Here is a 72089-nt window from a genome sequence, read left to right on the forward strand (position 1 = left end):
AGCAACTTAATAAGCAAGAGTTCTTTCTTGTATTTTGTGAGTCCCTCTCCTCCACACACTTGATCTAGCATGAGCACTACGTTTCTTATCATGACTTCCTCTTTCATTTCTCCTACATTCATGACATGAAAAATATCTTCCACAACCACAAGATCATTGTTGATATAATAAGGCACATTAAACAAGCCGAGGCACTTGGAGACACAACCATTGAACAAACTCAAGGCTAGGCATGAATCCTAAAGTGTCGGTTTACCCATCTTAGCCCAGATTTCATAAGACATAAGGCTTGAATCATCCCCCGTGTGTTAAGTAAACATAATGAAGGATACATTTTATTCATGGCACACAGAATCTAAGGTACACCCGTCCTGGCCCGGGTCTTCCTCCTTTTCTCCTCTTCAAGGGTCATGTTGATGATGGTGGGAGTGCGGATGGGTGGCGATTCTTTACCTTTCCCTTTCTTGGCGACCTCGATCCATTTCTCCGCCTCGTCCATCTTCTTTTGTGTCTTTGTGATCACCTCCACCCATGAAGATGTCTTCTCTTTATGTTGCTCCTCCTCCTCTCGAATGATCCTCATTTGTTTCTTGATGGTATTCAGCTCTTCAATAAAGGAGGGCTGAAATTTTCCATCCTCAAGCTTGCTTTTTGAAGTGGCTTCCAACTCCTTTTTGAGGGCTGAGATTTCAGCAGCTTGACTTTTAGCATGCAATTCGGCCTCCACTAGTTCCTCCTTTAAGGCTGAAATCTCAGCCTCTTGCTTGGATGTTCTCTCTTCGAGCTCTTGGATTTTGTCAAATCCCTTCCCAAGTTTGGAGAGGCGGTTTATGATTGCGGTAACGAAAGAGTCGACCATCTTCTTGTTTTCTTTGATAATTGTGCCGAGCTTGTCCTCCACCTTCATGAGCTCCTCTTTAAACCCGGTCTTGGCCATGACTTTTTGCAGAACTTCCCACAGCCAATGGATTGGAAATTAATCCATGACACCAGCGCGAAACAGCAGCAGAGCAGGGAGGGGGGTTCAAGCCATGTAGGGGAAAGAGAGAAGAGAGAAAAGATTCAGCAGAGAGAGAGTTATGTTGCTGCCTTGGGGGCCTGAGGAAGGGTGGGTGGGAAGAGGGAGGCGGAGGGATGGGCCAGCCCAGGCGGGCGAACTGCGAAGAGAGAGAGAGAGAGAGAGAGAGAGCAGGGAGAGAGAGAGCAGGGCGGCACAAAAGCGAAGGGGGGATTCCCAGGCGGGCGAACAGCAAAGAGAGAGAGAGAGAGAGAGAGAGAGAGAGAGAGAGAGAGAGAGAGAGAGAGAGAGAGAGAGAGAGAGAGCAGGGCGGGGCAGAAGCGAAGGGGGGATTTGAAGCGGGTTGGGTGGGCGAACAACGAACAGCGAAGATATATATATATATATATATATATATATATATATATATAGAGAGAGAGAGAGAGAGAGAGAGAGAGAGAGAGAGAAGAAGAAGAAGAAGAAGAAGACAAGCAAGCAACCATACATCTCATTGCACACACCATAATCCACAAGAAATCATGTAGTAAACACAAAAAAGAAATGAGTAAGCATGCAAGCGATTAGTACAAGAGCTCAAGATAAGTGATACTCAAATTATGGTAATGGCATTATGTCCTTTTTCATTACTAAAAATTAAAGATACACAAAGCCTCATATGTACAGTGCTCAATTTTACTACCCGATTGCCCCAAGAAACGCCAACAAGTAATAATATTGTTAAAGAGTAATCTCACATTACACAAGTCATAATATTGGTAAAGAGTGATCCCGCATTACACACGTCATAATATTGGTAAAGAGTGATCCCGCATTACACGTCACACTACCAGCATTATTACATGTAAGATTAGTGATATCCAAAAGTTTAATAGACATGAAGTATTTTGTATGTTTACAGAAAGAGTGACAAAAAGTGTGACTGCACAATTAGAAGTAATGTTAACTAATATGATCAATATGTACGCAGATAGATGTGTAGGAACATGCCATACTACAAGACTATTTCCAAAGGAAAATGTGTGTGCACAAGTGAAGGAGCATGCATGCACACAAAACATTCATGGAGAGAACAATAATGCAATGAGAACATGTATGCAAATTGGTGTAATAGACTGGGAAGGATCCTACATGTATAGATAGAATGAGAAGGAACGTGCACGTGTGTAGAGTAGATGTAGGGACCTGCGTGCATACACCAATTGGAGAACTTGCATGCACAAACTTGGGATGTGCATGAATACAACCCAAGGGTCTATGAATGTGCATTTTCATATGTGTAGGGATGTTGTACATTCCTAGGCCCCTTAGTGAATATTTGATATTTTTGAAAAATTTTCTATGTGTGTGTCTATACCAAGTTCTATCTATGAACTCAACCCTTGAATGCATTTCATGATGATGGCGGTAATTGCTAATCAAAACATATCTAAGACCAAAATAAACTAGTAAAGTCCATAAAAACCAAATCTTTAAATTATCAAATATTCCTAAACAAAAAAGAGTTAAAAATTCCTACACCATTAGATCTCTATATCATTGACCACCACAAGAGCTTTGATTATCAAAAAAAAAAATCCTCATTTGTTATAGGCTTTCACTATAAGCAGGAATACAAAGGGATATTTTTTTGAGAATTTGTTAGCATGATTGAGTCCCCCATGTGTTGGTTAAGTGATGGGTTATAAGAAGTTGTTTAATGAGCCAATTATCACTCTAATTGATAACCCGTCCTCACTAGCAACCAGTCCCCTTAATGACAACCTTCTCTCACCATACACATGGTAAGTAAATCTCATAAGGATGTAAATGTTTCACAAGGTAAGAAAATATCATAAGGTTATTTTCAAGGATGTAAATGTTTCTCTGCGGAAGGAAGTATGACATCAGTTGTATTTATGGGAATCCTCTTATTAGGACGGGTATGTAGCACAAAATTTAGAGGTACATACTAGTGGAAGAGGTGATTAATCAAAAGAGAAATGCCCAAGGAAGAGGATCTAGAGATTTAATTATAAATTGAAAGATGAAGGCCTAATAGGGGATTTATCACTTACTCATTGGCCACATTGCAACCACCAGGAAAGATGGAGAGGGGTGGCTCGGGCTAAGCATATAACAGAATAATTGAAGCCCCAATACAATTCATAAAAAGAAGAATCATGTGCTTGTGCCATGTCGAGATTAAAAAGTTCATGTTATAGAGCCTTTTGTCTTTCAATAAAAGTAGCAAACATAATTCATAGGCCAAGTTAGTATTTCTTGTTGCATAATTGTGTTGAATTGGACTAAGAAAAAATAAAATCAACATTTTGTTTTGGATTTTTTTGAGGATGATCACAAACCAAAGCAAGTTCATACAACTTATTTTACCCAAACCAAAGCAAGTTCATAGATCAAGTTTATTTAGGCTGCACAACAAATCTAAAAGAATTCATGTTTGTTGAGCAATGAGGAACAAATGAGATCAACAAGACATCATGAGAGTCTTTTTATGTTTAGTTGGGAAGTGCAAATGAGTTTGATGGGTAAAAAGAATTAGACAATCATCTCTTTGTAGAATACAATGGTCTCTTCACAAAGTGTCCATTAACAACATACAACCTCTATCAATAATGCGTGGATTTGTCAATAAATGCAGCTTATTTTTTCAAGATTGACTTGAGAACAATTATAATAACATCCAAAATGATCATGGATGAGCAATTCTTAGAACTAGAAGTTTTTTTTTGGGCCTTATATAATTGGTTTAGACAACCTCCTCAAACTTTCATTGATTGCATTACCTCTTTTCGACACTTTGGATATTTTGTATAAATCAAATGAACTACAAACCTATAGATAGACAATAGAATCAGATATAAAGTTTGAGGATTTGATGCACAATGTGACCATGACACTGTTGCATAGTATGGATCCAACTAAACCATTGACATTTGAAATAAATGGGAGTCAATATGCAACTATTAGAGCCATGTTGAATGATGAGCACATGTGGTTGTTCTTATTCAAAAGCTACTTACACATATTCATTATCCAATGAATAAGAAAGAGGCTTATGATGCTACCTTTAGGTTGAGAAAGGAAAGATGCTATCTTTATCAAATAACTCGAGTGGTACAAGTATATTAATACTTTATATGATGCATTCAACCTTAATGGTTGGAAGGCAAGCTCGTGTAGAGCTAATATGCAAAAATTTTACTTTGAGATATGATGTCAAATTAATATTACAAACACCATCACAAATGGCTTAAGTCAAATTGGTTTGTGAACATAATGTCTTTCACAAAAGATTTAACCTATAGTCTTTGCTATTCATTACAAGGCCTATATACGTTTGTCATATTTGGAAAAGATTATAAGCTAGCACAACTCTAAATGAACTGAAAGAATTGCTTTTATGAGAAGAATATAAAAAATTAGCTTAGTATTCAAAATGAGTAATTATTCCAAGATCGACCACATACCTAATGTTCCAGATTCAAGACATGAAAAATTAGATTTTCTTTAGTCATGACTGTGTTTATTATATATTCATGCTTCCAACAAGCTCTGATTTTTTTTAAGAGAATCATATGCACTAAATCAACGGATGGATTTTAAATAAATCAACAATGTCAAGCCACTAAGGCAACACACTTGAGAAAATGGATTTGTTGCTTCCTTATCAGTTCTTGTCAACAAGGTGATTTCGATCAACTCACGCTTTCAAGTCAAAAGTTACGAATGTCCACATTCACAATGTTCAACCTGAACCCACAAAAGTTGTCTTCATTATACCTTTATTGTATTGCAAAAGGAACTTGGCTATGTTGTGTGTTTGGAATGTTTACACATCTTGGTTGTTGGTCTTGTATCATGTGGAAGCAAACTTATAATTATAAGGCCAATCAAGTAAAAAAGTCTTATCCTATGCAACTTGGTGAGAAAAAAAATTGCGTAGTATATACATCAACTTCTCATGGTCTAAATCTTCTCCTCCTCAATGTGCATAGCATCTAGTGTCTTCTCTATTCTTTGCATTGCAACTCCATGCTAGTGTATATGGGCATGTGCATGCATTGGGTTTGAAAAGGAAATGCCATTACACAATTTGTATATCCTTCCCTCCACTTTCTTCTTCTCCATTCTCACTTCTTATTGCAAGGCTAGGCATTACACAATGAGGATGAGAAACGTTGGTAGCCATGCAAGCCAAAGGCTACTCCTGATTTGCAACACACCCATTACACAAGAAAACGCCACAATTTGAGAAGAAGCACAAGCTCTTGTGAATATGAGCGTCATTGTTTAGTCTTCACTACCTACTACTGCTAATGTTGTAACAATGATCCCAAGTTTTACATATCATTTTTGGCAATAAACACATTCAAGAAGTTTTGAACACGAAACTAAACATGAATTTCATTAGATTGGTCAAGTAAAGAGGGACTCTTCGTCTGCATAAGGTGCTTCCTCAGCGGCATCACCTACAGGCGGATAATAAGCGCCTACGAGTAGTGAAAAGGTGAAAAACGGTAACTACAGAAGGAGGTGCCTACAGGAGGATCTTAGGCGTAAGGCTAGTCCGCGGGGGGGCGGGGGGGGGGGGGGGGGGGGGTTAAGAGGGACTATTCATATGCATGCTTTTTTTTCTAAATAAAACAGCATATGATTGGTGGGGTTGGAAACCTTCAATTGCAAAGCATAAAGTAAGAACTACAAAGTTGAGCCAAATCTAGAGCTCCTCCACGGTTCACTTGATATTCAAACAACTACTTCTAAACTTCAGCAAAAGCAAACACGACACATGTTTCTCTTCACACGGCTCAATCTTGCAATGCCTCGATGATGTAAAATAAGATGGTTATGCATAGCCAATACAAAGACAGTAACATCAGTAGCATCTACAACACGAGACCCAGGCATTGCTGATTGATTTTTTACTGAAGATGGTAGACTGATACTAAGGTCAATGGCAGCTATTCTAGAGATGCCGGACTGGGCATTCTCGAGGTTACACCTTATCATGATGATGACCAAGATTTGATTTTTTTGCATCAAAAAATACTTCTGGTCATGATGTTGGGGTCACTGTAGTGTCTCTTCTCATTCCAATTGCAAAACCAAAAGAAACACACACATCTAAACATATATGATAGTATTAAATCACGTAACCACCTCACACACATTGATCTTGTTTTGGCAGTGATTATTTGATTTAAAAATTTCCAACAGTTTCACAACATTGACTAATAAGTAATGATAAATTGTCATCACCATAATGGATCAATGATCAAGTCCATTGACCAAAACATAACTCATCTCCAAGCAGGCCAACATCCCACCCTGTCTCGAGGGATGAGTCGTAGATCCGATCCATGTTTCAAAAAGACACTTCCTAAACAAACCAGCCACTAATGAGAAGAGAGCGTCTTTTACACACACAGCATATATATGTAACAAGCACCTCAAATAAAATGTGCACACAGGAAATCCTTAAATGCTTTGGAATACATTTTCTTTCGAACCTGCAGTTTGCTGAGGATTTATTCCAACACCGTCTGAAAGGCAAAAATAGAGGATGTTAATGCAATGAAAAATCAAAACATATCTAGCTAGTAGTATATAGGCTCACCATTTGTGATGATGGCACTTGTTTGCGGTGGAACTTTGAACTCTTCAGCTGCAAACTTCAGCACTGCAGTAAATGGAGCCTCCTCGGGTACACTAAAACTGGAAAAACAATTTTATATTTTGCTGAGTTCAAACAACGAAAACACAAGCTAACATCCATCTCCATCTCTCTCTCTCTCTCTCTCTCTCTCTCTCTCTTACCCCATCGCGCATCGGGCCGGCTCCCGTCTCCTCCCATGTCCTTGACCACAGCTTGAGTTGGGTGACTGTGACAATGGTGCTCCCTCTTGAAGACAGTGAACAAGATCGAAGAACAAGCTCAAAAGGCCCTTTCAGACCAAAAGAAACTGATAGACAGGACATTGAACCAGCATCAAAAGGAGATTCGTGCTGTCAAGACAGATTCAGGGCAAAGAGAAAATGTACAAACAGCTGCAAGCTAAGATGCGACGAGAGATGGAAGCCTGGAAGGACGCACGCTTGGCTGCATGCATACACCTGGCCGCCTATGTGTCCAGAGAAACCAGACTGTAAGCTGCAGCCTGACTCTGTGCAAAAGAGCACGTGTTTCAGCCCTGTGCGCTTGCAGTCCAGCCAGCCGGTGTCTTGCCAAAAGCACAGGAGAAGGAGATTCAATAGGCGCCTGTATACACTGCAGCGCAGCAGCCAGCCCGTGAACTCTTCCCAAAAAGCAGGCGTTGAATGATATTCAGCTGCGCCTCTCCATGATTCAGAGCAGCCCGCCAGTAACTCCTTCCAAAAAGCAAGAGTAGCGCTGCCCACCTGCAGTCCTTCCAATCAGCCACAGTAGGCCTGAAACGCAGCCCTGCAGCACAGCCCGCCAGCCTTGTTTTCTCCCAAAAAAAAGCACGAGAGAGAAAGAGGCGTGCCCCCCCCCCCCCCCCCCCCCCCCCCAAAAGTAGAGTAGCCTCTATAAATTACCTAGGGGCCTCCCAAGGTTATAAAACCTTTTTAACTTTAAAATCTCTGTCCCCTTCACACTTGGGGTTGTCCACACATGGGTTTCCTTTTCAACTCCAAACTGATGCCATTCACACTGTCCTCCATGTCCCCGTGCACACCTGCATACTATCCAGAGAAAAACACAGGGTCGTGACATACCCCCCTCTTGAAAAATAGCAAGCATCCTCCATTGCACTCAATGGCACAGTAAGGCATCTTATGAGCAAAGACTCCCCATACGACAAAAGCAATGGCCCTCAAGTGCACCTGGGTGATGAAAAAAAAATCATCCTGCACAATAAGGTCACACCGTCATGTCAAAGTGACAAACAACTCTTGCTTGTTCCTGCAGAACCTACAGCAAAAGTCTAAAACCAAGTGGAAACACGTTAACTGTGTTAGCCAAAAACAAAACCATGCATCATTCTACATATGACACACATATGCATGATACATATATGCATTTGCAAACAATATGCTCCTCAAAATGCTCTACCTACTCTAAAGTAACAGTCTAAGGGGTACTCGCAAGCCTTACGCCCATGGACATCTTGTAGGACCCACGACTGATGGTACAACTTGAGCCATCCCGCAGGAGTCACACCCAGTGGTGCATCCATGAACATAATAAAATTTTTTTAGACCATAGAATATAGATATCCATATATATATATATATATATTCAAGAAAAAAAAACACAAAAGCTAAGCCTAGCTTTTGCAGATTTTTGGCTTTTGGGAAATCTTTATAAACCCCCTCAAGTGGGCTTCTTGCCACACATCTCTCAAGTTCTCAAGTTTTCAAGCTCTCAAGCTCTCAAGTTCGCTCGCACTTTTGTTGTGCAAAGATCAAATTTTCTCTCCACGTACCCTCTTCACGATGTCGACCCAAGAATCAGAGTTGGAGCCCCTCGTGGAACGCGAAGGCTTGCCGACGGAAGGTATCGATGCCTATCTTTTTGACGATTTTGTGTCAAAATCAGATTTCCAAGAGTTCAAAGTAGCTCTCGAAGCTCCTTCGACGGAACGTCAGGCACAAATCGCAGCCCAGATGCAAGCTTTGCAGAACTCCATCGCTCTATTGACCACTACTCTCTCTACTTTCTCGGGTATGGATACCTTGGCTTCAGCTTTAGGCCCCAATATTACTCCGGAACCGTTCGGGGGCGAGCAAAAGCAACAAACCAAGGAGATCGTGGACACGTGGCTACATAAGTGGCAAGTTCACTTTCAGTTTCATCCATATGATGATGGAAAGAAGATACAGTTAGCAGCAGGTTTCCTGTCCGGCAAAGCTTTGCTTTGGTGGAAGGAACTCAACCCTAAGCCAACGACTTGGGCTCAATTTGAAGATATCTTCAAGAAAAAATTCCTCAAGAAAGAGGATGACTATGATGTTGTTGCCCGGTTTTCAGCTTTGACCATGACCTCGCAGCACCTCACTTATGAGGTCTACCTCTAGAAGTTTCGTGACTTACAGATGAAAGCTACAAAGATGGATCCCACTACTCTTTTGGGGTTTTTCGTAGCTGGTTTACCAGACTCGTACCGATTACAGGTTAAAAATAACAAATGTAAAACTTTGGACGAGGCCATTCAATCAGCTCGTATCTATGACGATACGATGGTCTCTTCCAACCGTTACCGAGCAGGGGAACAAGCATAAAAGAAAGTTCTCCGCACCTATGGCTAACACGACAGAAGGCAAGTCTTCGGACCAATCTTCGAAGAATTTAAATTCGATACCAGCGAAGAAGAAACGACTCCTTAGGGCTTTAAAGCTCAAGAAGGAAGGACGTTGTTTTATCTGCGAAGAAAAAGGACACATGCGTAATGAGTGCCCGAAGCAAAGGGGTACCAAGTCAAACGCAGGACCCAAGCCAAAGGCAACTAACCAGTTGTCTTTGACAGGTACGTCAATTACTGTACTTTCTCGCCCTAGTACTTGTTTTGATTATCTGTACTTTCTCGCCTTAGGGCTTTAAAGCTCAAGAAGGAAGGACGTTGTTTTATCTACGAAGAAAAAAGACACATGCGTAATGAGTGCCCGAAGCAAAAGGGTACCAAGTCAAACGCAAGACCCAAGCCAAAGGCAGCTAACCAGTTGTCTTTGACAAGTACGTCAATTACTGTACTTTCTCGCCCTAGTACTTGTTCTGATTGTCTGTTCAATTTTAAGGTATTTGGCATGCATGATCTTCTCCAAGTTTATGGAGAAGTGAATGGCCATAAGATTCACATTCTTTTTTTCCTTTTTTTTTTCCGAGAGAGAGATCCTACTAATAGTTAACATTACAACTCGCTCAACGTCCCAGCCACGCTGGTGTCGTGAGCTACAAGACCATCTATGCGGCCCTCTGAAGAGGGCGACGAGCACACTCGACCACAGAGAGCGGAGGGGCTACACTGGAGTCCTCCTGGGAAAGGCGGCCAGAACACGATCGACGCCAAAAGGGAAGCTTATGGAGAGCGCGGATGAGAGGTGCCGCCGAGGGGTCTAAGCAGTTCGCATAACTTTGTTAACTACAAACTTGTGCAGAAATTGAGTCTTGATACGACACTCAGCGACCATACCTATGAGGTACGCCTACCTGCGGGAAGGCAAGTTTGGGATCGCAAGGTGGAGATGCTTCCAATCCAGATTCAGGACTACAAAGACACTCTGGAATGCTATGTTATGCATCTGGAAAATGTAGACTTGTTATTAGGGATTGAGTGGTTTAAGACTCTTGATGTCCAGATAGATTAGTCTAGTCATATTTTTTCTTTTCAGCATAGGGACACCAAGTATAGTATTTTAGGTAATTGTATCCATCCCTCTCAGGGACCTCTTGTAAATACAATTGATTTTGGAAATATAATGGATTCTTCTTTGTATACCGCTTTCCATTGTGTATTGATTCCACTTTCTTCTTTTCTCATCCCTTCCTTTGGATGTGAATGAATTAAGTGTGTTTGAAAGCAAAGAATTACAAAAGATACTTGATTCGTTTCAAGATGTATTTCCTAAGGAATTGCCATCGGGTTTACCACCTGAACGGGCAGTAGATCATCGTATTGACTTGATCCCTGGTGCTCATCCTGTCAGTATTCCACCTTATAGGATGAGCCAAGCTGAGGAAGATGAGTTGGCTAAACAACTCAAAGATTATTTGAGGATGGGCCAGATCCGTCCAAGTAAATCACCTTGGGGTGCACCTGTGTTGCTTAGGAGAAAGAAGGACAATACTTGGAGAATGTGTATAGATTACAAAAGATTAAACAAGTTGACCATTAAGAACCGTTATCCTCTCCCTAGATCAGATGACCTGATTGACCGGTTAGCAGGAGCGAAATATTTTACGAAGATAGATTTACGTGCTGGCTATCACCAGATACGTATTCATGAAAGGCATGTCGAAAGAATCACCTTTCGGACTAGGTATGGCCATTACGAGTTTCTCGTATTACCTTTTGGGTTACCCAATGCTCCAGCCACTTTCCAGCAAATGATGAACGATCTTTTTCGTGAACATTTGGGAAAATTTGTGGTGGTGTTCCTGGATGATATTTTGATTTATAGTCGTACTCTTGAGGATCATGTCAGACACCTCACGATTGTCTTATCTATTTTGAGACAGAATCGACTATATGCTAAGTTGAGTAAATGTGAGTTCTTTATGACCAACATCATTTACTTGGGACACAAGATCACTAGAGATGGATTGAGCATTGACTATGACCGAGTTCAGAAGGTTTTGGACTGGCCTATACCACGAACAGTGAAACAACTTCGTTCTTTTCTCGATTTTGTTGTTTTTCTTCGGAAATCTGTACAGGAGTACTCTCAGCTCACACTACTGATAACCGACTTATTGAAAGGTCATGGACGTAAGTCAAATCAGTCTATCACTTGGAATAACGATTTGGATATGGCCTTCAGACTTTTGAAAGATAAAGTCAAGGAAGCACCTATCTTAGCATTACCTAATCTTAGTCGGCCTTATGTTCTTGAAACTGATGCCAGTGACTATGCTATCGGGGCTACTTTATTTCAAGATGGTAGACTGGTTGCTTTTGAAAGTAAAAAGCTAGACGACACTCAATCTCGTTGGCCAACCCTTGAGAAGGAGCTTTATGCTGTGATTCATGCTCTCAAGGTTTGGAGACATTATTTATATGACTCCAAGTTTGTGGTATTGACTGATCACATCAGTCAATCAAATATGTGTGTGATGCGGATAATTTGAGAGGCAGGAAAGCTCGTTGGGCAGAGTTAATGCAAGATTTTGATTTTGAGATCCGTTATCGGAAAGGGTCCATGAATAGTATTGCAGATGCGTTTAGTCGGATTAGAGAGGTGAATTCTTTGTCGTTCACCGAGATTTCTACTGACTTATTTCAGTCATTGAGAGAGCTTTGCAGGACTGATAGTTATTTTGGTCCATTTTGGCAGAAGATCCAGGACGGGAGCTCATTGATGGACCAAGACTCGATGACTGAGCAGTCTACCATTCAGGCTGCAGGAGGTCAGTGGATGATTCGGAATGGTTTGCTATTCCGTAATGACAAAATTTGTGTACCACAGATCCCGGACATTAGGTCCAAGATTCTTAAGAAGTGTCACGACGCCCCTTCTGCTGGACACCCTGGGGTACACAGGACACTATCATTAGTGACACACACTTTTTATTGGCCGAAGATGAAAGGGTATGTAGAAGATTATGTTCTCAAGTGTTAGATTTGTCAGGCAAATAAAGCTGAACGCTTTAGACAGGCTGGGTTGTTGCATCCTTTGCAAATCCCAGGTAATAAATGGAAAAGTATTTCCATGGATTTTATTACCGGATTGCAAAGAACACATCACGGCCACGATTCTATTTGGGTTGTGGTGGATCGTTTGACAAAAATGGCTAGATTTTTACCGACCCGAAAGACTATTACAGCTACGCAATTAGCTCGGCAGTTTATCGAGCAATTGTTTAGACTGTGCGGGTTACCGCAGGACATAGTCAGTGATAGGGACTCTAAGTTTACGAGTGATTTTTGGAAACTTGTTTTTGAGAAGTTGGAAACAACTTTGAATTTGAGTTCCTCTGATCATCCTCAATCTGATGGCCAGGCTGAAAGAGTGAATCAGATTTTGGAGAATATGCTTCGAGCATATGTATCCAAAAGACAGAGTTCATGGGAGGATTATCTTCCTATGTTAGAATTTGCATATAACAGTACTAAGCATACGAGTACAGGGGTTAGTCCTTTCATGCTTATGTATGGTTTTCAACCTAGATCACCTGTTACAGTAGGATTCTCAGGACTTCAGCATGATGCAGCACGTAATTTTTTGCAAGATATGCAGGAAATGTTACAAGTTGCAAAGGAATCTATTAGAAATGCTCAAGACCGAGACAGGTTTTATTCTAATAGACATCGTTCACCTAGAGAGTTCTCTGAAGGAACGATGGTGTATTTGCGAGTTCCGAAAGATTCCGAGACTTTACGGACAGGTAGATCTTCGAAATCAAATACTGTGGACCATTTCGTGTTACACGACGGATTGGTTCAGTTGCATATGAATTGGATTTGCCTTCTCATGTGAAAGTTCATCCTGTATTTCATGTCAGTAGACTTAAGGAAGTACTGGGTGGAGCAGATCAGTTAGTTACTCCTAAAAGAAATTATAAATGTCGAGGACATGACATTTATTCCGCACGAACCTGAAAAGATTCTTGGATTTCGTGAACGAAGATTGCGTAATACGCTTATCACGAAATACAAGATCAAGTGGAAGGATCGTGTTAAGGAGGACATTACATGGGAGACATTGACTACTCTTCAGAGAGATTACCCTGGCTTTTTAGTGAGCTCAAGAGTGAGCTCTTAGAGGAAGGGAAGTATGTCATGTGCACAGTGTGCATCTACCGTGTGCTACACGCATGCAAGACTAGTTTCGAGGCTTGGGGAAGCTTGGAACTAGGCAGGCTGATTGACGAGCTGAGTTAGGGAAATACTAACGGGCGGGCACCCAAGTATGGACGGACGGGCACCCAAGTGTGGACGCCCGATGACCGGCCAAGAGCCTATAAAAGGGTGGCCAAGGTTAGTTATTGTATTATAGAGAGTCTCGCGAGTTTGTGAGAGCTCTATGGTCTTGGAGCCTGGATCTAGTGCAAACATGCACCTGCTTTATGCAACCGAGGCCGGCAGCAATCTCGAGGCCCGCGAGGGCAGCTTCGTGGCGGTATGGGACGTCGCGAGGAGGAGATTGGTCAGTACGTCATCCTAGTTAGCTCAGCTCGTGGCTCGGTGGGGACAGCCAAGACTGTGGGCTCGCCCACGGCTGTCATGGTTGGGAGGTGAGTCAGGTCTGCACCCCCTTGCTTGTTTGTTTGTTCGTTTGTTTGCAAGATTCGAGTTTCGAACCAAGATCGATCACGAGGGGATCCCTGGGGATTTGACACGTGGGCAAACCCACAGTCTTGGCTGTCCACACCGAGCCACGAGCTGAGCTAACTAGGTTGACGTACCAACCAATCTCCTCCTCGCGACGTCCCATACCGCCACGAAGCTACCCTCACGGGCCTCGAGATTGCTGCCGGCCTCGGCTGCGTAAAGCAGGTGCACGTCTGCACTAAATCTAGGCTCCAAGACCATAGAGCTCTCACAAACTCACGAGACTCTCTATCTCCCAATAACTAACCTTGGCCACCCTTTTATAGGCTCTTGGCCGGTCATCGGGTGTCCACACTTGGGCGCCTGCCCGTCCATACTTGGGTGCCCGCTCATTAGTATATCCCTAACTCAGCTCGTCAATCAGCCTGCCTAGTTCCAAGCTTCCCCAAGCCTCGAAACTAGTCTTGCGTGCGTGTAGCACACGGTAGATACACACTGTGCACATGACACATAGGATCCCTACTCTCAGGCCTCATTGTGAGAGCTATGATATTTCTCTAGTGATACAGCGCAGATATTGGCATAGACTTTGGCACTCATACAGAAGGAGCGAGATCTTCCATTTCTTTTGGTTATTCTTACATGGTGGTCTCCCCCCAATCAGTGGAGATCAGTTTTTGGTGTAGCACCTTCCTGTCCTAGGTGTGCGGAAGATTCTGAGACCGTACAACATTGTTTATGGGGATGCAGCACTGCACAGCAGATTTGCGGTCCTGTAGCCCAACTTATGGGCAAATTGAGTGGCCAAGCCATGCATGTGACTTGGGGGGCAATTGCTTGGCTCTCCCAGTCCACCGGTCCGCAGCTTTTTTATGAGGGTAGATGAAGGCAATGAAGTGTTAGGGTTAGGGTTTACACAAGCTTCAAGCAGGCGTGGAAACCAACAGAGAGAGAGAACACGACTTCAGTCTATTGCTTAATAAAAAAGTGAAGTACAATAGCCACATAATAGTGACCCTAAAGATAAGTGTTCACATGTCCGGCCATAAAATGTGCCAGGTGGACCAAAACACTTATAAACTGCATATAAGTGAAACTGAACTAAACTGGGGGAAAAAACCTCCACTAATTGAAGTAAAAAATGCCCCAGTAATCTACTGATGATCACTAGCACTCCTCTGGGTGCATACACAGCGTAAAACCCAACAAACCCCCCTGGAGTGATATGTGATCACTGTACATCATCCACCAAAAGGAAACAAATTTAAAGCACTGCGGAATGCTTCAAATTTCGGACGTGATAATGCCTTGGTGAAGATGTCTGCCACATTCTGATCTGTAGGACAGTAGATCAGACTGATATCTCCTGCCTGGAGTCTCTCCCGAACAAAATGATAGTGAATCTCAATGTGTTTCGTGCGAGCATGAAACACAGGATTCCTGGCCACAGCAATGGCACTCTAACTATCAGTATAGATAGGTGTAGGCTCCTCCACTGAAATATCCATATCAGTCATGAGACGACGCAGCCAAACACACTCAACAGTAGTAGTGTAGGCTGCTCTGTACTCTGCCTCACAAGACGAAGTGGCCACTGTGGTCTGTTTCTTGCTTAGCCAAGAAATGCATGAAGAGCCAAGAAAGAAACAATTTCCACTAGTGGAATGTCTGGTATCAAAATCACCAGCCCAATCTGAATCACTGTAAGCGTATAACTGCATGTCACCCCCCTCAGGATAAAGCAATCCAAGAGACAAGGTACCCTGCAAATAACGGAATACACGCTTCACAGCTTGCCAATGTGACAACCGCGGGCTGTGCATGAATCTGCTCAACTGAGAGACTACATACTGAATATCTGGCCTTGTATTACACAAGTAAATAAGACACCCAACAGCCTGAGCATATGTAGTGGCATCAAAGGAAACACTGTCATCTTGTAGTGACAGTTTCATCCCAGGCTCCATAGGAGTACTAATAGGCTTGCAATCCTGAAATTTAAACTTCTCCAGAAGTTTAGCAACATAGCGTGATTGCAACAACCCAATGCCTCTGTTATCCTGCACAAACTGTATGCCCAAATAGTAATGTACAAGGCCCAAGTCAGACATGTCAAATGTCTGTTGCAGTATCTCCTTAAAAGCTGCAATTTTGTCATCATTTGATCCCATGAGCAAGAGATCATCCACATAAAGACTGATGACCAGCAGATCTGTCTCTTCTTTCTTTACATACAGAGTGGCCTCTGATGGACTGTTCACAAATCCCTGAGTGAGTAGAAAAGCATCTATTTTTGCATACCAAGCTCGTGGAGCTTGTTTCAAACCATACAAGGCCTTTTTCAGCCTGCAAACTTTCCCCTCATGACCATGTTCTGCAAAACCCATGGGCTGAAATACATAAACTTCCTCCTCGAGGTCCCCATGTAGAAATGCAGTCTTTATGTCCAACTGGTGAACAACCCAACCACGATGTGCAGCCAATGCAATGACACACCTAAGTGTCGACATACGGGATGTAGGAGCAAATGTCTCCTCATAATCAATGCCCTTCTTCTGTGCATAGCCCTTTGCAACTAGACGGGCTTTGTACCTGTCAATGGATCCATCTGCATGTCTTTTCAACTTATAGACCCATTTAGTACCAATTGCTTTCTTGCCTTTGGGCAGATCAACCAAATCCCATGTTTGATTCCTTTTAATAAAATCAAGCTCATCCTGCATGGCTTTGTTCCAATGCACATTATCTCGTGCATCCACAAATGAATCAGGCTCATCATCATCCTGTAAACTGGCTGCCATAACTAGATTCAAATCCATGATGTGTGCATGCTCATTGGTCCTTGTCTCCCTACGAGTACGACCAGCAAGAGGACCCTCTAAATGGCTGTCCTGTAATGTCCTCAAATACCATCTAGGTATATGTCTGACCTGTGGTGCCTGCTGCCCCATATTTGGTTCAGCTTCTGGCTCATTTGGCTGCTGAATTTCTGCACCACCTACATCATTTGCTGGCTGTCCTGTACCCTCATGAGTTGGATCACCAACTGTGGAATGAAACTCCATGGGTAGTAGACCTTCAAACACATCATTTTCAGCCTGATTTGCCTCATAACCAGCCATGGATATTTCTGATTTTTCATCAAAAATCACATCCCGACTAGTGAATATCTTCCTGGATAGTGGGTCATATAACCTGTAGCCCTTGCTCTCACGGCTATACCCAACAAAAATGCATTTTGTGGCTTTATCATCCAGCTTCCTCCTCAACTCTTTGGGTATGTGTGCATATGCAAGACACCCAAAGATACGAAAATGCGATACAGAAGGCTTGCGGCCATGCCAAGCCTCAAAAGGAGTAATAGAAACCAATGCCTTTGTGGGACATCGATTCAAAATATGACAAGCACACATGACTGCTTCAACCCAAAAGATATATGGTAGCCTTTTTGCCTTTAACATACATCTGGCCATCTCCATGAGTGACCCATTCTTCCTTTCTGCAACCCCATTCTGCTGTGGAGTGTAAGGAGTAGTATACTGATGTTTTATACCTCTACTCCCAAGAAAGGAATTCAGCATATGTGACATATATTCCCCCCCTCGGTCAGAACGGAGAGTTTTCACCTTGCATCCTGACTCTGTCTCAGCAAGTGCTACAAAGGCCAAAAATGCATCATATACCTGTGATTTCTGTGTCAAAGGATAGACCCAGCATATACGAGAGAAGTCATCAATAAATGTTGCAAAATAGAAGCAACCACCTAATGACTTCGTCTGCATGGGACCACAAAGATCACTGTGTATAAGTTGCAACTTTGCAGTTGCTCTTAGAGCCTGATCACGTGGGAAGGAAAACCTGTGCATTTTTCCCAAAATACATCCTTCACAAATGTGATCTGGAGGCTTCTCCATGAGAGGTAGATCTGTAAACATGTTATGTCGCTGCATAAGCATAAGACTACCAAAATTTACATGCCCCATGCGAGCATGCCATAACTCCGCATCAACCATAGCTGAGTAAGAGTGAATGCATGATAAGCAGACTGATCCACTGGCTGAAATGCATCCAACTGATAAAGTCCATGACATAATGTACCAGTAAGCATCAAGGTCAAGGCATTAGCTTTGTCTCTGACCATGCATTTATCATCATCAAAGTGGACTTGCATTCCACAATGTGCTAAAGAAGAAATGGACAACAAATTCTTCTTTATCCCTGGTACATATAAGGCATCTGTAAGGCGGAGAATGGAGCCATCAATGGCTGTGAGCTGAATCTCCCCAATGCCACGAACTAGATATGAAGCATTGTTGGCACACTGAACAGTTTTGCCAACAGGGGCAGGGCCAACATGACTAAACAAATCCTTGCGAGATGTGATATGCTTTGAGGCACCACTATCAAAATACCAAGTACATGCATGCTCTGTCAAACTGAGTGCCTGTGAAGACCAAGAGGCATCATAGCTGCATGTATAAAAACAGTAATCCCTGTCCTCAACAAAAGAAGCAGTCTCTGGAGGAGCTTTAGAAGCATCATTAACAGACATCCCAGCTTCCCTTGCCTTCTCTTTGGCAATCCTCTTCCTACATTCCGTGATGTAGTGACCTGGCTTCTTACAGTAATGACATTTGCCCTTCTTCTTGGGCTGTCCATCACCTTTCTTGGTATCCTGTGAAGAACCACCATCACCTGAATTTTGATTTGAACTCTTTGGCTGAGTTTTTCCTTTCCCCTTTTGACCTGTAGTAAATGCTTGTTCAGCATTTGTGTTCATATTCATATTCTTCCTCATTTGCTCCTCTTGTAGTAAGAGAGCAACAAGTTCCTGACACTTGAGGGGTTCAACAGCATTCCTCATGCTGAGGTTCAAAGAGGTATGAAAAGCCAAGTAAGATCTTGGCAAAGAGTGCAAGATGGTGGACACAAGCTGTGTCTCAGGAATAATCTCATCCACGTTGATGAGTTGTTCTCTCAAATCCTACAGCTTGTTTAAGTGGCTAGACATATCATCTCCTTCATTCATTTTCTGATTTTCCAGCTCTCTTTTCAAAAATGAGATCCTAGCCTCATTACGAGCAGCATACATCTGCTCCAAAGTCACCCATGCATTCTGTGAAGAGCCAGCTGAACGAATATGAGGTATAATGGACCTCTGTACTGACAATGCAATGAGTGACAAAGCTTGTGCATCCCTGGCATCCCATGTCTTTTGAGCATTTGTTCTTTGAACAGGCAATGGCTGTCCTGGAGCCTGTACCTGTTGTCCTCGTCCACGAGCACCCCCTTGGGGAGGAGTCTCTGGAGCCAATGGACCTAGACGTGGTTCATCACCACTAACAAAATCCCAAAGACCTTTTGCCACAAGCACATTTTTCAGCATAAAACTCCACAAGGAGTAGTTCGTGCCATCCAATTTGTCTTCCTTAGACAAATATGTGAATACATCACTTTGCTGTTGATTTGCCATTATGCTTACGCACAATGTTGTACCTGTTTACCAAAAAACCCAATAGCAGAAACCCTGATAATAACTGTACTCCACTGAATACAGTTCACCCAAATATGCCTGCACTCTCAATCCTCTGAATGTGCAGCTCAATGCACCAGTGACTGAGGAGAGCAGCAAATGGCGTACACAATGCCAAAATGCCCCAAAAATGCCCAAATTTGCTGCACCCAAACTGTGCAAAAAAACCTGTATAGTTCTTTGCTAGAAAATCTGCCTGTTGTGCCTATATATTTTCACAGAGAAAATAAAAATGCCCAATATTCAAAACTTGCAATGCTTACCACAGTGTGATGTTAGCAAGTACAAGTTGACTTTAATGTACAGTTGACTGTACTGCACAGGACTGATGAAGGCTGCAGGCAGATTCGTAGAGGTACTCTGCAAGTACTGTGGTCGACTCTTGAAAGTACGGAAGCTGCACAGTGTCGAGTTGAGGGCGGCGCTTACTGTACGGGCAAGTACAGTAGGTGGAAGTTGCAGTCGTATCACAGCAGGTACAGTCGCCTAAGAGCAAGCATAGTACAGTCAACTGGTTCTGTACAGAAGCTGGTATGCAGCACTGAATGCTGCAGGGCTTCCTGCGCAGGTTTGTACGGAAGCTGGTAGCTAGGCGACCAGATGCTGAAGGCAGCGCTGACAGTTGTACGGGGCAGGTACAGTACTTGAAGGCGGCTCTACAGGGCTGGTACACGTGTGCTGACAGGAACGGAATGCAGTACGGCGCTGTCAGGTACGGAATGCAGTACGGCGCACAGGTGTACGGGCAGCAGGTGCTGAAGCTGCAGTACGGCGCACAGTTGTACGGGCAGCAACAGTGCTGTACGGCGCACAGGTGTACGGCGCTCAGGAGTACGGGCAGCAGCACTGGCAGTGTACGGGCAGGGCAGGGCAAGCTTCAATGCTCTGATACCAAATGAAGGCAATGAAGTGTTAGGGTTAGGGTTTACACAAGCTTCAAGCAGGCGTGGAAACCAAGAGAGAGAGAGAACACGACTTCAGTCTATTGCTTAATAAAAAAGTGAAGTACAATAGCCACATAATAGTGACCCTAAAGATAAGTGTTCACATGTCCGGCCATAAAATGTGCCGGGTGGACCAAAACACTTATAAACTGCATATAAGTGAAACTGAACTAAACTAGGGGAAAAAACCTCCACTAACTGAAGTAAAAAATGCCCCAGTAATCTACTGATGATCACTAGCACTCCTCTGGGTGCATACACAGCGTAAAACCCAACAGTAGACTCTAGTGTAACTTGGTTGAACACAATGCTAATCAATACACTTAAATACACTAAGATTTCATGGACACTTGTTCAAATACAAGAAGTAAATTGCTGAATTGACAAGAGACACACAATGAGCCGGAAAGGCCGACCCCTCCCTCAAATAAAGTATATTGATCTTGGGAGAATCAAGTACATAGTGTCATGGGCATTTCTGACCAAGATTTCCATACCAATGCATATGAATACAGTATTGCAAACAAGTGGTTGTCGATGTAGACTTGCAACCCACACTACCCTCTCAAGTGCCCATGTTCCCTACCATCTGCTCTCTATTGTTCCACCAACACAAGGTAGCAACAATCTGCAATAGAGCACGTAGGACAAGAGAATACTACACAGGGTATATGATCTTGTAATCCGGTTCCTCCCTCCTGCTACTTGCTCCCAAATTTAAGCATAAAAGCTTACCGATAGCAAGTAGAGTCGATGACAGCGGAAGTCTTCGCGATGGAAGTCCTTGGAGTGTTGAGATCTTTGATTTGTCGCCTTTCTTCGCGACAAAAGTCTTCAAGAGGATGAAGGGAACCTTGGGAAAGCTTACTCTATGGTTCAACTTGAGAAAGAAAGACTGAAATTAGGGTTTTCAGCAAAAAGACCAGAAATTACAGAAAAAATGAGAGCTGTTTTGCTGAATTTCAATCATTGGGAGTGAGTAGGAGAGTGATTAGCACTTGGAAACACTCTTGGAAGCTTGGAAAACACCCTAGCAAGTTGGGTATGGCTACGGAGAGCTTGGAAATGGAGAGAAATGGTGGAAAAACAGAGTTTTCAACCTCCAAAAATCTTCATGAAGAGAAAACACGAATTTTCTCTTAATAAGTAAGTGAATTGGGATCCAATCAGGTGAAGGGACATGGAGAGATGCCCATTTGAGTAAAAGGGGAGGATCAAGTCCTGGACATTGACGTCTTGTCCGCCTTGGGACTTCAGTGAGTGTGAACTTGGAAGCGGTCATAATTTATAACTGACTTTTGGGCGCCCAAACTTTAATGAAGTGGGAACGCACTCACTTATAAATATTGGCTAAGTCCTAAGGGCTATTTGAGCCTAGATTGGGTAATACTTACCACCTGTCACATGCCACATAACCATGTCAGCAAACAATTTCACACGCACGGTTCGCGGGCGGGCGTCCCCTAGCCCGAAACCAAACATAGGTCAGGCATGAAAACAGCATGCAATTTCATTTGCAGGCAAGCACATAAAGGTGCTATGCAATCCAGCATTGGTATGGACAATCCCCGTTCATGAGACTATACCAAAATAGACGTGCTCCAAGCAAGTACACGAGGTACCAGACCCAATGGAACACCAATCCACCAAGCATTTTCGGGCATGTACACAGAGGCACAAGTCCCAACGAAAAGCCTAGTCTACAGTATCACATGAGTGGCATCAATCCCCGGCATAAACAACTGCCATGGACACCAGTCCAATGTACATACATGATAAGAAAGCACAGGTGGACCAATTGGGTGGCCAAATGGTGACATCCCCCCGGCTTCTAAACAGTTGTCCACAACTAAAAAGCATCCAAATATGTCTGAAGCACATGCGGGCAATCTTTAAAGAACTCTTCATCTACCCATTTAGCATCAATGGGAAGATAGTTCCTAAACTTCACAAGGTAACGCACGCCTCACAACTTTGCCTGCAGCAAGCTTGTGTTCCTTGTGATACACAATCTTCTCTGGCTGCAAGATCTCCTCAAGCTAATCCACTTTTGGTGGATCCTCAATGACCATTTCACTGGGCTCCGGCCCTACATACTTGCGAAGGAGACTCACATGAAAAGCATTGTATATGTGCCAATGACTAGATAATGCCAATCTGAAAGCCACTTCATTGATCTTCTCAATCACTCGAAAAGGCCCATAGTACCTGGTTGCAAGCTTAGGATATGCACCCTCTTTGCTAGGCCTCTTTGCAAGTCTTGCTTTCTCAAATTTCAGCAATACCCAATCATTCTCTTTAACATCCAATTGCCTTCTATGCTTGTCGGCAGCCTTTTTATGCTTGTCTTGTGACCTTGCAATGGCTGTCCGCACCTGAGCAAAAGCAATATCCAAGTCTCTTACATACTCATCAGCTGCAAATATCTCATCCTTTGTGCGAAGGATGGGTGGCAAAACCACCTTACCATAAACAATCTCAAACGGAGCCTTTCCCGTAGATGCATGCACCGTGTTGTTGTATGCAAATTCCACAAGCGGTAAGTACTTCTCCCAAGAAGACTTCTGATCCGCCACATAACATTTCAAGAGATCCAACACGGCTGAATTTGCAGCCTCACTTTGCCCATCTGTTTGAGGGTGATAAGCTGATGAGAAGTCCAATTTGGTGTCCATATTATCAAATAAGACCCGCCAAAAGAGACTTGTAGTCTTGGGATCTCTATCCTCCACAATGGACTTCGGCATTCCATGATGTTTGAACACTTGTGCAAGATATATTTTAACCATATGCTCAGCTTTGATGGTCTTTTTGACCGGCAAGAAATGAGCTTGCTTGCTAAACCTGTCCACAATTGTCCAAATTGCATCATTACCCTGTTGGGTACGTGGCAAGTCTGGCAAGTCCATAATGAAATCCATTGTAATACTTTCCCATGGCTGCGTGGGAATAGGCAATGGCAGAAGCAAACCTGGTGCCTTTTGCCTATCAAATTTGACTTTTTGACAGGTGATACATGCACGTACATGTGCATCTATGTCCTTCCGCATACCTGGCCAAAAGAAATACTGCTCAATCATGTGCGTAGTAGGCATTATGCCTCTATGACCAGCATATGGAGGAGCATGGCACTCATCCAAAACCTTTTGCCTCATGTCAGACACCACACATAGGCAATTATCTTTCATGAGATAACCCTCTTTGATCACATATGAGACATGTGCATGACCAACCATCAAATCAGCCCAAATAATGACAAAATCAGTATCCGTATAAAACAAATCATGCATGGTAGACAAGTCCCCATGAGAGACAACCGAGATAGCCGCTACATACGGCTTTCATGACAATGCATCGGCCACTACATTCTTCTTTCCCGGAGTGTGCAAGATCTGAAAATGAAACATAGAGAGGAAATTGGCCATAATCATATGCTTCTCGAACAACTTAGTTTGAGTAAGAAAATACCTCAAACTCTGGTGATCTGTCTTCACAGTGAAATCAGCCCCAAGAAGGTAATGTTTCCATATAGTAAGTGCATGAATTACAGCCAAGAGCTCTTTCTCATAAATGCCAAGAGTTAGCTCTGCATCATGCAATCTACGACTCTCATAAGCCACGGCATGTCCCTCTTGATTAAGGACAGCTCCTATGCAATTTCCAGATGCATCACATTCCACACAAAAAGGCTTTTACAAATCCGGAATGATCAACACTGGACCATGAGTAGTTGCATCTTTCAATTTGAGGAATGCGTCTCTCTCTACATTAGTCCATTTGAACACGGCCTTCTTCTTTGTCAAATCATGTAAAGGAGAAGCAATCCATGCAAAGTGCCGAATGAACCTACGGTAGTAAGAGCATAATCCAAGAAAACTACGGATCTCATGCACCGAACTCAATTCAGGCCAATTCCGAATTGCATCAATCTTTGCAGGGTCTATATGTTTTTCCCATACTTAATAGAAGTCTCTTTCTGAAAAGAAAAAAAAAACATGCTACACGTTTTTTTTTTTAAAAATTTAGCTGCGCTTTTCTACTTAAAAAAACGGGCTGCTTTAGAAGAAAGGGACTAGACTTATTTCAGAATAAGTAAAGGCTACATTTTTTTTAACATTTTCAAACGTTTTAAAAAATGCCTGCATAAGTTTAAGAAAAAACCGGACTACTTTAATAAAAAACGGGTAAGAGGTAGGCCACGCGTTTCCAAAGCACGTTTTCACGTTTCCAGTCCACAAGTTTACACATTTCCTGTGAGAAACAGCCGTTGCAGGTGGATACACGTTTCTCACCCATTTCTTGCAACACGGCCACCAAAAACGCCGTTTTCACGTTTCTCCCCTTGGAAACGGCTGTTTCTTGTGTCTCTACTCGCAATTTACCAGCTTGGTACTAGAGATTTCAACATTGTCCCCAGAAAAGCTACATGCTTTTCTCGAAGGGACTTACTCCCACATTGCGTACGAATCTTCACAAATATGACCCAGTTAACCTCGCAGCTGCTATTTGCTATGCTCAACGCATAGCCGATATCCTAGTCACACAACGTGGATCTTCGTCACAAGGTTGCCCAAGCTCTTCTACTCTCCGCAACAGTAATAAATTTATTCGTGATAGTTCCAAACCTTCGTTTGGCGGTTCTCAACCTCGACCCAATTCTCAACAATTGTCATTCCATAAGCCTCAACAACGAGATGGGTCATCTTCAGACCGACCATGGCGCCAACAACAGTCTTATCAACCACGACGATCAGACCGTGGACGAGACTCTGGATGCGACTAATCCCGCAACCCAAAGCAATCTTCCTCTTCCGACACACAAGTCCAAGTCGTCAAAACGGGAGCACAAACTGCCCCTCTCTACCACTCACATGGCTTTCTCTTGCTGAAGCACGTGGTAGCATCCATCCACCAAGCTAGAATGCTGGAGCATGTGCCAGTGTAGTCCTCGCCACACCGGCAGAAGCCGTATCATCCTTGGTAGTATCACTGTCACTGTCATCCTCGTCAGCTTTGCCTTTGCCTTTGTCATTCGTCGAGCCTTGAGCTTTAGCTTTGGATTTGCAATCCGAGCCAAATGCCCTCGCTTTCCGCACTTATAACAACGGCTCATAGACTTCTTATTGGATTCCGATGCAGCATGTGCCGATTCTACATCCTTCGAAACTCGAATCTTGCCTTGGGAAATGAGCACTGCTTCCTCCTCAATGAGAAAAGAGCTGAGATCATCAAATTCCAGCTTTTCCTTCGTGACTTGTAAGCGTAATGCCCTCGAGACCATCTCGTACTCCTCAGACAACTTCATAAGAACCAAGGCAGCTAACTGGGTACTAGTTAATGCACTATTCATAGCAGATAACTGATCATGGATAACCTTTGCCTTCATTAGAAATGACTGCATAGAGGTCCCGACTTCAAACTTGATGGCAAACAACTGGCCGAGAAGGGTTACTGCTCGCATTGTTGAGTCTCGATCAAACATTCCTGCAAGCTTTGACCACATTTCCTTGGCAGTCTTCAAAGTTTGTATGGCAGGGGAAATTTCCTTGGTGGGAGATTCTGCAATCGCCGACATTGCCTTCGCATTGTGAGCATCCCAATCCACAAGAGATTTGAGAAACAAATCCTCCTGAAGACGCGTGAACCGATTGCTATCCCTTCGGGGACGTTCCTCCGAGCCATCAACAATGTCCCATAAGCCTTTTCTGCTAAACCATAGCCTCATGATCAAGTTCCAATGCGCATAATTGTCGCCATTCAGTTTGTCGTCCTTGCTCAAACACGGGAGACCCATCTCCTTCGTCAATCCGATCCATCTCTCCAAAAAACGCAGCCCAAATCTCGTCCAACTTCACACTGAAAATCAGCAGCACTCCTCCGTCGATTACAGGCTGAAAAACGCAGATTTGAAGGAGTTCTCCGCGATGAAAACGCTACTAGATCCGATCAGCCCCCCTCTTATAGCAAAAACGCTGGTCCAAGGGTGCTTCTCGCGATGAAAACGCAACAAATCAATCGCTCTCCTGCCGGCTGAAAAACGCAGCCGAGATCTGCCTTCTCCTCGCGCTCCAGTCCCCTAGGCGTTGACGTGCCTTGGCTCTGATACCATGTCAAAGTGACAATGCGGAAGCAGTATTGCGTTACTGACAAAACGCTAAGGGAGAAAGGATGAGAGAAAACGCTAGTAGAGAGAGGTAGAAAAGAAAGAAAGAAAGATTTTATTAACGTCTTCCAAAAGACCGAACTCGGCCTATGAGACAAATCGGAGTACATGTATGGGGTATCCTCTGTCATCCCAACAAAATGAAAAAGTACTGAATAAAAAAGCTGAATCTGGATGTGTAGGGGATGGAGCTCTATTACTAGGAGAATGCAAAGCTATATGCATGGAGTATACAATCATGATATGCAACCTAGCTAGCTCCATCCTGTACCATACTGGGGGTATAAAATGGTATACATCAGTGAAGGGGGTGTCCACAGCTCCCTGAAGAACATGCCTGGGTGTGCTCTGAAGCGAGCCAGTCGCTCCTCCCCCTCTCTGTGAAACTGAGCTCTGATCTCTGTCATCTCTCTCTGGTATAGGCGTGGTGTCCGAAAGCCAGGTGTCCTCTGTCTCCTGCGGGCTCTAAGTGTCTCTGCTCTCTGGAGAGTAATTCCCTGCCGTGTAGGGGCTGGGAGGGGTATGGATCTCTGAAAAAATGTAGTAATCTGTGTCTGTCGCCCCCCCTCTGGAGCTGTCTGAGCCTGTAATAATGTCTCTCTGTGGCGCTGTATGTCTAGAATGTATCTCCCCAGTATGCGCTGGTCCGCTGCCTCAAAGATCTGGCGTAGGGAATGTGGCTCTCTGAATAAAATGGGATATCTCTCTCTAATGGCTGTATATGCTCTGCATCTGCATACATAATGCTCCTCACTCTCCACCTCCTCTCTGCACAATCTGCATACCCTCTCCTCTCGGGGGATCCGTGCTGCTCTGCCAGTCTCAATCTCCAATCGGTGTGATGAAACTCTGAGTTGACCAATAGCCACTCGGGAGCCGTGTGGTAAAAAGCCCTCCATGTATCTAGGCCTCTCTATAAATCCATCATCAGTGATACTCATGAAGTGATCTCTGTAGTATAGCATCTTCGGTGGAAGAGGCTGTGTAGGCGATATCCATGTCTCTCGTGTATAGAGCTGCCATAGATCCTGTCTCAATACTCTGTTCCTCTCACTATGAGAGAGACGGATATGTGGTGCATCCCTGTCATACTGGAATGGTGGTAGATGATCCATGTCTAGGCCATGCTGTGAGAACCAATGTGTGACCTGTGCATACCATGATCCTCTGTCTCCTGCCTCAGCCAACTGTCTAGATGCCTGAAAAGCTCTGTATGATAATCTGTCCTGTGGCATCTCTCTGAATCTGTCTAGCAGGCATATAGTCTGAAATATGGCCTCTACCATCATAGGAGGCACAACAAACTCTGCTCGGATAATGTCATGAGGTACTGACGGTTTGCTGCGTATCATGCGTGCCATCATGAGTGCCTGTGGTCTCTCTATCTGTGTCCACCAATGGGTAGCAAGGCCTGGCGCCCATACTGCTGCTCCATACATCAATGCTGGTGTGACTAATGTGTCAAATAGCCACCCCTTCGTCCGGGGCTCCTGAAAATGCGCCTGGTGGCACTGTCTCTCTAGCATAGCCAATGCTGCATATCCCCGTGTCAATCTAGCTCTGGCTGCGGAACCCATGGTAAAGCGTGTGGCTGCTGCAGAGAAGGTAACCCCTAGGTACACGTATGATGTCACCACCTCCACCTGGCATCCTGCGAGAGTGAATGTCAGCTGACTCCTGCCCTGTCTCGATCTATGAAAGACCATAACCTTGGTTTTCCCAAGGTTCACAGTAAGACCCCTCTGTGTGCAGAAATCATGGAGTGCATGTAGATGCTGTTGTAGACCACCGGGGGACTCAGACACTAATACAATATCATCAGCATAGAGCATAATATGTACTGAGGTACCTGCTAAATCAACTCCATCTCCGCCTCCCCGTGTAATGAAGTCAGCCACCTCATCAATGTATAACCCAAATAGCGTGGGGGAAAGTGGGCATCCTTGCTTCACACCAATGGTGCTAGCAATAGTCTCGGACATACCTCCTGGACATCTGACTCGCCCAAAAACCTGCTCATATAATGCATAGATGCCCCATGTCATATCTGCTGGTATGCCAAGAGACTGCAGGCGCTGAAAGAGCCTCTCTCGTGGTACTGTGTCAAATGCCTTGCGGAAATCCACAAAGCCGCAATAGAGCTTTCTCTTCCTCACTCTGGCCTGATCAATCATACATCTCAAAGTGAATACATGGTCAGTGGTAGAGAAAGCTCTCCTGAAGCCTGCCTGCCCTGATGAGCGTAAACCTGCTCGCTCAGCATATAAGCTAAGCTCCTGCTCCAGCACTGCACCATAGAGTTTGGCCAGCACGTGGCCAACCATAACCGTCCTGTAGTTGCTCGGATCGAGCATATCCCCTGTTTTGTGAATCGGCACAATGGTGTGCATCGTCCACTCCGCAGGCAAACCCTCTGCTAGTGCCCTGTTAAACAGGTGTGGAAGAAAAGGAGCTAAAGAATCTACTGCATATATGAGATGCTCACCCTGCAGGCCCATATGGTCGGCGGCCCGTCCATGCTGTAGGCGGCGGATAGCTTCCTGTACCATCGAGTGGGTAAAGAAGCTAGCTGTGGTAGGTCGAGGCTCCTGTGGCTGAGGTATAGGTGGCTGCTGTGGGGCATGGTATAGACCCTCTGCATATGTGTGCCATGTCTGTGGGTCTGCAATAGGTGTCGGGGTCCGGGGCTCTCTGAAGTGCCGCCATGAGACAGGGCTATCTCTACTCATGAAGAAATGAAAGATCTCTATCTCCTGTATCTCTGCGAAGGCCCGCCTTTTGCGGCGAGTAAGTCTCCTCATCTCTCTCCTCGACTCCTGCTCTGTGATGGCTCCCAAGGCTCTCTGTATGCGGAGTCGTGAGTATAGGGCTCTGCACTCGTCATCATACCATCTGTTCTGGGGCATAGTCCCAGGTCTCGCAGGCTCTCCTGAGTGTACACGATGTGGGAAGCTCTGTAATGCAGCCGTGTGTAGGAGTGATGCGAGCTGGGCTGTAATGGTATCCATAGATGCCAGGGGATCCATGAGTAGGAGCCCATCCTCTACTCTGCCAGTGTATATGTCTGCCATGTCATGTGTGAAGTAGATGGTAGTGTGTGGCGTCGGTATGTGGGGGGCTGGTGATACTGGTGATCCGGCTAGTGAAAATGCCAAGTATGTATGATCTGCCCCAATAGGACGAGGTGGAATGGAGAATGAGGTGACAAGCTGTGATGCCTCCAAAGACCCCATAATGTAGTCTACCACCGTGCCTCCGGTCCGTGTATGACCCCCATGTGGGAAGCATGTCAGCCCTCCTGATCCCGGCCACTGTAGCATCCCGTTATAAATAACGAGACGATGCCTGGCTCCCAACTCTAGTAAGTGGTCCCCATAATGTCCTCTGTCTGGTCCAGTGTCCTCTGATGCCCGACTAGCCCCTATCTCCTCTGGATCCACAGGGTGGAGGATCTCCATGTCATCATAGTCATACACCTCACACTGTCTGCTCTGTGTGTGGGCATTGAAGTCGCCCGTAAGAAATACTTCCCCTAGTGTAGAATAATGCATAATCTCCTCTGACAGACAAGTGTATGGCGAGGCTCCTATCTCCTCCTCCTGTGGCATGTCCTCTGTAATGACATAAGAGGATCCTGATGGAGAAAAGTAACATAGAGCTATGTATATAACCCTGTCCTGTGAGAGCTGTAAGCTGATCCACATGTATCTGGCCTCTGGATCCTGTGCTACCACTCTCAGTCTCCCCTGTAGCTCTCGTCTGAATAGGACTGCTACTCCCCCCGACCCTCTCGAGGTACCCTGGCGTGTGGTCCTCCTGTATGCTGACTCCCACTGGAATCCCTCTACTCGAGGTAGCCCTCTCTCTGGGCTCTGATGTGTCTCTGTCAGAAGTATGATGTCTCTCCCCACCATAACATGCTCCAGTCGTCCAGGCTGCACCCATAGTGAACCATTACAGTTCCATACTGCTATGTGTATCTCTGTCAGTGGCCTGGTCTGTGTCCCATAGGCCCCAAACCGCTAATCCATGGGCCGGCCATCAATGATGACCCGACCATCTCGATAGAAGGCCTTCTTGCCTTCTCTCCTCGCGTGTAAGACTCGTGGCATGCAAGTTCTCCTATGCTCAAGCTGCATCCTCGTGAGATCATCATCCAAGAAAATAGGAGCTCCCTCTAAACCCCGTAGTATAACCCTCTTCCTCATGAAGGTGACCCTCTCCGTCTCTCCTGCAAACTGTAGGATGAGGGCTCGCTTGCGTGTTGAGTCTTTCCCGGCTCTCCATGCTTTGGTGAAGGGGAGAGGGTGCTCTTCCTTGTAGCCGAGCTTCATGCATAGAAGCTGTCCATCTTTCTCGGGAGTGGAGTCGGGTGTCTCGGCTATACCTGTGACTCGAATGTTGAGGCGGCGGGCATGCCTCATCTTCTCCTCCTCAATGGTGGCGTGAATGATTTGGTTTTCTTCCCTTTGAGTTTCCTCTCTCACTTCTTTACGGATGTTCTTCTTCACCACCTCGACCCATCCTGACTGCTTGGCTTCGAGCTTTCCTTCCATGTCCTTTGTGATCTCCTTGGAGATCTCTTCTTTGATGGCCGTGAGAGTGTTGTCATTGATCTCCCCTTCTTCCTTCTCAGCATTCTTGATGGCTACCATTTCCACTTTCAATGCACTCACCTCCTCCTTGAGTGCCGTGTTCTCTTGTTCGAGGTTCGTGACCCGTGCTTCGAGAGCTATGATGTGCTTGTGTAGTTTGTTTTCCACCTCATTGAGGTTGGAATCGGATGTCTTCTTGTTCTCCTTGATTAATGCCTTCATTGCCATCTCGAGGGCCTCGAGTTTCTCTTGGAGACTCGGGGCCATTCCTCCAAATCACTCTGCAGTCCTTCCCACAGGCAGGGAGGAGAGAGAGAGAGAGAGAGAGAGAGTTATGTTTCTGCCTTGGGGGCCTGAGCAAGGGTGGGTGGGGAAAGGGGGGCAGAGAGAGCAAGGGTGGGTGGGGAAAGGGGGGCAGAGAGGCGAACTGGGCAAAAATGCGAAATGGCGGGGGCAGAGAGGCGAACTGGGCAGCGGGGGCAGAGAGGCGAAAATGCGAAATGGCGGGGGGCAGAGAGGCGAACTGGGCAAAAATGCGAAATGGCGGGGGCAGAGAGGCGAACTGGGCAGCGGGGCCAGAAGGGCGAAAATGCGAAATGGCGGGGGGCAGAGAGGCGAACTGGGCAAAAATGCGAAATGGCGGGGGCAGAGAGGCGAACTGGGCAGCGGGGCCAGAGAGGCGAACTGGGCAAAAATGCGAAATGGCGGGGGCAGAGAGGCGAACTGGGCAGCGGGGCCAGAAGGGCGAAAATGCGAAATGGCGGGTGGCAGAGAGGCGAACTGGGCAAAAATGCGAGAGAGAGGGTGCACAAACGCTAGAGAGAGGTAGAGAGAGAGAGAGAGTATTCGAACCAACACAACAACAATGAATTAGATATATTTGTACAATGGAGCTAGGATGCTTATATATCCACAAATGGACTTGGCCGACCTCACTTGAGATGCATAAAAAAAATTTAACAAATGCTTCAATCAATGAGCACAAAAAGCATCTACATCAAGTTTTTCAGGTTTTGCGAGATAATGCACTTTTTGTCAATCCAGAGAAAAGTGAATTTTTCAAGACATCACTGGAGTACCTGGGTGGATCGGCCCTCGGACTGCTGGTATGGAAGAAGTCGGTGAGAGCTCTCTGTGCTAGTCCTCCAACAAGTACACCTGATCTGAATCTCACTAAGGACTCCCTGTGTCTACGGAGCTCTAGAAGAAAAAGTCCCAGGCATCTCTGATCCAGGAAGTCCATGATCCTGGAGAGAGAGAGAGAGAGAGAGAGAGAGAGAGAAACTGTCGAAGAGAGAGAGAGAGAGAGAGAGAGAAAGATATATTAACGTCTACGAGAGGCCAAAGTCGGCCTATGAGACAAAAAATAGTACAACTATGTTCTTCCGGTCATCGAAAGAAAAGGAAAAGAAAGAGAAGAAAAAGTGTGCATGTGTCTGGATACAGCTGTGAATCATCATGGATCGGTGGAGCCCATATACAAACAATATAAAGGGGAGTGGGGATGTGGATGGAGTGCTAAGGCAAGATGCATCTCTATATGCTGAAGGGGTAGTACAAGCATGCTATGCAGATCTCTGTCTAACTCCATCCAGTGCCATAAGAGGAATATAAGATATCATACATCGCCGATGCTGAGGCTGTGAGTGGCGTGAACATGTACCCTGAGTCTGAATGAAAGCGAGCTAGCCTCTCCTGTGTCTCCATCTGGTGTCTCATCCAGATAGCTGCTATCTCTCGGTGACGGAGTCGGGGTGCTCTGTGTCCAGTCTGTCTAGGTCTCCTCCTGGCTCTCAATTTCTCTGCTCTCTGTGCGGTCACCCCACGTGGTACATCAGCTGACACTGGCATAGCTCTCTGGAAGAAATCTGTGAGCTGGGACTGTCTCCCACCCCTAGTGGGAGCAGGTGTCTGGAGGAGTCTCTCTCAAGAACTATGAAGCTCTAGTAGTAGTCTGCCAAGCTGTCACTGGTCCAAGGCCTCCATCCACTGATGTAGTGAAGAGTGCTCCTCAAACAATCCTGCATAACTATCTTTGACCCCTAGTGGGCTCTACATCTACATACAAAGTGATCCTCAGTCTCCACCTCCTCGCGGCACAATCTGCATATCCACTCGGCTCTGGGAACCCGTGCCGCTCTCCCAGCCTCTATCTCTAGCTGATGTGATGAGACTCGTAGCTGTCCAATAGCAACGCAAGAGCTGTGTGGCATGTATACATCCATATACCGCGGTCGCTGTATAAACCCATCCCCTGAGATGCTAATAAAGTGGTCTCTGTAATACAGCATCTTCGATGGTAGTGGGCTCTCTGGTGCTGTCCATGTCTCCTGTATGTAGCGCTGCCATATGTCATGTCTCATCACTCTGTTCCTCTCATTGAGAGAGAAGTAACCCCGTGGAGCAGACTGATCATACTGAAAAGGTGGCAACCGCTCAATGTCTATCCCATGATGTGAGAACCACTATAGCATCTATGCATACCAAGATCCAGTGTCCAGCCTCGGCCAGCTGTCTGGATGCTCGGCGGGATAATCTCTCCGTGGGCATCTCCCTCGGGCCTCATCCTGTATATAAAGATCGTCTGGAACAATGCCTCCACTGCCATAGGTGGTGCAGCAAACTCAACTCGAACAATGTCATGCGGGACGGATGGTTTGCTGCGTATCATCCTCGAGAGCATCAAGATCTGTGGTCTCTCCAGCTGTACCCATGTGGAGGCTGCAAGCCCTGGTGCCCAAACCGCTGCTGCATACATCAAGGCTGGTGTCACTAATGTATCAAAGAGCCACCCCTTCGTGCGGGGTTCCTGAAAATGTGCCTGATGACACTGACGCTCAAGGCTAGCAAGAGCTGGGTCTCAGTCTCGAACTGCCTGAGCCATGGAGAAGCGTCCAGCTCAGCTAGTAAATGTGATGCCAAGGTAAACATAAGAGCTCACCACCTCGACCCAATGTGAGAGTAGTGTGGCTCCTGACTGCGGGTGAGGTGTGGAAGATTATAACGTTGGTTTTCCCAACCCTGCTGTGCGCAAAAGTCATCAAGAGCCACAAGGTGTCTTTGAAGCCCAACCTGCGTGTCGGATACCAAGACGATGTCATCAGCATAAAGCATAACATGGACAGTAATACCTGATAGCTCAACCCCAGAGCCTCCTCCCTGTGTGATGTAATCGACCACCTCATCAATATAGAGCCCAGAGAGCGTGGGGGAGAGCGGGCACCCCTGCTTCACACCAATGGTGCTAGCAACTGTGTCGGACAAGCCTCCTGGGCATCGGACTCTCCCGAAGACCTGTTCATATAGCCTGTATATGCCCCACATCCTGTCTGAGGGTATCCCTGGTGTCTGTAGTCGCCGAAAGAGGCGCTCTCTGGGCACAGTATCAAATGCCTTGCGGAAATCCACAAAGCAACAATAGAGCCGTTGCCTCCGTGCCTTGGCCTGATCAATCAGGCACCTCAATGTAAAAATGTGGTTGATGGTCAAGAAGGCTCGTCGAAAGCCTACCTGGCCTGCTGCTCTCAATCCCCCATCCTCTGCATGAGTGCTCGTATAGTTTGGCCAATATATGGCCAATCATGATGGTCCTGGAGTATTCAATATATTCATAATGTACAAAAAGGTGTACAAGTCTTGCAACCATAATTGCCTCTTCAAAAGGTGGTCCTGACTCATGAGAGTCTTTATCTAAACCTAATCTAGTGATCCAGTCCATGTGGGGCTGAACAAATCTAACCATGAGCAAGTGTGCCCTTTTATAGGGCTGGAAAAACCTTCATGGACTATCCTGGACCTACTGTCGGCTAGGTCCAAGACAAATATTCAAGTACCATGCTACAACTGCTGACAGAGAAATACTCCATCAAAACTAGCCAAGAGCGTCTTGACCTCTCCACAAGGTTCTCCTGGCAGCACAAGCTCCAAATTTGGTTCTAGTCTTGTCTTTTTATCTGTTGCCCCTCAAGGGTCAGCCCTGGGATCAGCCTGCACATCTTGCACATGACAGCTTTGTTGTGCATTACGACAGTCAACCTATTGCATGCTACATTGTGATATGCAGCGGAAGTCTTTGTATTGGTTGATCCTGTCACACAAATGCTCACACCGTCTTCTGTATCCTGAGTTTCGTGAGTTTAGCAATCCATTTCATTACTTCAAACTTTAAAGAGATGAGAGAGAGAGATATGAGAACCGTACACCAGATTGGGTCCCGAATTACCCACTGAAGGGCCCCCTATCCCGATAACGAGATAGTATTTGCTTTATTACTTTAGAGAGAATGACTTTGGACTGTAGATAAGCCAAACGCAAGATCTCGGAGGATCGAAGAGCGGCTGATCTGTACACTACTGTAGAAACACCTCGATGACTTGATCTCGAGCCTATGCACTCTTCCCAAGGGCATGAGGAAGGGCTGCACACCTGAGGCTGAGAGAAGAAGAAGGTGGACTGTTCTACACTATGTTAGAATGCTGAAAACACTTATGAATGCTGTGTTACCTTCACCAGATGACTGCTGCATGTGTGGATGATGCACAGAATGCTGGACACTGATGCAAACAGCAGATTCAGGGCTGGAAACTGCTGTCGACTGAACCTTCAGGGCTGGAATCTGCTGTGGACAGAAACGCTGAGGTGTAGAGAGGGCTGAGGACTGAAACGCATGAGAAACAGGGGCTGCAGGAGCTGCTGCTGTACGGCTGTGCAAAAACGCAGAGAAAACTGCTGATTGCTGGACAAAAACGCAGGTATATGCAGGCTGCAAACTGCTGAATCCGGCGTTGAACTGAGGATGAATAGTATGCTGAATCTGGGCCTGAACTGAGGCTGAAACAGGGCTGAATGCAGGTGCCTAGGGCTGGGCTGAAGCTATGGTTCTCAAGGACTGGAGAAGAAAGCTTATGGGCTCTAGGGCTGGATTAGTCTTGGGCTGAAAGCAAGAAGGAGGAGAGCTCTTAGCACAATGAAAACTGAATGAGGAAAAGAGGCTCTAGGCAAGCCTATTTGTACTAACTGGAGGTTGGTCATTTAATAAAGTTAATATTTATAAATGCCCAATAATGCTAAATAAATACTAATAAATATAGAAAAAATACCAGATAAATTCCAATAAATTCCCTAAGGCTTTGGGGATGTTCTAAATGATGCACAGGCATATGTATGCATATTATGCAAGATGCAGAGTGCTTTCTGATGCAAACCCTAAGGCTTCTACTGACTCTACATGCATGAATGATTCTCTCCAAGTGGGTGAAGGGACTTGACTAACTGACTGCCCCACTAAGGCTGAGGAATGACCTACGTAGCTCGTGCCTGACTTATCCTGGACTGAGGATGTATAATGGGGTCACGGCGTACGACAAATATCATCCTATTGGGTTCTAAAACTGTAAAACTGCTGCACTTCTGATGATGAGCCATCTTGTCACCATGCACTGAGTGCAGAGTGCATGTGACATTCCCTCCTGATTAGCTTGGCGGCAGGTTCATGGCTTCCAAGTAGTCCACCAATAACTGGGGGTACTCCTGGAAGAACTCCTCGTCAAGCCATACGGCTTCGTGGGTGCCTCGATCTCGGAACTTCGTATAGAACTGACGAATTCGTCGACCGGAACCATGCTTCCATCGATGAAGAAGGATCTGCTCAGGCTCAGTAACTTCTGCCTCGTCTACCACGTCTGGCTGCTGTTCATCTGAAACATCAAACACTTCTGGACCAACATATGGTTTTAGCCAAGAAACCTAACTATTGGAAAAGGGCCAAAACTACGGAATGAAAGCTTGGGACAACATTTGCCCACTTGTTTCAATCTCTGCTTCATGATACGCAAATAGACCCAATCCCCTTCCTTGAAGTGGACATCTCGTCTAGATTTATTTGCCTGTCTGCTATATGCTTCCTGAGCTTTGGTCAAGCGGTCCTTGACTGACTCAATAATCTCGAAAAATGCTTCCGTGGTTTTATTAGCCTCTAAAGATGGAGACACCATTCTCGTCAAAAGAGAAGAAAAACGGCGACCAAAGGCTGCTTCATATGGAGTCCGTCCAACAGTGGATAAATGAGTGTCGTTCAAGATAGCTTGGACCAACGGAAGATAGTGCTCCCATTTGGACTGCTGGTCATGACAGTATGACTTGAGGACATCAAAGGCCAATTGATTATAAATTTCTGTCTGGCCATCTGTTTGGGGATGGAATGCACTAGACAACTGCAACTTAGTTCCAAAATTTTCAAATAATGCCCTCCAGAAATGCGAGGTAAACTTGGAATCTCTATCTGATGTTATGGTGCTAGGCAAACCACAAATTGGATACCAATGCTTGAGAAACAGACGGGCTACGTCCTCGGCTGTGGCCGTATGCTTGCATGGGATGAGCATGCAGAACTTACTAAAGCAATCCACAATGGTAAAACACTAAGTGTTACGGGATCCAGTGGATGCTGGTAGAGGCCCTACAAAGTCCATAGATATGTCGATAAAAGGTCCGTCGAGAATAGGCAAAGGTTGAAGTAAACCTGCCTTCTTTGTATGGGGAACCTTGACTTTTTGACAAATCTTACAGGCTTGTACATGTGCATAGACATCACGCCTCATCTTTGGCCAATAAAAGGACCGTTCTAATTTCTCGAGGATACTGTTGATACCCCTATGTCCTCCAACTAAGGAGTCATGGGCATCGTGGAGAAGAGCAGAACGCTTTTCCCGAGTAACACAGAGATGATTCTTGTAGAACAACCAACCATTCTGTACTGAATAGTGGCCAGGCTCAGAAGTGAGGGCCAAACTATGCTGAGTACCAAACTCAGGGGAGTCGACATATTGGTCTTTCATACTATCCAAGTCCTTCCCCGTGATTTCGAGAATGGTAGCTTCTTGGACTGCCTGGATGCTGGACATTCGACTGAGAGCATCTGCTACTGGGTTATGCTTACCAGGGATGTATTCAATCATACCTCCAAACTGTTGGAAGATCTGACTCCACCTGGCCTGTCGATCACTCCACTGGGCACTTGGCATAGTATGAAGCCACTTAAGTGCTTGGTGGTCTGTTTTCACTGTGAAAGCCTATCCATAAAGAAAAGGCTTCCAATGTTTGAGCGCTGTGATCTTTGTCATATACCGAATAATTCTTTTCGGCGACATCCAACTTTCTGCTGTAATACGCCACAAGTCTATTGTCCTGCTTGAGGACTGCACCTATGGCTACATTGCTGGCATCGGTGATGACCTCGAAAGGTTCGTCCCATGATGCTAACTTTAATACAAGTGCTTCTGAGGCAGCTTTCTGGAGTGCACGGAATGCATCAAGTGCCTTACCTGTAACTGAGACTTTCTGCTTGCGAGTCTTCACCCCCTTGAGCAAGTCGGTAAGAGGTGCTGCAAGGTTGGAAAACTGATGGACATGGGTACTATAGGCCTGACAAAGACCTACGAATGAACGGATTTCTTGGGCGGTCTTAGGAATGTCCCAATCTAAGATGTCCTGAACCTTTGATGGGTCCAGTCGAATCCCATCGGAACCGATGATGTAGCCCAAATACTGAACTTCCTTAGCACCAAAGATAGACTTTTTGGCATTTATGTAGAGCTGATTATCTCGCAAAAGTTGCAAGACTTTCTCCACATCTTTCTCATGCTGCTCCGCAGTGGCTGAGAAGACTAGTATGTCATCAAGGAATATGAAAACACACATCCCAATGTGGACTGCGAAAATCCTTTTATTGAACGTTGCGGGTGCATTTGTAAGCCCAAAAGGCATGACTATGAACTCGTAGTGACCACGCTCTGTCCTGAAAGCTGTTTTTGGAATGTCAGCTTCAGAAATGCGGACCTCATGGTAACCACTCTTGAGGTCGATCTTAGTGAAAAACTTAGCATCATCTAAACGCTCCAAAATGTACTCTATCCTGGGCATAGGAAACTTATTCTTGATAGTGAGTTTGTTTAATGCCCTGTAGTCTACACAAAGGCGTGCAGACTTGTCCTTCTTTTGGACAAATAGGATAGGTGCAGCAAATGGGGAGGAAGAAGACCGAATGAATCCGGCTCGGAGAAGCTCAGATAACTGCTTTTCTAACTCGCCCTCTGAAGTCTTGGAAAGACGATAGAGAAACCTGCTAGGAGGATCTGATCCAGGGACCAAATCAATGTGATGGTCCTCAAGGCGAGAGGGTGGGAGACTGGGTGGGAGATCGTCCCTAAGCATAATGTCCTGGTGTCTGGATAGGAGGTCTGCTAACTGAGGGACTGAAGATGTAAGGGATGCTACTAATGAGGGAGGGGCTGTTTGAGCACGAACATAAAGGAGTGCTCCTTCTGTTCCCTTGCGGATAGCTCGTCTGGCCTGGAGATGTGAAATCAATGGGATGCCAAGAATGCTTCTATCCCCACGAATCATGACAGACTCAGGAAAACCTTTACAAATAGTAAAAGTGTCCTGCCCCCAATTGGGAATAGGCTCATTCTGACGGAACCACTGAATTCCTAAGATCATGTCATACCCTAACAGAGGGGAGACGATGAAATCTCGTTGAAATGAGGCCTTCTGAACTTCAAAGGCAAACTACTGTGCCTTCTGGGAAATGTGGGTGCGAAGACCAGGTGTAAACCCGTCCACATCCAAATGATATGAGACTAAAGTGCAGTTCAATTTATTAGCCAACTGGGGAGAGATGGCGTCTTCAGAACTACCCATATCGAAAAGGACTACAAACTGTCGGCCCTGGGCAGAGCCATAAGCTCGGATAAGGCTCTTCTGAGCAGCATCGCTCTCATCCTCCTGCTTAGCATCAAATACCACGGATGGCATAGGATGCATGGAAGGTAAAAGTTGAACTGCATTTGAGGTAGTAGGCGGGGCTGGAGGAGCTGGGGAGGCTGTGGCAACTGTGGCAGAAGGGGCTTTGGCAGCTTGTGCCGCTTGCCATTTGTGGCAATCCTTCTTACCATGCCCTATAATATGACAGAAAAAACATCTATTTTCTGACTGGTACTTCCTTTGCTCCTCTGGAGGAAGATAACCTCCAGTAATGCCTGCTTTAGCCTTTTCATCAGGGATTTTCTTATCCTTCTTACCCCCTGAACTGGAGCTATTACTGCTGTCCTTCTTAGCATCTTTAGAAGATGCATTACCTTTCCCTGTCTGTGCAGCTGATTGCTGCTGCTGCTGCTGCTGGGGTTTGGTATTGGACTGAGATGTCTGCTTGGGCCTGCACCCATTGAGCTTCATTTCTTCATTCTGAGCGAGAGTCAGAGCCCGGTCATATGTACTTGGTTCAAAGTTATGAACTGTGAACCGAATGTTGGAGTCCAATCCACGAATGAATTGCTCCATCTTGGCCTGCTCAGATAACCCTAACTGCTGTGCTAAAGTAATAACCTTACCGGAAAACTGAAGCACTGGGGATCCGTTCTGTCTGAGTCCATAGAACTCGTCTTTCAGACCGGTCATGTACTGGGGCGGGAGAAATCTGATCTTCAGGTCATGGACAAAGATGTCCCAGTCAAAGGCTGTGACACCTGTGGCCTGGTCAGTATGAATACTAGACCAATGCTGCCACCAAGTGACTGCCTCACCAGTGAGATGGGGAGCCGCTAAGTGGACTTTGTCTTGTGGGTTTGTGATCTTAGCTAATGGAAAATGAGCATTAAACTGATGAATAAATTGATTAACTGAAGAATGATCACACTTACCATCATACTTGCTAAAATTCGGTTGACTGCGAATGATGGTGGTTGATGCTGCTGCGGGATGCTAGCTGGTGACACCTATGGGAGACTGAGGAGAGCTGCTAATACCTCAAGTGTATGGCCTCCTTTTCCCGTTGGTGTTCGAGTAACATACGTTCTCGATCAAGCTCACGTTGGTGTTCCCGAGCGGCAAGGTCAGCCTGACGCCAATCTTCGTCGATCCTGCGTTGGGCTTCCTCATAGTCCCGTCTTTCTTCTTTTTCTCCTCTCCTTCGGGCCTCATCCTCTCTCCTTTGTTGTTCCATCTGAAAGAAGAGGGAGATGTAGTCGGGTGCTGCTGGAGGTGTAGAAGGACGTACTGCTGCTGCTGCCTCCAAGAGTTGGAAACGCTCCATGAGTAGCTGGTTCTGAGCTCTAAGAAGAGCTATGGTGTCTGCTCTGTAGGCGAAAGAACAAGGTCTCCTTCGGGGGAGACGTCTTCCGGCTGATGAGTACTCTCTCCTGTAGACATGATGCTGAAGTCGGTGGTCGTGCCGGAACGCAATCTAACCATCCGAGGATGCCCCACGCTAGGATACGGTGTGTGGACTATCTGAATCTAATACCAATGTGATATGCAGCGGAAGTCTTTGTATTGGTTGATCCTGTCACACAAATGCTCACACCGTCTTCTGTATCTTGAGTTTCGTGAGTTTAGCAATCCATTTCATTACTTCAAACTTTAAAGAGATGAGAGAGAGAGATATGAGAACTGTACACCAGATTGGGTCCCGAATTACCCACTGAAGGGCCCCCTATCCCGATAACGAGATAGTATTTGCTTTATTACTTTAGAGAGAATGACTTTGGACTGTAGATAAGCCAAACGCAAGATCTCGGAGGATCGGAGAGCGGCTGATCTGTACACTGCTGTAGAAACACCTTGATGACTTGATCTCGAGCCTATGCACTCTTCCCAAGGGCATGAGGAAGGGCTGCACACCTGAGGCTGAGAGAAGAAGAAGGTGGACTGTTCTACACTATGTTAGAATGCTGAAAACACTTATGAATGCTGTGTTACCTTCACCAGATGACTGCTGCATGTGTGGATGATGCACAGAATGCTGGACACTGATGCAAACAGCAGATTCAGGGCTGGAAACTGCTGTAGACTGAACCTTCAGGGCTGGAATCTGCTGTGGACAGAAACGCTGAGGTGTAGAGAGGGCTGAGGACTGAAACGCATGAGAAACAGGGGCTGCAGGAGCTGCTGCTGTACGGCTGTGCAAAAACGCAGAGAAAACTGCTCATTGCTGGACAAAAACGCAGGTATATGCAGGCTGCAAACTGCTGAATCCGGCGTTGAACTGAGGATGAATAGTATGCTGAATCTGGGCCTGAACTGAGGCTGAAACAGGGCTGAATGCAGGCGCCTAGGGCTGGGCTGAAGCTATGGTTCTCAAGGGCTGGAGAAGAAAGCTTATGGGCTCTAGGGCTGGATTAGTCTTGGGCTGAAAGCAAGAAGGAGGAGAGCTCTTAGCACAATGAAGACTGAATGAGGAAAAGAGGCTCTAGGCAAGCCTATTTATACTAACTGGAGGTTGGTCATTTAATAAAGTTAATATTTATAAACGCCCAATAATGCAAATAATGCTAAATAAATACTAATAAATATGGAAAAAATACCAGATAAATTCCAGTAAATTCCCTAAGGCTTTGGGGATGTTCTAAATGATGCACAGGCATATGTATGCATATTATGCAAGATGCAGAGTGCTTTCTGATGCAAACCCTAAGGCTTCTACTGACTCTACATGCATGAATGATTCTCTCCAAGTGGGTTAAGGGACTTGACTAACTGACTAACCCACTCTAAGGCTGAGGAATGACCTACGTAGCTCATGCCTGACTTATCCTGGACTGAGGATGTATAATGGGGTCACGGCGTACGACAAATATCATCCTATTAGGTTCTAAAACTGTACAACTGCTGCACTTCTGATGATGAGCCATCTTGTCACCATGCACTGAGTGCAGAGTGCATGTGACATACATTCACCCGAGGGAGTTTTCCGAGGGAATGCTTGTTTATCGACGGATACCCAACAGTTATGAAATGTTATGGATGGGGAAGGTTGAGAAGTTGTCCCCTAAAATTGGTGAGGTGGCTTATAAATTAGAATTGCCTCCTAATGTAAAAGTTTGTCCAATTTTTCATGTGAGTAGACTCAAGGAGAAACTGGGAGCTGAGGATAACATAGTTACACCTTAGGAGCTGGTAGTGGTTGACTTGTCCTTTATTCCACATGAGCCAGAGCTTATGTTGGATTTCAAGGAGAGAACTCTTAGGATTAAGTTGATCCCTAAGTATAAGATCAAGTGGAAAGATAAGGCCGTGGAGAACTCGACTTAGGAGACACTTGCTAGTTTAGAGCGGAGATTTCCTGATTTTGTTTCCTAGAGAGGAAAGGTCTTAGGGGGGGAAGTATGTTATGTACGTAACACTAATCCTCAAGATTAGGGCCTAATCAAGTTAGGATTAAGGAGCGAGAGGCCATGTGCAGATTACGGGTGGCTAGGATTAATTACTATTGATAAACCATTGTTAGTGGCTCTTCATAGCTGGATTGTTATTTATAGTAGCAATAGTCACTATATAAGGGCCTTATGGGTTATTGTGATTCATTCAGTCATAGAACAGGATGATGGTCTATGACTAGATCGACCGCCTTTTATAGGCCTTTGAAGGACAAGTGAACTGGCCGACCTGCTGCTGCTGCTGTCGGGCACTTCCCTAGACATGAATAAATCAATCATTGCAATCGTTTGCTGACACCATCATGTAGATGCTCAATCTACTGGCCGACACGAGTCCTGGTCCACAACCATGCCTTCCATGCCTATGACAGTTGCTAATGCTCCAAAATCCAGTGTTTTATCTCCTGCAAATCAGGGATTTAGCCTTGGGATTACCATGTCCATGTGCATGCACATGACATTGTGTGTTTAGCTTGTGTATCACGTGGTCCTATGGGGGGATTTATAGGCAGGGTGAGGGTGCCATCAATGGCCTCGCTTAGAGCGAGCTCTCCAAATATGCCACGCAGCAATACTACAACAAATCTCCCATCTCTCGCAAGAACCGGGCCTACAAGACAAGGCCCCCACCATCCTCCTAATATGCCATGGAAGCCTCGGCCTCAGTGGCCCAAAAAACTATGCCAGCGGGGTGGTTTCCCGTAGCGAAAATGCGGAGATTCCTCTCCAAACCTGCTAAGCCTTCAAGCAATCCCAAAGGCAATGTCACTAGGACTCCTGAAGATAGCCACACCTCAAACAAAGAGATGTGAACCCTAATCTATTGTATATTCCAAAACATGAAAATGAACAATGATGATCTTGACGGAGAACCCATATCCTACCCCTAATCTTTCCAACTAACTGTTATGGTGTGTGATCACAATTAAGCTATGAAAACAATAGCACCAATTCATTGACCTTTTGGTGATGACCTTTGACACTATCGTGCTTGGTGTGTGATCACAGTTAAGCTATGAAAACAATAGCACCGATTCATTGACCTTTTGGTGATGACCTTTGACACTATCGTGCTTGGTGGCAAACACAAACAGAAAGACCAACCAAGAGACCTAATCACGCCACCTTCACATGAGCACAGCAAGCAAGCTTTGCACTCTTTCAAGCCATTGGTTTAAATGGACATGCATCTTTCAACTTTGATGGACCAAGTGCCACGAAGTGGACAACGTCAAAGATGTCTCATCCAGGTGCTGAAGCCATGGACAACCCGAGTAGAGCCAATCAATGTTTTTCCACTTTGAGGACGTCTGCCATGCAAGCTATCCAGGCAGCATCTAGCCGCTGGATTCATACTTATCCAACAAACCTGCGACGGTAGTTTTCCCATTTTTTTGTTTCACCTTACACTCTCCTTATCATAGTTCAAGATTCAACTAAGATCTTGGATCAGCCAACCTCAACACTGCAACCGATGCTTCCTTCATGAAAGCCCCACTTCATCCCCATAGGAGAAGTATGACCTTGCATGGAATCAGATGTCAAAAGCGCCATGTCTACATAGCGTACATCATCATGAAGAATACAATCCAAAATTTAAATTTTTAATAATAATTACACATAACGCTACAGTGCATAATTATAATTGATCAAAGGCACTTACACTTTGAATGGCAGCTTTGGATCTGAAGTAAGAGTGACCTTGAAGGAAACCTTGCCACCGGACCTGCGCGCACACGCAACCCGGAAACCCTAATTAAAATGAAAAACTAAAATAAAAAAGCACCGGTGGATTGTACGAGAGTTCGAGTCTTTACGCTTTGGTGGGCTGAGAAGCCGAACCCATATTGTGGCCGCCGAGAATGATTACATTGCATGAAACGTTGCAAAAAAAAAACCACACAAAAACAAAAACCTTGTCCGTTTCACACGAGGACGTAGTTCAGGCTTCCTAATGCATAAGTTGGGCACTAGAAAAACAAGGAGTTTCTCAAGAAGCAAGAAAAAGAGGAGAAGCTGCAATCTTATGTGTGTGTTAGACAATCAACTAAATTACTACATGATATTTGTTCGAAATACAAATTCATCGAAAGAATCAAATTACATCATACTCCATATTTAAGACACAATGACCTTTGTAAGATCCTATAGAAATTGAGAGGCAAGTAACCCATTAATAAGCGGCTTGTAGTTTAAACCTTTGACTATATTTTATCGTGTGCCTTCACAAGATTGATATGTATCAAAATGTCACCTAGGGGAAGCACCTCACCTACATCCATCCAAATTAATGGTTAGAACCAAAACAAGTTATTGGGTACGCAAGCTTCAAAAGTGCATCATCCCTACCAAAAAAATGAGTAAAAACATAATGACAATGGCCAGAAAGCTAAAAAGGAAAGAAGATGAGCACAGCATTAGGCATCTTTATGGAGGCTACTTGTTATTGGTATGGTCCTTCAACAAGATCTGTTAAGAAAGCCATGTCCATGGTTTTATAGTTTGTTGTTCCCATGGAAATATGGCATGCAAGGTTGTTGATGTTATATCGGGTTTTCTTTTAATGGGCAGACTTGCCTGTCGTGCAAAATTCCAATGGCGATTTTTTCATATGCGATGTCCTTCCCCACTAGGTGCTCCCTTGGCAACATCGCCTACTACAGGCGATGAACAAATGGTAATTATGGGAGGATCTTGGGTTTAAGGCCAATCAGGAAAAAAAAATCCACGGCCTTAACATAGTGAAGCTATAACGAAGGTTCATCTTCATAGGAGAACATACTTCTTAGGCTTCCTATGTGGTATTCTCCTTCTTAGCTATTGGGCAATGTGGGAGCATATTTTTTCGTTGAGGCAATAGATGAGACTAGGTATACTAAGCATGAACAAGGAGGTTGTCTCCATCCCATCTAGTCTTGCAAACCTTTTTCTAACATTTTGTGAAAGAGTTCCCATGGTTTGCCAAGACATGAATCCACCAATCCTCAAAGTCATCAGGCTCTGGAAGAGACTCATAGTCTAGGTTCTCATCTTCACTATCTAACAACTTGTTGCAACATTTATAAGCGTTGATCAAAACGGTTTGGACACAGTTGTATTAGGCAAGAATGCGTTGAACCATGGATGATTCTTCATTGTTATGTATTTTCAAGGATTGGTTTCCCAATCACAAACCAAAACCATGTGTCTTCCATGTTTCAAGGATCATAGTGTACCCTCTTCTCTAGAAATCCATCACCATGAATAAGTGGTAGAAGTTTAGTCTTAAGATATTAATTTTTGCATCCTAAAGGACATCGCATGGTTTAGCTCCCATTAGCAAGCTTGACCATGAGGCTTTGTGTCTATGAGTGCTAGGCTTTTCCCAGGCCTCCCAGTAAAATTGCTTGTTGATTATGTTGACATCAATACCATCATCCAAGATTTAGGAGACTGTCATTCCTTTTTTAATGATAGGAAACACGACATTCATCTCATCACTTTATAATATAGTGTCTAATATTATTCATAGGCCCTTTCAACTATCCTTTAGTCTTGGTGGGGAAAAGCACTCAATGTGGCATGTTTCATCCTCATCCTCTTCAAACTCTACAGTCAGATAGATCTCTCCAAAGCCAATAATTTCCTTGCAAAAGTGAACTTATCAAGAGGATAAGTGGGCTAGTTGGACCTACTATCGTGTAGTGGATGTGCACTAAATCTTCCTTAGCAGGTCTTCTCCCTAGGAGCCAATGCTTTGAAGGGCTCAAAATGAAGGGCTTTGAAGGGCCAATGCTTTGAAGGGCTCAAAATGAAGTCATCACCAATCACCTTGGCCAATGCTTTGAAGGGCTCAAAATGAAGTCATCACCAATCACCTTGGCCAACTTTCGCCTCCCACTAAGTCCTCTTTTATTGCATCTAGAAATGCAAGGTGTGGGTGGATTGGTTGTAGAGGTAGAGTTGCCAAACCTACTATATTTCTGTACCCTCTTAAGAATAGCGAAGGCTCGATCAAGGAATAGACATGGCTCGATCAAGGCCTTTAGCAAGTTATGAGGTTCCCTCACATGTTCTATGATTGGCTCTGGAATGATGGGGTCTAGGATATGCTCAAGCGAGGTCAATGGTTTGTACTCGATCACTTGCTCTAGGATAGGTTCTACATCTTCCTCATTACCTCTTGGGACTTGTTTCCTTTGCTCCTCCATCATGGGGTTAGGATACTCTTTGAGTTTCTTGGGAAGGTTTGTATAGTCTCGATGGGCTACTTCTCTTTGGGGAGAGCTAGTTCAAGCAGGAGATTTCTCACTATTTCCATAAGGGAGGTAGATTCGGAGATTTCTCACTATTTCCACAAGGGAGGTAGATTCGGAGCACCAGTTTGGTCAACGATATCATTTTTTTCCTTGACAATAGTTTATGCATTATGTTTCCACATTCTCTTCGATGTTTTCTTCTTTAGGGCCTTTGGTTTTAGTACAATAGCCTTTTTAGGGGCCACTGTAGCATTTGGGGCTTGCATCTTAGGCTCTTTAGAGCTATGATGCTTCTGCCACTGGGAAAATTTTCACTCTATGAGGAAAATCCTTATAAGCTCAATCAAATCCACATTTGTAACATGTGCCACTCTAGAAAATGACTCTGGTACTCGGCATGGGATTCGGAGTGTCTAGAGCACTTGGGGGATTCGGTACGAGATCCTTATGAGCACACTCAACATTACAGTGTGGGCCCTTGCATTGAAAGCATTACATTGGTGGCCTACATACCATATTGTTGAACTCTCTTGCGCTTCAAACAAAGAGGCATAGTATAGAGTCTATTCTAGATATCCATAGGGATCATACTACTCGTATAGGTCTTGTTGCTCACATAAGACTCATAGCTCTCCTAATCCTAGGTTTTTTATTCTCATGTAGGTAGTCATTGAGTACTATTGTACTAGTGTGATTATTGGAGGGATGGGCTGAGGTGGTACTATTAGAGGTGGGTAAAGTAACTGCTTGTATACTTCTCATGTTCGTAGGTTTCTAATTTTGTAGGTAGAGTCACTTGAGTATTGTTGTACTAGTATGGTTCCTAGAGGGATGGGTGAGGTGATAGTATTATTTCTCGTGTTCCTAGGTTTCTAATTCTGTAGGTAGAGTTACCAAGTATTGTTGAACTAGTGTGGTTCTTGGAGGGTGTAGTATTAGAGGTGGGTAAGGCAAATGTGATGGTCTATAAACACCTCTTGGTAAGGGTTTCGATAGGCCAACATTGGAGCTTGTGCTGATAAGGAGTGGCTAATGGGGCCAGAGTCCACATGGTTGGGTTTCCTTTGGTACCAACAATGAGTTATGTTGTGGTTCATGTGGTGCTACCAATGAGCACAATATTATTGATGCCTAAGCCTCAACGATGGACACTCCAGTTTTGGCAGAAATTTACACCCCAAACCATATCTCTTCATGAAAATAAGTGTGTGTCCATCTTGAGGAACTAGCTATAGGACTAACTCTTCTTGGGGTTGCCCCTACCAAACGAATGGTGGTTGAGCAGATTATATGCCAACTCATCCATGCTCATATCCTTGATTATGGCTCTTTTTGGTAGTGGGGGAATGGGCTCCCTTAGCCGCAGAGGCTTTGGATGGAGCATCCCCTATCTCTTCGTCTGGGTGGATAAATTCTACATCCATGTCTTGCATATTTTCTACTAGGTATATTGCCTCACCGGCAACACTCATAAAAAAGATGTAGTGTCTAGACTTGTAGAGTGGGTCATGAAGCCTCTTTCCCTTAAGGCTACTCTTAAGGCCAAACATGAATCGGTTGATGTTATCCAACCTTTCTCAGGGAATGTGTCTCTCATATGGAGATACTTGGTTATAGCAGTGTTGTCGCACACAGTCTCACCTTCCTCTTTCTTGAGTTATATGGGGCTCCATTTGGCTCCACTAAAGGTCTGTCTCAAGAACTCATAGTTTGCTTTTTCAAGTGGGTTTAGTGGCATAAACCATTAGCATGATTTGCCTTCGAGGCAAAGTCCAAAATGAGCAGAGCCATCAATCCTTCCCATGGCTTTTCACAACTTGATCAAACTTCTCTAGGTAATGAATGGGATCTCTAGCTCTATCAATTTTGTTCATCATCCTTAAGATGTGGATTGGCTTAGTCTTGTCCATATTTGATGGTACTACATGGCTAGTTTAGGATAAACCAAACTTGGTATGGATGCTAAAAGTTTGAAAAAGTGTGGCATTTGTTATGGTTTGACCATTTTTGGTTGGAGTGAAACTTAATATCCCTAGTCTTCTTGCCCACATTCCTTCACTACTAGAGCTTCACCCAAAGAGAGGGTGATTCAACACCCTTTTCACGAAGTTTATGGCATTATTCACTTATCTATTCACTAAGTTTATTGGAAAATATGGGGCTTGAAGGACTATAGTGGCTTTCATTTCCACGGGTTTCATGATTCCCACGTCTCCATTTGATTAACTCGTTTCTTCCCAAGGCTCCTGCTGCGCTTGAGGTAGATTCGGAGGAGTATTGAATAGGGGAGCACTCTATTGAGTGCTGGGGGTTGTTTGATGGGATGAAAGGCTCGGTGGCTTTGAAGAGGTATGGTTTAATGCACTATAGTTGGCTAGATTGTCAATTAAGTTCAAGCATCAAAGGCTTTATTTCTAGTCAATTGATCTCTAGAACTTCCTAAAGCAAGTCTAAATGGATTCAAACATATGTATTCTACCTTGGTTTCATGCACTATAGTTGATTGGATTATCGTTTCCAACAATTAGCTCGGATTGAGTTTACATTAAAACATTTCTTTTCAGTGAATCGATCTCTATAGTGCTTCCTGAAGCATGTCTAAATGGATCCATACATGTATGTTCTACCTAAGTTGTAAAAAATCAATGTTTTTTTTGGGTTTTAGTTTCATGTTCGTTCAACTGGTCATAAGACTGCAATAGCTAAATGGACTTGAAAGATGGAGAACCAAACAAATCCTATTTTTGTACATGCTTCGAAAATGGACGATATGCTAATAAGAGTAGAGTCATCATGACAATGAAACTAATGTACTTTATTGCACAATAAAGATGATAAGGAACCCACGAGATCTAAGAAAACCAAGGCTCTATCAAGCTATTAGACAAAAACTCAACAAAATCATGGTAAAGGCATAGAAGGAAGCTAAATTCAAAGAGCTTACCAAGTTGTTAGACAAAAACTCAAAAAAATCATGGCAAAGGCATAGAAGGAATCTAAAATTAAAGAGCTTACCAATCTCAAGAGTAAGATATGAGGCAAGTGCCCGAGTACTTTAAGAGGCAAGTGCCCGAGTACTTTAAGAGGCAAGCGCCTGAGTACTTTAAGAGGAAGATCTGAGGTAAAACAATTTTAATATATTATTTTACATGCACGATCGCCACTTGTATATGAAAGATACACCATCATGTGATAGATTAATTAAGGGTACATGCACGATCGCCACTTGTATATGAAAGATACACCATCATGTGATAGATTCATTAAGGGTACCAATGATTATAAGGTTTACACTTATGTAAGTGGTCTAGGAAGCCTAGACCTAATTTTTAGATTTGGTGGCCTAAATGGTGTAAACCCTAAAAACCAAGGAGATAAGGCAAAATGTAACCCTAATTCCTCATTCTCTCTTGTATTCTCCTATGCCAAGAAATTGAGTCCTCTTCTTCTCTACTCTCTTCTTCTTGCCTATCACTTGCCTTGCTTAATTTGAGTTCTAGTGTGCGTGTTTGCGCGTGTGTAATCCTGTGTGCTCCATCAATGATGCTTCCTATAAGGATTGATGAATCTGAGCATTCATGAGATAAGTGACATACTGTGACCGTGCATTATTGGTAGCCTCATGGTATATTGATTGCTTGGTTGACCTCTTGTGTGCTTTGGCGATGGTTTAGCAATTCACTAGGACATTGGTAGTGCACCTGCACCTTTCTCTTGTATATTGCATTAGGGATTGCATAGCTCCACCGCTTAGACACCACCTTTTGCGTTGTGAATTTATGTGTGTTGTTTCTGTTTTATAGTAATGAGATTATGCTAACAAGGAAAGATTAGAGTAGGAAAATCATTTCTGTTTGTGGGTTGTTGATGAATTTTATACTCGTTTTTGCATTATGTATGATTCTTGCTATTGTTATTTTGCTTCTTGTTACCTTAATCCCCCAGTTCTTTCACCATTTCTATTTGTGGATTGTTGATGTATTTTATACTCATTTTTGCATTTTATATGATTCTTGCTATTGTTATTTTGCTTCTTGTTACCTTAATCCCCCAATTATTTCACCATTTTTATAATTTCTATAATTTTTACATTTTTTGGTTTTTCTATAAAGATTTTAATTTTTTTGTTTTTGAAAAATAGTGATTGGATCTTAAAATTGATTTTATTTGGGTAGTCGTACCCCAAAATCAATTTGGGCATAGGGTACACATGCTAGTTTAGACTTGTTACATAGCCAATGTTAGTGTCTTGTCAACATTCGGATTTGAGTTAGTGGATTAGAGAGAAATTAATTTTGGATTAATTTATGCATACACCTAGTTTTTACCCCACTAGGCTTAATCCAACAACTAATCCCAATGAATTTGGTCCACTGGTTATGCTAGGTGTTCCTTGGATTGGGTAACGTAGTAAATGTACTGAGCTGTACTCTAAGCAAACATGGTAAAATCTTAGGAGATGGGCTCCGTGTCATAGAAATAGTCAAACCACACGGACCCAAAGTCCAAAAGCAGACATAAAAAATGGAAACAAAACTTGGATTACAATTTTTTTTAAAGAAATATTTGCCACCTAGTAGTAGCCAAAATATATAGAATTTTTCAAAAAAGTGCGCACACAAACTTACGCAACTTGTATATACCCCAAAAATTTTCAAGTTCCCATAGTTAAGGGGCCCTTCTCAACTGTAGGAACTAACACCTAGCTGGCTTGAAGAAAGTGCACCATTTCTTGCTGCAGTATTGTTCAGAGACACCTAAAACCCGCTTTGGACAAACTTGAGCAACACTAGAAATAATAATAAAAACCAAAGAAATAAAATTAAAAATGTATGGGATATGCCCCTACCCCTATAACATCCTAAAATGACATGCAATTGTGTGATCTGGGCGTGTTTTAGAGATGGATTTAGAGGAAAGTTCTTCCACTGAACTAGGCTCCTACAGGCCACCCTTGACTTAGGACCTTCTTCAAGGACTCAGTTCAGTGTGGTGCAAAGATGAAGACCTTCAAGTAGTGACACTTCCTCTGATAAATGGAAGGAGTACAAGAGCGAAGGAGAGAAAACCTCGCTCAAACAATGAATGCAAGGCCAACCACTAGCATGATTGACTGCTTGACCAATTACTTCAGGGGTTTGGCTTCCATTATAAGCCTCTAGACATATTCATGTAGCATATTAAACCAATGAGTTGAGGTCAACTCCAAGGCCACACCCAATATAGCCTTGTCACATATGAACCCCATGTACGTAGAGATTCCTATCCACATAGAACCTATCGTGACTGGCAACCCAACACCTGCTGTTGAACTAAACCCTGCACAAATCTTAATACGAGATGATAGTACATATAAGAGGAGCAAGAAGTAGAGCCCCTTATTTGAGCTACTAGAGCAAAACCGGAAGAAACTCTACGTCGAGCCCATTAGAGATTAGGGACCCAAATTGCACCAGCTACCCAAGCTACGTAAACTGAATATCTCTTCCATGTTTTTGATAGCCTAGAGGGTATACTACACACAATGAATTTGTATCCAAAATGGATCTAGGCATAAGATTCTTAGACAAACTATTGTAGACTGAGAATTGGCAATTTGATGCGACTCATGAAACCCTAATGAACCTGGCTATGGTCCTCATGAAACCCTAATGAACCTGGCTATGGTCCTCATCTATGCTGTCAGTTGGGATGAAATTAAGCAAGTTGCCTCTTCTCTACTACGTATGAGGAAGAGCATCTTTGGATGGTCATGGATTGTATTCATACTATAGATGGAGCAAGAGAGGCTGAGACATGGAATTACCATACCCTCTGGACATCTTGTGACATAGATTATTAGGACGAGCAGTATGCGGGGTCCTACCCTAAGCAAGATGGAGACACCACCGATAAGCCTGGCTGATCCCAGATATGTATTAACACTTGGCTACACCATAGACTAAGCTCCATTTTCCATTCCCCACAAGGTAACATGGGCATCCAAGAACCTGCGAGCATGAGCTTCATGTTTCTAGGCCACAGCAATGTGCCTACAAAAGATCTTACTAGCACCATTCCAGATCCTATGGTGCTGAATACTACACCACTCATAATAGCACTGGTGGCCTAACCCTATGGTGCTAAGTACTACACCACTCATAACAACACATGTGACCAACACCACTCATAACAACACATGTGACCAACCCCACAATGTTACCTATTAGTCTCATGCCATCAGTCAACAACTGTGGCAAACCATGGTTACTGAAACCCCCAGCCTAGTTAACACATCCATATCACCTACTAGGGCCACTAGAGGAGCCTTCACCCCATATCATCCATTTGCCGCATTTCTCTCTACTATGCTTTGCCCCACAAAAGCACCCAAGAGCAAGGGGGATATCTTTGCAAATAACTAGACCAATGGCACCATTAGCCCATATTTCATTAGTACCCATTGGAGCTTCTGTGTACCAACCTCCACTAATCAAACTCGTGTTACTCCATCAAGATTCATGCCACTATGTCTACATGCAGCACCCTTCATACCACATGCTACACTTTTCTATACCAATTTCTCTACAAGTGCACTACCAATCGATACAGTAGCTTTTTCACAAGCATTGGGGATAGTACTAGCCACGAGTATAGCACTTGTGAGATAATGGATAAAATAGCTCTAGAAAGGTTGCATAGATTGTGAAGCTCACACATAAGTTTAATGGAGAGGGCAATCCTAGAAGACACCTTAAAACTTTTGATTAAGTTTGCCAAGTTCAAGGCAAGAGGATTGAACTTGCAAAAACCAATGCCTTTAGCCTTACACTAGATGGAAAGGCTATTGATTGGTATCAAACCCAAAGAGTTGCAGAGCATCTGAACTTTATGGGTCTTAGAAGGTTATTCCTAAAGTAGTTTGTACGTGAAGGAGCCTCGTGGATCATGGCTTCTCAGCTACATGGCTTCTCAGCTAAATAAGCTGAGAGAGAAGAAAAGTTAGTAAGAGATTTTATTAGTCGACTTAAGCATTTGAACTTTTGTTGTGCACTACATGAACGCTTCTCAAATAATCAATTGCTTGATCAATTTATCCATGGGCTTAAGCATGAGGATATCTTTAATGTCTTGGTCATTAGAGGTATTGCCAGTAGGATGAACTCATAGCTATGCCATCCAACTAGAGGATAATATGATGATAAAGGGAGTTAGAGCTTCATATTCTAAGTCTCTTACATTAGTAGAGCTAGCAGCCATTAGTAGAGCTAGTGGTCGTAGCACCACAACTACAAAACCTATAGCTAAAGGTAGTACTTTAGCAGAAATGACCTAGATTGACTTCTCAAAGGCTCTGCAAGAGGAAATGAAGAACAATAAAGCTCATGACAATGCACACATGTACCCAAGGAGAGAGCTTCACTGTTGTTCAATTTGTTGTCAAAGGCATACCACAAGAAAATGTCTAATTCTAAGAGCTCGTTTACCATGGTAAACTGCGTCTTTTGTGGGTGCTATGGTTATGAAGCCTGAGATTGTCGAATCCATCTATATGCTATTGCTAACATAGCCAAACCATAGCTAGCCTTATAAAGTACCACCACAAACATTAGCCCTAATAACTGCCACAACAAATGTGACCATAGTAGAGCATCCCACATGACAACTTGTATCTAAGAGCTTGAACAATGTGTCTAACGTACCACTACCCCCACCAGTTTTAGGACCTCAACCACCACCACCACCAAGGGTTACACCGCTTAATCAAGTAAGCTTTGACGAACCTACTAGTTATTACCAAGAGAACAAGGTTGACGGAGGCAAATCTTTTCCTCAACTTAACTAGGCTACATCCTCAAACATGCCACCTACCACTTTTAAATCTTTGCCGCATGGATCATTGGATTAAAGACTGCTCCAACAAGCTTATGGTAACAAATCCACAAATGGGACCCATCATTACACCACTAAACATGATTGGAGTGAGTGATCAAATGCAAAGGCAAAGCTTAAAAAAACATGATATTACACCCTTGAATGCTATCACCCGACTATGTTTTTGATGGTTGCATGAGTCGATGTCCAAGTATGAACGGTGCTACTTGGAGCGCTAGCGGCTTGGGAGGCAGAGTTTGTAGCGGTGGCTAAATTTTGAAAGGGTGGTTGCAAGATGAGGGTACTCACTTTCGTTCACTCTCTCTAAAATTGGGACATCCATGCATCTCGGGCGGAGTACCTCGATCGTGATAGTGCCGCGAATTAAAAGACGACACGTGCCTCCCGAGCCTAAATCGATATATCTCGATCGAGATGCCAACTAATGCCACGCTAGCAGGTCCGGGTTTCCAGGCGTCATCCATGTCACCAATACATGTCACCGCCACCACATTATCTCGATTGAGATATCTATGCCACTCGGATCCACATCAGGGCCACGCTATATCCCCCTAGGCATATTTGACTAGCACATCTCCATCGTCCACGTATCTCAAACGAGAAATTAACATCAAATCGCGACCATTCATTGTTCGAGGTAATGGGATATAATCTCCACCGTCCCCATATCTCGATCGAGATACTGAGATCAAATCTCAGCCGTCCAAATATCTCGATCGAGATACAGAGATACAATCTGCACCGTCCAAATATCTCGATCGAGATACGTAGATGCAATATCCACCGTCCAATTATCTCGAGATACGTAGATGCAATATCCACCGTTTACGTATCTCGATCGAGATACGTAAACGCAATCTATACCGTCCATTCACGTACGTTGGAAGATGCGATCTCGGCCGTTTAAATATCTCGATCGAGGTATATAATGAATCTTGACCGTCGAGATACCTTGTCGTGGTAATGCCTTTAAATCGTGGCCGTCCATGTACCTCGAACGAGATAGTAATATCAAATCTCAGCCGTCGATCCTTCCCCAACCCTAAAATTAGGTGTGTATCTTGGCCGTATGTTGCACTAACCCTAATATCCAGAGCGTTAATCTTGCAAACCCTAAATTGCATGATGTTACCGAACCTCGATCGAGGTTATAAAACCGGAAAACTTTTTTTTTGCCTCATTGTCACAAGTCGTTTTCACTCTCCTTGCTCTCTTGATTTGGATTAGCATTAGTGAGCCCATTAGCATTTTTTTATAGCTTCATTAGTGCTACTTAGCACTAAGCATTAGACCCTTCACATTAGACCCTTCACATTGGACCCTTCACATTTGGCTTAGGTTTTAGCATGGAGTCACACGAGGAGGGCCACGAGGAGGGCCGCTCATCTATTGCGGACCTCATGTCGCGGAGATAGACCGCGAGTTAGCGGCTATCCGTAGGAGTGCTAGAGACACTCCGTCTACATTACATATCGTGGCAGACTTGGAGGCAATGCTTGCGTCCCTTCGTAGCCTTCACGATATTGTTTATGTAGATGAGTGGATAGCCCACCATCGCGCTGCTCCTGTGTCACATGGCCTGACATATCATCAGGTCTGTGATCTTGCTCCTATTAGGGATGGAGCCTACCTAGATCTTTTCCTCGGGGGATGAGTGGATAGCCCACCATCGCGCTGCTCCTGTGTCACATGGCTTGACATATCATCAGGTCTGTGATCTTGCTCCTATTAGGGATGGAGCCTACCTAGATCTTTTCCTCGGGGGATGAGGCCTGGGGCGGGCAAGCCCCTCACTATTTCGCGGTGTTCGCATCCTCATATGGCGGCACATATCTATAGTCGATATGTTGCCGCATATGGGAGGATGCCGAACAACCGCCAGATTCCCATATACTTCGCAAAGCAGTTATATGCGGAGTTTGTCTTAGGGGAGGAGGTGGATTACACCAGCCATCGTCCGGGTGGTGGTGCTGGCCGAGGCCGTCTCCAGGACCAGGGTAGGCGGCCTCCACCAGCCCTTCGTGTAGCACCTACCACAGATCCTTCATTTGTGCCATTGTCGACAGTAGAGGCTCTTGGCACGCAGGTCGGCATTGACGTACGGAGTACCACGGAGAGCATCCAGCACGTGGTGCGCCTGTTCTCACGATCTATACCGACGACAGATGTCGAGGTATTTACATATATATTACGTCTTAAGTTTTTTTGGTCATTTATCTTCATGTTTATATATACTTTTCTATATTTTTACATGAGCAGCATGGTTGATTGTGTCACGTAGGTTCCCACACCTACCACTGAGAGGCTCACTCAGGAGTTGGTAGAGGCGAGAGCGGAGATTGACTACCTCAGAGCTGCATTACAGATGGCAGAGGCAGCTACTGCAGAGGCACAACATTTGAGAGAGTCTGACATCCAGCAGGTAGGTTTCTCTTGCACGTAAAAGAGTTATAATTAAGGTCCTAAGTTATAAATTTCTTTAAGTAATACCTAATGAGAGACTAATCAATTATTTTAATGCTTTACTTTTTTGCGTAGGCTCGGACCGAGGTAGAGAGCTCCAGAGCTGAGGCACAGCATCATCAGATTATGGAGCAGATTGCCCAGCACAGGGCAGAGCAGCTGATGCTGCATGTTCGAGAGTTTTGTAGATCCTCGGACGTGACAGTGCCTTACCTACCTTTATATCCATGGCCTGTCATCATAGAGGTTTTTTGACGACCTCTCCCGCAGGATGCACCACCCTTCCTACGTGATGCGTGCTGCTCTTTATGTATCAAGAACATTGATAGTACAGGTGGATATGCCCTGGGATGTGGACATATTTTCCACTTGTCTTGCGCGTGGGTGGTGCTGGCCCTAGTGGCACCTCGGGTGATGGTGCTAGCAGCAGTGCTACTTCTCATGAGCAGCGTGTCCTTACAGCAGAGGAGCTTACACGAGCAGAGTGGCAGACACGTACCATTGCAGATTATAGATTTTGGGTTTACAGACAGAGGCGTCTTGCATTAGCACGACGTAGAGAGAGAGAGAGGGCCATAGCAGCTTTTGGGACTCGTGAGCTCCCGAGTACACCGGCACCAGCTCACGATCCTGCCTTTGAGGCAGACCTCCCCGCAGACATTCGACGACCCCCGCAGCCGGCACAGCCTCCTCGACGTGCACAGCAGCCTCGACGCGCACGTCGACCGGCAGTTAGAGATGACGATTTTGATTGGGTTGCTGTTGATAGTGACTAAACTCAGACTAGCTGGGTTAGCTCACTTACATTGTACTTAGATTTTTGGGCAGTGACTAACCTCAGACTAGCTGGGGTAGCTCATTTTCATTCTGATGTACTTATTTGATGTTTATATCATTATGAGTTTTTTTCATTATTGAGTATCATTACATTTTAGTTGATGTTCTTGATTTTATTATATTTTTTAACACTTTGGCTATCATATTGTTTGTTGAAAATCTCCATGCCATCGTACCCAAACATGCTCTGATGGGGACCAAACTTTGCAAGCATGGGGGGGCACCCACCCCCACATGCTTGCAAAGTTTGGTCACAATCAGAGCATGTTTGGATTGGTAATTAGCGCCCAGTGCGGGTTTTTCAAGTCTCTTGGTGCTTAAGAGGCCATGGAAAATCCGGGCCTTCCCCATACCATCGTACCCAAACATGCTCCGATGTGGGGACCAAACTTTGCAAGCATGGGGGGGTGGGTCCCCCCCACATGCTTGCAAAGTTTGGTCACAATCAGAGCATGTTTGGATTGGTAATTAGCGCCAAGTCCGGGTTTTTGAAGTCTCTTGGTGCTTAAGAGGCCATGGGAAATCCGGGCCTTCCCCATACCATCGTACCCAAACATGCTCCGATAGGGACCAAACTTTGCAAGCTTGTGGGGGTGGGTCCCCCCCACATGCTTGCAAAGTTTGGTCACAATCAGAGCATGTTTGGATTGGTAATTAGCGCCTAGTCCGGATTTTTCAAGTCTCTTGGTGCTTAAGAGGCCATGGAAAATCCGGGCCTTCCCCATACCATCGTACCCAAACATGCTCCGATAGGGACCAAACTTTGCAAGCATGTGGGGGTGGGTCCCCCCCACATGCTTCCAAAGTTTGGTCACAATCAGAGCATGTTTGGATTGGTAATTGGCGCCCAGTGCGGGTTTTTGAAGTCTCTTGGTGCTTAAGACGCCATGGAAAATCCGGGCCTTCCCCATACCATCGTACCCAAACATGCTCCGATGGGGACCAAACTTTGCAAGCATGTGGGGGTGGGTCCCTCCCACATGCTTGCAAAGTTTGGTCACAATCAGAGCATGTTTGGATTGGTAATTAGCGCCCAGTGCGGGTTTTTGAAGTCGCTTGGTGCTTAAGAGGCCATGGAAAATCCGGGCCTTCCCCATACCATCGTACCCAAACATGCTCCGATGGGGACCAAACTTTGCAAGCATGTGGGGGTGGGTCCCCCCCACATGCTTGCAAAGTTTGGTCACAATCAGAGCATGTTTGGATTGGTAATTAGCGCCCAGTCCGGGTTTTTCAAGTCTCTTGGTGCTTAAGAGGCCATGGAAAATCCGGGCCCTCCCCATACCATCGTACCCAAACATGCTCTGATGGGGACCAAACTTTGCAAGCATGGGGGGGGCACCCACCCCCACATGCTTGCAAAGTTTGGTCACAATCAGAGCATGTTTGGATTGGTAATTAGTGCCCAGTGCGGGTTTTTGAAGTCTCTTGGTGCTTAAGAGGCCATGGAAAATCCGGGCCTTCCCCATACCATCGTACCCAAACATGCTCCGATGGGGACCAAACTTTGCAAGCATGTGGGGGTGGGTCCCCCCCACATGCTTGCAAAGTTTGGTCACAATCAGAGCATGTTTGGATTGGTAATTAGCGCCCAGTGCGGGTTTTTGAAGTCTCTTGGTGCTTAAGAGGCCATGGAAAATCCGGGCCTTCCCCATACCATCGTACCCAAACATGCTCCGATAGGGACCAAACTTTGCAAGCATGTGGGGGTGGGTCCCCCCCACATGCTTGCAAAGTTTGGTCACAATCAGAGCATGTTTGGATTGGTAATTAGCGCCCAGTCCGGATTTTTCAAGTCTCTTGGTGCTTAAGAGGCCATGGAGAATCCGGGCCTTTCCCATACCATCATACCCAAACATGCTCTGATAGGGACCAAACTTTGCAAGCATGTGGGGGTGGGTCCCCCCCAGATGCTTCCAAAGTTTGGTCACAATCAGAGCATGTTTGGATTGGTAATTGGCGCCCAGTGCGGGTTTTTGAAGTCTCTTGGTGCTTAAAAGGCCATGGAAAATCCGGGCCTTCCCCATACCATCGTACCCAAACATGCTCCGATGGGGACCAAACTTTGCAAGCCCCCACATGCTTGCAAAGTTTGGTCACAATCAGAGCATGTTTGGATTGGTAATTAGCGCCCAGTGCGGGTTTTTGAAGTCTCTTGGTGCTTCAGAGGCCATCGAAAATCCGGGCCTTCCCCATACCATCGTACCCAAACATGCTCCGATAGGGACCAAACTTTGCAAGCATGTGGGGGTGGGTCCCCCCCACATGTTTCCAAAGTTTGGTCACAATCAGAGCATGTTTGGATTGGTAATTGGCGCCCAGTGCGGGTTTTTGAAGTCTCTTGGTGCTTAAGAGGCCATGGAAAATCCGGGCCTTCCCCATACCATCGTACCCAAACATGCTCCGATGGGGACCAGACTTTGCAAGAATGGGGGGGGCACCCACCCCCACATGCTTGCAAAGTTTGGTCACAATCAGAGTATGTTTGGATTGGTAATTAGCGCCCAGTGTGCGGGTTTTTGAAGTCTCTTGGTGCTTAAGAGGCCATGGAAAATCCGGGCCTTCCCCATACCATCGTACCCAAACATGCTCCGATGGGGACTAAAATTTGCAAGCATGTGGGGGTGGGTCCTCCCCACATGCTTGCAATGTTTGGTCACAATCAGAGCATGTTTGGATTGGTAATTAGCGCCCAGTGCGGGTTTTTGAAGTCTCTTGGTGCTTAAGAGGCCATGGAAAATCCGGGCCTTCCCCATACCATCGTACCCAAACATGCTCCGATAGGGACCAAACTTTGCAAGCATGTGGGGGTGGGTCCCCCCCACATGCTTGCAAGGTTTGGTCACAATCAGAGCATGTTTGGATTGGTAATTAGCGCCCAGTCCGGATTTTTCAAGTCTCTTGGTGCTTAAGAGGCCATGGAGAATCCGGGCCTTCCCCATACCATCGTACCCAAACATGCTCCGATATAGGGGCCAAACTTTACAAGCATGTGGGGGTGGGTCCCCCCCACATGCTTCCAAAGTTTGGTCACAATCAGAGCATGTTTGGATTGGTAATTGGCGCCCAGTGCGGGTTTTTGAAGTCTCTTGGTGCTTAAGAGGCCATGGAAAATCCGGGCCTTCCCCATACCATCGTACCCAAACATGCTCTGATGGGGACCAAACTCTGCAAGCATGTGGGGGTGGGTCCCCCCCACATGCTTGCAAAGTTTGGTCACAATCAGAGCATGTTTGGATTGGTATATAGCGCCCAGTGCGGGTTTTTGAAGTCTCTTGGTGCTTAAGAGGCCATGGAAAATCCGGGCCTTCCCCATACCATCGTACCCAAACATGCTCCGATAGGGACCAAACTTTGCAAGCATGTGGGGGTGGGTCCCCCCCACATGCTTTCAAAGTTTGGTCACAATCAGAGCATTGTTGGATTCGTAATTGGCGCCCAGTGTGGGTTTTTGAAGTCTCTTGGTGCTTAAGAGGCCATGGAAAATCCGGGCCTTCCCCATACCATCGTACCCAAACATGCTCCGATGGGGACCAAACTTTGCAAGCATGTGGGGGTGGGTCCCCCCCACATGCTTGCAAAGTTTGGTCACAATCAGAGCATGTTTGGGTACGATGGTATGGGGAAGGCCCGGATTTCCCATGGCCTCTTAAGCACCAAGAGACTTGAAAAATCCGGACTGGGCGCTAATTACCAATCCAAACATGCTCTGATTGTGACCAAACTTTGCAAGCAAGTGGGGGTGGGTCCCCCCCCATGCTTGCAAAGTTTGGTCCCCATCGGAGCATGTTTGGGTACGATGGTATGGGGAAGGCCCGGATTTTCCATGGCCTCTTAAGCACCAAGAGACTTCAAAAACCCGCACTGGGCGCTAATTACCAATCCAAACATGCTCTGATTATGACCAAACTTTGCAAGCATGTGGGGGTGGGTGCCCGCCCCATGCTTGCAAAGTTTGGTCGCCATCAGAGCATGTTTGGGTACGATGGTATGGGGAAGGTCCGGATTTTCCATGGCCTCTTAAGCACCAAGAGACTTCAAAAACCCGCACTGGGCGCCAATTACCAATCCAAACATGCTCTGATTGTGACCAAACTTTGCAAGCATGTGGGGGTGGGTCCCCCCCACATGCTTGCAAAGTTTGGTCCCCATCGGAGCATGTTTGGGTGCGATGGTATGGGGAAGGCCTGGATTTTCCATGGCCTCTTGAGCACCAAGAGACTTGAAAAATCCGGACTGGGCGCTAATTACTAATCCAACCATGCTCTGATTGTGACCAAACTTTGCAAGCATGTGGGGGTGGGTCCCCCCCCCATGCTTGCAAAGTTTGGTCCCCATCGGAGCATGTTTGGGTGGGATGGTATGGGGAAGGCCTGGATTTTCCATGGCCTCTTGAGCACCAAGAGACTTGAAAAATCCGGACTGGGCGCTAATTACCAATCCAAACATGTTCTGATTGTGACCAAACTTTGCAAGCATGTGGGGGTGGGTCCCCCCCCATGCTTACAAAGTTTGGTCCCCATCGGAGCATGTTTGGGTGCGATGGTATGGGGAAGGCCTGGATTTTCCATGGCCTCTTGAGCACCAAGAGACTTCAAAAACCCGCACTGGGCGCTAATTACCAATCCAAACATGCTCTGATTATGACCAAACTTTGCAAGCACGTGGGGGTGGGTCCCCCCCACATGCTTGCAAAGTTTGGTCCCCATCGGAGCATGTTTGGGTGCGATGGTATGGGGAAGGCCTGGATTTTCCATGGCCTCTTGAGCACCAAGAGACTTGAAAAATCCAGAACATAATAAAATCAAGAACATCAAATAAAATGTAATGATACTCAATAATGAGAAAACTCATAATGATATAAACATCAAATAAGTACATCAGAATGAAAATGAGCTATCCCAGCTAGTCTGAGGTTAGTCACTGCCCAAAAATCTAAGTACAATGTAAGTGAGCTAACCCAGCTAGTCTGAGTTTAGTCACTATCAAGATAGAGATCTAGTTAGCAGCACCCTCTCTAGCTCTCAACTGCTCTAGAATGCTCTCATGGTCATCCACTCGAAGTCGAAAACGAGGGTGAGAACTGTGTTTTCGGCTCTGTACTCGAACAAGAGTGAGCCTGGTAGCAACCACTAGATGAGAGAACTGAAATGCCTCTAACTCCCACTTCCACTGCTGGAACTCAAGACTCCCCCGATGAAGTCGAATCTGCTGGTAGAACCGGCCTGCCACAATCATGCTATGGGCGTCATAAGAAAACCCATGATCATCCACTGTATCCTGGTCAAGCATGCACTTTGGCCTAGTGCAACTCATCAAATAGTAGTCTACTCCCTCGCTATTTTCCTCACTGGCAATAACAGCAAATACATCACCCTCCTGTAGCAAATCTGTCAGGTCATCATAACTGACCATGAACGCAGGACCTGTGTGCTCATCAGACACCACTGGATGTGAAGGATGCTCGGGGGAGAGGAATGTCTGTATCCATGCATCTGCCCATCCTCTCGAGGCACAATGTGACCAATCGCCATCCATACATGCTCCACAGAAGCATGCAAACCGTCGTGTGTAAATCGTGGGGGCCGCCATGCACGTGCTCCTGATGGAATGTAAGCCCAAGGTGCCAGGTACTGTGTCACAATCATGGGAGGCTCTACGGTCAATCATGCCACCATCCACATGCCAAAAAAATCTCCTGACAATCCGAGCATCACGTTTGGGGTACGATGATGCTGCAATCCCACACAAATGTTGGGAGCACCACTCGACTACGTGGCCCGCATCTCTAAACCGCTGAGCATAATGTCACAGCTGATGACGCCTCAAGGCACGTTTCACACACGCGCCCGCACCATCATGCTCTCCCTTCCCGTGACCAGTCTCAAAGAATGACCAAATCACTGGGATACTAGACTGCACATGCCACCTGTAAATCCATAAAAGATAGTCTTAGTTATTGTTTTCTTTAAGATGTTCTAGTGAATTTAGTTTAATTGTAAATGTAAGAAAGCCATAAGTACTACCTGTAGAGCCAATAGAATTGACGTGATGACTTGAACTGTGCGCCACAACCATCCGACCAAACCCATCGCTGGACATGTCTGATCCCACAATCTCCTAAAAAATCGTCATGGAGACGAAAACAGTGTTGCACAAAATGTGCATCATGTGAACGATCATCACTGATATAGAAATGATACTCTCGAATAATGACACGGGTCTCGGGGGTACTCGCTATCCCATCTACATGAGCCTCTGCATGTCGATAGCTAATGTGGACCAAAATAGCAACCTGGTGAGGTAAGCAATACATACGTTTAGGACACAAAAAATCAATTAAGTAATGTAGCTCAAACATAAAACAAATATTACAAAATATAACCATTACCTGCTCTGAGAAGTAATACTCAGATTGTATCTCCTGAAAAGGTGTGAAAGTGTAGTTCTCTGCAAAATCAATCACAGAGACGACCACACCAATAGGAAACTCTGCTAGGCATGCTCCGGAACTGACGATCCTGCCACTTGGCACAATGACTGTGCCGTATGTAGGGGTAGATCTGCTCCCTAAATGTGGCTGTGAAGTGACAACGTGGTGTATGTTTGTCCACGAGCTGCAACTTCCTGGACTGTCCACCACTCTGGAGCTGGTGTGTCACATACTCATAACGTTGCCATGCCACTATCTCTTGGTCACTTGCATCAAGATCTACCATCTGTAGATGTGCAAGTGAACCACATGATGTGCAATTGCTCTCCACACAAGGCATCCTATGGAACTGGGCATCCTCCGTGCATGCACACAAAAGAGAGTGGATGAAATCACGTGGACTACGAGGCAACTCTCTATGCCCACTAAGAGGACGGAACACATCATAAAAAAGTTTGAACTCAACATGGTAGCGACAACAACATGTGTCACGCTGACGTGAGTACCTCACAAACCAAGGCTTACATCCCTCAAATGACCTTTGCCCAATTTTAAGCTCTGGATACGAAGCCACAAACTGAGAATACAACTCAGTTTGGGTCATTTCAAGAAAGCAAGCACCGTGCTCAATGAACACTCCTCTTGTCACTCTCTTACGCAAAGCTTTCTTGAAAACTGGCGATGCACGACAATTCTCCTCCCAAAAACTTTCTATCAAGGTTCTAGTGGTTTCATCTAGTAGGCGATCATGCCTAGCTACACGACCACTACTCGCCCACATAGCACCAACCTCATTGGCATCTAAACTTTGTCGCCTAATAGACCCAACTCTAAGTGCGTGTGGTGCTATGGAAAGGATGCGAGATGTGGCACTAACCTTACCCTTCATTTGGGAGCTACTTATGGCTGCCACAATAGCCCGTCGAGCAGCCAAAGCGTCCGTAGAGTTCCTCTTCTTGTTAACTATATAGGAATGACGAACACTTTGTAGCACCGCCATGCCAGCTCTCCTGTCTCTTCGACCTCCAATGTCGGAAAGCGCCCTGCAGTTGGCCATGTTGGGCAGATCAATCAAAGCATCAAGCACACATGCCTGTGATGAAGACGTGAGGTCTTTGAAATAGGAATGGAAGATTGCATGGGCACGACGATGTGCCCCTGACTTTGATAGTTCTTTCCTATCCACACGAAGGGCGCCCAAAGGAGGGGGGTGGGTTCTTGTAGAAGAGAGGACTCAAGAAGGGCGGGTTCATGTGGATTATCTAAACTAAGGGGTAGTGGGGGGGAAGAGGGCGAAGGGAGAGGAAGTGGAAGAGGAGGAGCAAGGCTTGGATCATCGCCAAACGGAAGGTGTTGCTCGTTGACGTGCTCTCCACTCTCTCTTTCTCTCACGAGCTACCCTTCTCCTCTCCTCCTCTTGAACTTGGTGGATGGGGGGGAGTCTAGTCCTATCACGTTTCCGACTCCTACGACTTTGAGAACCCATTCTCAAGGAAGCTAAGAGAGAAAATATTATAAAGGCTCAATGATGGGATAGTACTAGAGATAAGTGTGGGATAGTACTAGAGATGTGTGATTATATAGGAAAAATAGGTTATCCACTTCAAATCTCATTGGATTTCCTATCTAAGATTGATTGGATAACTAAGATAAACATAAAGATAATTAAAGATAAACTATTATCCACTTAAAAATTAATATTATTTATAATATTTATTAACAAGTCTAAATATTTATCATTACTAGATATATAAATATATCTTTAAAGATATCTTTTATTTTATAATTATATAACTGCTTTTTTTAAATAAAGTATTTTTTTAAATTTTATTCAAAGGTTTATTCTACATAAAAAATTTTCAAGAAATATAAAATTAAAAAATTTATTTTTTTTAAATTAATAATATGATCTTTAATAATATTTTTATTGATCTAATCCCAAAATATAATCCTTTAAAATTAGTGATTTTAAATTCTTTTATTTAATAAGTTACATATATTTTATTATTTAAATTTTTATATTCTATTTCTCTAAATTACTAAATTAACTTTTCCAAAAATATGTTTTTGAAAAAAGAGGGGAGGTGGGAAGGAGATGCCACGTGTCACAAGCGTGCATGACACGTGGCATTCTCTTGACATGTGGCACTATTATGGTTGATGTGGCAATTCCATGATGTGGCATGCCATGTCACCATGTGCGAGGTGGCAAGATGATGTGGCATTAATGATGACTAGGATGATGAGGTGGGGAGTCAACTAGGTTGACCATGTTGACATGGAGGGTGGAGGTGGCAAGCTGCTTATGTGGATCCTCTCGATGCTCACGTGGACATAAAGTGGCATGCATATATAAGGTTTGTGCCTACCCAAGCCTCACACATGGAATGAAACCTAAGCTGTGAAGTTTACCAAGCCTAGATTTCCAAACCTGACTAGGATTGGTTTTAGACTTGAAAAGGGGAGAGTGGACACAATATGGGAATTTTCACTTGGGAGGATTGAAAATGGACCTTCCCATACTCAAATCAAGCCAAATTTTTTTAAATAAATTCATGGCAACAAGAGTATTGATCCCTTGAGTTTTTAGATTGAAAGATTCAATATTTGATTTTTTAGAATTAAATTACTATTGATTTAATGGGCCTCTAACAGTCATAATAAATTTTCCAAAGTAAATCTACAAAAATCAAACCGTTAGATTTGTAATTTTACCTTATACCCACATTATACTAATCTTTCCCAATCTAATCATCACTAGATCCATACAATTTGAGCATTTTAAATGGTAGATGTGGTGGGAGGATAAAATAGTATGTTTTTTAATAATTCTAATATATTTTAAATAATATAGAAAATAGTAGAACACATCAAAAATTACTCAATAAATCAAGTTAAGCTCTATGTTATTTGTATTTGTGATATGCAAAGTGGGAACATCATATGAGTAATAATGTAAAAGTTATAGGCAATTTACTCACATTCACTATACCTGTCTAAACCTAGGACAGGGCCTGTATACAAACTTGGTTCCCAAAGAAAAGGGGATTTGCAATTATTGGATATTCGATCAGATTATAGTTTTAGGTGCCCAACTTTGCATATGATGTTTCATTAGAAGACCTTGAAGTGAAACTCCTTGGCTAACTATGAGAGATTGGCTATTCTTCTTGAAAAAATGCCTGTTTTCCAGCTAAAGCCAAGGGCACCCACGACATGAAACTAGATAACCTCATCTTGCAACCACCCGAAAGCTGCATCAAATAGAAGAAGATGAATGTTGAGGATTATATGCTAAAATTTGAAAGCTGTTATCAACTAGATGCAACAAATCCTATTGATGATGAGCACAACGAACAAGCATTGGCTTTAATTGCCAAATCATTCTATGCTATGTCAATAGAAAATTTCCTCTGGTTAATAGGGTAATTAGTGCTAATTATAATTAATTTTCAGCTCCATTGAGGGTTCTACTCAACCATTAGGGTGTTGATAAACACTTGTCCATAATCAAAACCAAATTTTCCCTTGGTTTAGTATCCTAAATCTCTCTCCCAAATTAGGTATTTTTGGCTTTACAGTTTTTATATTTGGGACGTGTTAATCTTATAAATTGCATATCTCCACTTTTGTAAGGGAGTGTTAATCCATTTCTAGGATTAACAAGAGCTACCGCCATTATCTTACATCAAGGAGTCATGATAGATACACCAAAGGGTCATACATTCAAGATATCAAGTAATAGTGTCCAAAGCTACAACTTGGATGGGTGCCCGTAATGGTGTGACGGAGTATTTATATGGCGATTCCCGCTTCAAGAGCGTGTGGTAGAAAGTTAGGATAAAGTCCTAAGTGATGTACTTCATGGATATATTATGAGAGTAGTCATTGTAATAGCATTAGGCCTCTTATGAGCCTAAAGTGCCTGGCAGGCCATAGTTTAAGTGAGTGTGAATACTTATGGCCATGTATATAAGTGAATTTCTCTCATAATACAGGAGACTCTCCCATTGTACAATTGAGTCTTGCTCTTGCTAATCCTCTTGCTAATCTCTCTCCCTAATGCATGCTAGTGAGTGTGTGTGAGTAAAGTGAGGTGAGAGGAGGGACGAGGACCCGTAGTGCAACACGACGGTGTGACAACGCTCATAGCAGGAGACAACGGTGGAATTGCTTCTCAAGGAGTTGTATCAAGGAGGGTTAGAGTGAGCCTTAACAGGGACTATACTTTTTTTTTTTGGTAATCCCATTGTAAAGACCTTCCCATACCCATAAGGATACCATGTCAAATTGAATCATGCAGTAGATAAATTTAATAGGTGTGAAGGTTTCCATACATGCAAAACTCAAGTTTGTTCTCATCATGAAAGATGGGTTTGGGGGATAGTAAGTGGAAGAAAAGAAATGTCTAGGATTAGAAGGGATGTCGGCTCTATTGTTCCATCTAGAACAACTATTTGAGGTGTCCTTGGCTCAGCTACTACTACCGGCCATAGCTTCTACACAGAAACCGAAGGGATCAAAAAGTCCATCATCGAGTTATGGGAGGATATGAAGAAGCAACATAAGGTTCTTGAGGTTCTAGTTAATGGTGGATCTGGTGTTAACATAATCACAAATTTTACATGCCATAAGCTAGGTCTGTAGAAGTAAGAACCTGCCCCCTTTACACAGTGAGAATGGTAGAACAGTGCTATGTCCCCAGCCACTTGGGCCTATTTAGGGTATGGGGTGGCCGATGTTTCCTTTACAGTGGGGCTGGGTAGTTCTCTGGATGATGGCAAACATAAAGGGGGCTTACCCTTGTTTTGGTCCTTATTTGATGGGGCTTTAGGTTGAGACTTGAGTGCTATAGGAAGGTAAAATATTTCAGTAAATTTTGTGTGGGCACCTTGTGAGTCATTGTTGGACTTTGTGTCACGGTCCACATCGAGTACTGCGATGTGAACATGGGATTTGGTCTTGGCCTCCTATAAAATAGACAATGGAGGGTTAGGAGACACTGGTGGGGGGTCAAGATCTTTGTGGGACCGTGACTACCCGTATATACCGTGGGTATATCTGTAATTCTTTATTGACAATATACACGAGTAAATCTAAGACCTTGAAGTTATAAGCAAAAATGCTATCTAGAGGATGAATTCAAATGCTGCTTGATATGATTTTTGAATTCTCGTTGATAATTGATGAATTAATTTGGATTCTAATTGAAAGATGATGATTTCTGAATTTTGGTTGAGAATTGATGAATTGATTTGGATTCTGATTAAAAGATGACGATTTCTGAATTCTGGTTGAAAGAAGATAAGTTGAACAAAGCCACAATGAGGATGAATGGGACGAATCCTAGTGATGATGGTAGTGATGATGGTAGTATTTGGAAGATGATTATGACTTCATCAAATCACTATGAGATTAGTAGATTGTGCTGATAGATTGCTGCTGTTTGACCTTTGACCTAGTGGATCTAAGATAAGTTGAACAAAGCCACAATGAGGATGAATGGGACGAATCCTAGTGATGATGGTAGTATTTGGAAGATGATTATGACTTCATCAAATCACTATGAGATTAGTAGATTATGCTGATAGATTGCTACTGTTTGACCTTTGACCTAGTGGATCTAATTAAGGAATGACAAATTGAGAACGTGCATAACTGAAATGACAAATTGAGAACGTGCATAATTGAAATTCCCGTGGAGGAATGTTCAGATGAAATTTTTGGTTTGATGGACCATTATTGTGTTAAGAATATTAATGAATCATTCTCTGGTAATAAGGTCTGTACATTCTTCTTATAGAAGGGATCTTTATCCCAGGATTCTGTGGAGGGCTAACCAATCTATAAAGAACCCCATAATCAGTTAGATCTAAAGTTGGATTTTAATAATAAATAAAGTGGTGTTTTCACCTGAGCGTCTTGGTTAATTTGAGAAAAAGGGACTTAACAAGAATTTTTGTATTGATAGGATCATGGATCGAGGTCGTCGTGGTGGGAATGTTAACCCCCAACTCGATGAGGAAGAGCTTGACCCGCAGCCTAGACCTTTCAAGGGTGAGGCTGTGGAGAAGTGGATCGAAGCAATGGAAGAATACTTCGATGTCAACGGGTACAATAAGAAGAGTAAAATGACTCTTGCAAGGGTGAAGATAGTAGAAACAGCTAGAGTGGCATGGAGAAACCACTGCGAGACAAACCATCTAAATCAGAATACCCAGACATGTAATGATCTCAAGATTTACCTAAGGAAGAGATTATGTCCTCCCGGCTTTTTGGAAACCAAGATGAACGAAGTCTTAGAGTTAACCTAGGGGAGTAAAACTATTGAAGAATATCATCAGGCATTCGCTCTGGAAGAAAGGTCCTTTTTCCGCCAGAACTTCAATCCCTTGGAATTCAACTTAAGAAGTTCCACCCTTGAACAAAGAAGTGAAATGCTATAACTTTCAAGGATTTGGACATCGCAGTATGGATTGCCGAACTCCTTTTGGATTAAGATTTTCGGGGCAGGGAAGTGAGGGACCAAGATTCCAGAGTCTAGCTCCTTCCTTCTAGAGCAATCAGGTTCCTTTCCATCAAAATCAAGGAAATCCCAGAGGTAGACTCTCTAACCAACCCTTAGTTTTAATCCAAATAAAAATCCTCCTTGTGTCTACAATGGATTCCCCTAAAACAGAAGTTCAAAATGAACTTTCCAATGTGCATTAGGAATTAATTGAAAATGGTATAGCCTAAGGGTCTGCATTTTCAGAAATTTTTGGATTATGGTCCAATTAAGGTTCCAATGGGCCAACTGGATTAATCCAAGTGTTGGGATGAGAGAAA

At 44.4% G+C, this 72089-nt stretch overlaps 1 protein-coding gene across 1 annotated transcript; it reads right to left on the reverse strand.

The window, feature by feature from the left end:
• Positions 1 to 6141: 6141 nt before the first annotated feature.
• LOC147627390 (ubiquitin-fold modifier 1-like) lies at positions 6142 to 45348 on the reverse strand. Its single transcript, XM_086816035.1, has 5 exons — positions 45233 to 45348; positions 45079 to 45141; positions 6636 to 6733; positions 6529 to 6561; positions 6142 to 6398 (listed from the first exon to the last, which is right to left on the reverse strand). Exons 1-5 carry the CDS (start codon positions 45259 to 45261, stop codon positions 6319 to 6321), a joined length of 303 nt encoding a protein of 100 aa, XP_086672161.1. The 5' UTR covers positions 45262 to 45348; the 3' UTR covers positions 6142 to 6318.
• Positions 45349 to 72089: the final 26741 nt, after the last annotated feature.

This window comes from Cibotium barometz, chromosome 21 (genome assembly GCF_041138505.1).
Source record: "Cibotium barometz isolate CiBa-2024 chromosome 21, ASM4113850v1, whole genome shotgun sequence".
Taxonomy (NCBI): domain Eukaryota; kingdom Viridiplantae; phylum Streptophyta; class Polypodiopsida; order Cyatheales; family Cibotiaceae; genus Cibotium; species Cibotium barometz.

Bases quoted from the DNA above. Each gene is read 5' to 3' on its own strand.
- LOC147627390 (XM_086816035.1), bottom strand. From the start codon at position 45,261: ATGGGTTCGGCTTCTCAGCCCACCAAAGC. The intron at 45,142-45,232 runs GTAAAGACTCGA...GTGTGCGCGCAG, and splicing joins GCTTCTCAGCCCACCAAAGC to GTCCGGTGGCAAGGTTTCCT. The intron at 6,734-45,078 runs GTAAGTGCCTTT...TTGTTTTTCCAG, and splicing joins CCAAAGCTGCCATTCAAAGT to TTTTAGTGTACCCGAGGAGG.